Source organism: Silene latifolia, chromosome 7 (genome assembly GCF_048544455.1).
Source record: "Silene latifolia isolate original U9 population chromosome 7, ASM4854445v1, whole genome shotgun sequence".
Lineage (NCBI taxonomy): Eukaryota > Viridiplantae > Streptophyta > Magnoliopsida > Caryophyllales > Caryophyllaceae > Silene > Silene latifolia.
Window position 1 is genome coordinate 55,800,161 of NC_133532.1, and position 72,089 is coordinate 55,872,249.

Consider the following 72,089-nt stretch of genomic DNA (forward strand, 5'->3'; position numbering starts at 1 on the left):
TACCGTTCAATCAAGATAAGACAAACACATAATGTAACCGGTTGATCATCCTCCATCCCCGGTCTCCCGATCTCACACAGTAACCGACTACACACCGAAGTGTGTAGCCCTGCCAGATTACCCATCGCAACAGGTAATCCTCGCCGCCAGTGGTTGACCGCAGCCCATCCCCACCTAGTTCAGCTCTTCAACGAGCGACTAACAATCCCTGACCCTTAATGTGCACATCCCCTCCCATGACGGGTTCCACGGAGGGCGAACTAGGGTGTGAAGCCACTCCCGCAAGTGACTCCACCACAATCACACACACAGCATCACAGCTGTCACAACACCACAACCGTCACACACCACACCAACATCGTCACCACAACACCCAACCTCCGATGATCAGCAGATAACAACAATTATAAAACATATGCAATCTCAATCAATTAACAGTACTGAGTAGGAGAAACCCTACCTTTTCGCAATCCGCTATGCTGCAATCAATCATATAGTTGCACAACAATTACCACATCGTCACCTACAACAATTATAATCCACAATCAACACACATATGATGAACAAACTCTAAACCCCCAAATCACAAATTGGGGCAAAACCCTAAAAGACAACCTATTAGCAGATTACAACGAACTAGAGACTTACCCATTAAATTGAGACAAGAGACGGAAGTGTAGACTTGCGACCGATCAATTAGCCTTGAGAATGGTTAGGGTGATTAGAGAGAGAAGTGAGCGTCGTTTAGTTTTGGTAAAATGATTCAGAAACCGTAAAAGTATAATTTATAATAATCTCTAATCACCTTAACCAAATCGCGAAATTAAACACATGTCGGACCAGGGATACTCGGTCGAGTATAAAGTATACTCGTACGAGTACCTCTACTCGGCCGAGTATTACTCATACTCGGCCGAGTATTCCTGGGCAGAAGCCAAACAGAATACCCAACACACTTTACTCGAACCGAGTAGGCCATACTCGGTCGAGTACTAGCCTATAAAATCCATAGTATTACAGTTTTCCCCTCTTAAAAAGAACTTCGTCCCCGAAGTTTCAACCCAACCTATAACACATGGACACCTAACACTAACTCCACCAACCACGCTACTAGATAACAAATCCTCTCGATATAAACTTCATAATATTATCGAATAACCACAATATAATGTTGTCAACCCTGTCTCACTTCCATAACACTCACTAGCAACTCAATACCAATATAATCCACAAAATAAGATCAACCATCAAAACGGAATGTTACATTCTACCATCCTTAAAACGAACTTCGTCCTCGAAGTTTACTCACACACATAAACATCCTCACACAATCCGTTACTCTCACTCATAAATATCATACTACTACGAGCACTGCCATTACCTGTAATAAAATCGGCAATCACACAAATCCATCCTTATTCTGCACCAACACTCAAACTTCCAATTGCAACCTGTATGACCATCAAACTCTCTTGTCGCATCCTACTCCTCTTAAGATAAATGTTACTGATGGGGCATATTCTGCACCCGCTGACCAAGTCAACATATTGAGCAAGGTCAAAGATATCCACAAGCAAGTCAACGACTTAGACAAAAACCGACGCGACTGTCGGCTGTCTCTTGGGTCCCGACTGGGGCAACTAGCCAGCCGGGACACACATCCGCGAACTCTTATCCAAGACCCCTCGGCGGCGAGTCAACAGGGCCCGCCGGCCTGCCATGGGCCCCTCGGCTGAGGGTAGATCAGTCTTTCCACCTGCTAGCCACTTGGCCACATGGCCACTACGTGACAAAAGGTGAAAGTCTATAAATACTCCTCAACCCTCATTGAGGAAACGATCCACAATTTAACCTAAGAATCACTATTCATCTGGTAATATCTTCCTTATCTCTCTACAATATATACTTCGCCAAGTAACAACAACTTATCCCTTAAGTTTACTAACTTGAGCGTCGGAGTGAGTTCGCTCGGTCCAAAGCCGAGCCCTCAGTTTGTTCATTGTTTCAGGAGACCGAGAGGAGGATTCAATCAAAGACGTCATTCTACAAGCACGGGTGGTAACAAATAACTGCTCTGGAATTACACCCGGAACAGGTACATCCTCGTAACTCACTAATACTAGGTCCTTTGCTATACTTCCCATAATCCTCATTACTACTGCATGACAACCATTCCTATATCCAGGACTCTCTTTCTTTAACAGTTCTCGTGCCTCCAATTATTCTGCACTCCCGTAACATATATCATAAAATCCTCGGTATGACCACTACTCCATCTCTTCTACATTACCACAACACGACATACCTCTATATACATATACACTCATCTCCACAATCTTATCTCACAATCCTCAAGTGTTACACATACTTACATTAGCTTCTAAAGTTCATCTTCTTTATTACCACTACTCCCTTAACTTGACGCGATACTAAGTCCTAAAACTCCGTACTCCCTGTCCCAAGGAAAGGTGCTAAACCACTTGTAGTTTCAAGTTCAATACCACACATGTTCCACAATTTCTTTTCAGAACTATGTCCACCAATGCCTCATCTACCACAAGATCAAAAGCACTCCAACAACCTCTCACAACGGTGTCCCATTAACAGAATATTACTATGCCATGACATCAACAACACCATACCCAACTCTTTCTCATACCATACTCTATTTTCACTCCTAAGCTGACACTGGTAAGAAATATCAGGAAACAACACAACGGTCTATATGCCCCGACCGGCACTGACAAGAAATAACAGTAAACAAACAACGATCGATGACAACACGAAAATACCCGTATCACAACACGAATTAACGTGCCCAGTGCACAACACCACATCAATAGTCATTGCAACTCTTACAATCTCATAATACTGACTCAGCACAACTTCCTTAACCACAAGATCCTTAAAATCGCTTCTACCGGATCACGACGCAAAGACATTTAGACGGGATCACAAATACCAACCTTATGAATATTATCCATACCATGACTCTTGAGGCCGGTACCTCACACCATCACTTACAGATATCATACATACACATATAAGTATAACATATGACGCGGAACACACACATAACAACTCGTAACTATCACGCCACACCATTACTCGTGAGGCCAGGACCTCACACAAAGTTTTACACACCTCATGAACCCATAATCGAATCTAACTAGCCAATCCTGACCACGTAAGTTCCCACTTGACAATGAATACCTCTCATCCCGACTTAACTCAGGTGCCTTTCATCACATATCCTCTCATACACGCAATTATCACCCCTCCGGCAAATGTAGCCATAACATTATTGCTCAACTTCCAGCGAGCACCTCATATATCTACATCTTATACTCCCTCACAACCAAACATACTAATCACCTCCACAAGATCAACCTCATTAGGACAGCTAACATCATCCTCAACCACTAGTGACAATACTATGACGCCAACATCCTTCATGTGATTACTCTCTTACTATCACTTCTTAATATAACAATCCGTTTCCTCCTTTTGGTTATCATCCCAAATAACGAACATTCAATCCATCAACAAAATCTACCTCAACATTATTCCCAATTATATCCTTTATCATATCGTTACCTAACTCTCCACCAAAATCTCAGATCGTGCAAACACTCTACCAGCTTCTTATTCCCTTAATACCTCGAAACTCACGGCTAACATGTCATCCTGCTCTCCTATATAACTATTAACTCACACCCTCTAGTGAGGCTATCGGACATATCCATAATTTCCTACCTTCATGCTCCTTAACTCCGGTCAATGTTCTCTCAACTTACTTTCATCCCTCTTTTCCCTTTTACTCAATAACATCAATTAATAATTCATCTTCTTTCTCTTTCTACCTAACTCTTTAATAATCCGATTACCTTCTTGTTACTCCACAACCTAAATTCCAGTAATTCATATCGATATCTTCTCTTTATTTCTTATCACTTATCTCCTCCCATCATATTATTCACCCGCACTTGTTACCATCAAGTCTACACACTAACAGTTATTATTCAATAAGCCGTATCTCCTTGTCGTATCCCTAGGAAACCAAAAATTCATCTCATACCGTTAATTGCCCAAAGAATTACACACTAGACTCACCTCTTGATATTCCAAATTCCCAAATCAACCACTGTCTACTCATCGGGACATAACTTGACCTCACTATACACTATTCGTTTCCATCTCTCTATAGCGACCTTTTATCACTTATATCTTTAAGCAACTCAATCCAAACCGTCTCCCTCCATAAATCCTTACACATTCCAATATGCCACTATTCGTATCCCTCATCTCAATCTTTCATTCTCACGTTTCTTTACGCTTACATCACCCTTGCCCATATACACTTACTTTTATATTACTCAACCCACGACTATATCACTCATTATATCTCACAAAACATGCTCCTTGTCTCGATTAGCTCATCAATCTACTCTTTTCTCGTTCCACTATCCCTCACAACCACATATAACTCATGTCCTTTATATCCAACACCTATCCCTCATACACCGGCATCCTCCCTATCATAGCATTTGGTAACTTATGTATCAAGACCGTCACATATATAAAAGAATGTGTTAAGACTCAAAACATACGTGTGCACATACCCCACGACTCAAAACAAATGTAAGAACATAGCCACCGACTTAAAAATTAAGGTGAAAATATAGCCACCGACTCAAAATAACCGCCCACTGAGGTACTCGGTCGAGTACATAGCATACTAGGTCGAGTACAGGATACTCGGTCGAGTAACTATATTACTCGGCCGAGTTTTCGACTCCAGAAGCGAACGTAATTATCACAGAGGATTACTCGGTCGAGTATTGGGAATACTCGGCCGAGTAGCCCTTACTCGGTCGAGTATTACTTTACTCGGTCGAGTACCAACACGATTCTCAGCATCGTTCAGTTTTCGTAAAACAGTTATATCTCACTCGTTACTTGGTCGTTTTGGGCGTGTGACCTATCGTTAGAATCGTAAGAAGACAAGCTATCACCTCAACTTAGAATCACAGCCATATCATTTCTAGATCTCGACTTATGAAAGTTTTAAGACAACCCTTCCGTAATCGATCTTTGTACAAATCAAATTTTCTAAACCCAAACAATTTCAACATGCATAAGGCAACAACAACAACTCAATAATTCAAGAAAGCAGTACATAATTGAACTCTTATCATACTCACATGAAAATTAAACACATCATTCATATATATATAGACGCATGACCTTAATCACATGCTACTACCAACAACCAAACATTAACATCATCATAATCTTATACACATGTACCACTACCCTTTTGAAAGCCACATATTAAACAGGTAACATGCTCAACATATTTCATGCTCAAGATCTATCGTATACGAATTCGTAATTCACCTTTCATGTTTTATCATGTTCCAACACTTAACATGCCAACATATTCCATGCTCAAAGTTTAACATCAACAATCCTCAATACATCTTTCAACCACTATCACATTCCACTTCTTTCATCATTCCATCCAATCATGCACAAGATTCAAACTATAGGTATCAAACACACATGACTCAAACATACAACAGTTTCCCCCCATGTGACCGGCTTGAAATCGTAAGGGCCTTAGTGCAACTCCGGGACGTCTCCCAAGTCCTTGCGGTAGCTTCAAACAACTCTCCCCGGGTTCATTTTATTCAGACTCCCTAAGTTCATTGGGTTCATTAGTTTTAGGTGCCGGAATATTTGGCTCTGATACCACTTGTAACACCCCCTCATACCAAGGTACCTTACCAAAGAATACCCTAGCATGAAAGGCTGTTACCATCTCGGTTGCCCGAGGTAAGTATATATCAAAAGCACCAATCCAAAAACACATTTATTAAAGTATAAAGAGTTAGCGATTACATAAAACTCGGTCGACTCAAAAATAAAAGTATAAGGTCTCAATACAACTGAAATCAAAGACAGCTAAACTTGTAACAACGGAAGTTAGACTCAAGTGATGACTTCCCATGACTGTCCCATAGCTAAACATCTGCATTACCTGTCATAATCTGCTCACCATCCCCGAATGGATCACCGCAGGTTTTACAAAACAACAACACGGGGTCGATCTGCTTCAATCAAGATAAGACAAACACATAATGTAACCGACTGATCATCCTCCATCCCCGGTCTCCCGATCTCACACAGTAACCGACTACACACCGAAGTGTGTAGCCCTGCCAGATTACCCATCACAACAGGTAATCCTCGCCGCCAGTGGGTGACTGCAACTCGTCCCCACCTAGTTCAACTCTTCAACGAGCGACTAACAATCCCTGTCCCTTAATGTGCACATCCCCTCCCGTGACGGGTTCCACGGAGGGCGAACTAGGGTGTGAAGCCACTCCCGCAAGTGACTCCACCACAATCACACACACAGCATCACAACTGTCACAACACCACAACCGTCACACACCACACCAACATCGTCACCACAACACCCAACCTCCGATGATCAGCAGATAACAACAATTATAAAACATATGCAATCTCAATCAATTAACAGTACTGAGTAGGAGAAACCCTACCTTTACGCAATCCGCTATGCTGCAATCAATCATATAGTTGCACAACAATTACGACATCGTCACCTATAACAATTATAATCCACAATCAACACACATATGATGAACAAACCCTAAACCCCCAAATCACAAATTGGGGCAAAACCCTAAAAGACAACCTATTAGCAGATTACAACGAACTAGAGACTTACCCATTAAATTGAGACAAGAGACGGAAGTGTAGACTTGCGACCGATCAATTAGCCTTGAGAATGGTTAGGGTGATTAGAGAGAGAAGTGAGCGTCGTTTAGTTTTGGTAAAATGATTCAGAAACCGTAAAAGTATAATTTATAATAATCTCTAATCACCTTAACCAAATCGCGGAATTAAACTGTCGGGGATACTCGGTCGAGTATAAAGTATACTCGGCCGAGTACCCTCTACTCGATCGAGTATTACTCATACTCGTAGAGTATTCTGAGCGAAGCCAAACAGAATACCCAACACACTTTACTCGAACCGAGTAGGCCATACTCGGTCGAGTACTAGCCTATAAAATCCATAGTATTACAGTATTAATTTAGTTAATACTATTATATAGTTTTTTATATATCTTATTATTTTTTGAGATCTTAATAATTCAATTTTTAAATGTATTTAAAAGTCAAAGAAAAAACATTGTTTGTATTTTTTTATTGGAAAATAAATGTTAAAAGAAAAATTAATTATATAGATATTTTTATCTTTTGTGAGATAAAATATATTCTTTGAGCCTTTAGCATTGAACCACAAGATGTTTATTGTACATTTAGTGCAATAATATTTACTTCTCTACTATTCAACAATAATTGGGATAACAAAATCCGTCTTCTAAACCATTTATTTTATGTATGAGATAGCGGATGCCACCCTTTGCTACTAGGTGGGTCCGTCCCTGCCCATGGCTATGTAAAATCCATGCCTCAGTTTGAGGTATGGTATCAAATTGAAACAAAAATATGAAACAAACAAAAGTATAAATTTAACTCATTCTAAACTCATATCTTATACATAGAATGAGTGAACTAAACACCCTATTAGGGGATATTTTGCATTCTCGAATCAGGTTTTGGATTGCGGAGTCGGTTTTAAACCTGATAGCCGGTTTTAACCTTAATTAGTGTCATTTTAAACCTTTTGACTTGCAGAAAACATTTTAAATATTAGAACCGTCCCATAAAATGTCGATTCTAGAGTCAAATAGCCATGACTTACTAGAGAACAAATTTCATTTTGGTTCGACTTAAACTTCAGTAAAGCACCAGTAACCATATGAGTTGTCCGGGCAGAAGCTCGTCTTGATCATCGTCGTAACTGGAAGTATCAACTTCCACATCTCGGTAAATTCTTACCATTGATGTTATTTACAGCAAAATTGTGGTGTAGTTATCATTGAGCAATAATAAAATAATGATCAGCAAAAACTCAACTTTCAGGCGTTTCTATTGCAATTTAGCTCCTCAAATTCACCTATACCAACATACCTACACGAGTAGTTATGACCATCTTATTTCTCTGTGTTTACGACAATGTCGAATAATCAAAGGCCGCTACGTGTTTGATGAAATGCCTCATAGAATATCCCAGGCCTTAAGGACTTGTAGAGTCATTCATGGACGCAGTTTGAGATTGGGGTTCCCATTAGATGAGGAACTGGGTAATGCAGTTTTGGATTTGTATGCTAAGTGTGGATATTCTCGGTATAGCGTATTGGTTTTTCAGAGGTTGGAGAATAGGGATGTGCAAAGTTGGAATTCATTCATGTCAATGCATTTGAGAAGCGGAATGTTATATGAAGTTGGCAAGTTGTTTAGGTCGATGCAAATTTCGGGTATCATGCCTAATCCTTACAGTTATGCCATTGTGTTGGCTGCGTGTGCTAAATTGAAGCTGTATCAATTTGGGAAGCAAGTGCATTGTAATGTTATCAAAACGGGTTGTTTATTTCATTCTTTTTGTGAAGGTTCATTGACTGATATGTATGTTAAATGTGATAGTTTAATTGATGCAAAGCGGATGTTTGATCAATTGGAAAGCCCAAGTTTGGTTTCTTGGACTGTAATAATTGCAGCATATGTTCAGATTGGGTTACTTGATGAGGCATTTGAAGTATTTGAAAAAATGCGAAAATTTGGTTGTGTCCCTGATCAAGTAGCGTTCATGACTATGATTAGTGCATTCATGAATGATGGGAGGCTCAATGAAGCTAGGAATCTGTTTTCTCAGATGCCATGTCCAAATTCTCTGTCTTGGAATGTGATGATTTCTGGACACGCTAAGAAAGGCTATGAAGTAGAAGCTATTCAGTTATTTTTAAATATGAGAAAAGCAGGTGTACCATCTACTCGCTCCACATTAGGGAGTGTCATTAGTGCCATTGCTAGCCTGAAGGTTCTTGATGTTGGAATGTCGGTTCATGCGCAAGCAATCAAGCAAGGTCTAGATAGAAATGTTTATGTGGGGAGTTCTTTAATAAATATGTGTGCTAAATGCCAAAAACTAGACTCTGCAAGGCAGGTGTTTGACTCCATAGACGAGAGGAACATTGTTTTGTGGAATGCAATGCTTGGAGGATATGTGCAAAATGGCTTTGCAAGAGAGGTAGTCGAATTGTTCATCAAAATGAAGGATAATGGCTTCCATGCTGATGAATTCACATATACTAGCATTTTGAGTGCATGTGGTGGCTTGGAGAGGCAAGATTTAGGATCTCAATTGCATTGTGTGATAATAAAAACCAACTTTGAATCAAACTTATTTGTAGCCAATGCATTGGTTGATATGTATGCTAAGTCACGTAGTTTAGTTGAGGCAAGGAAGCTATTTGATCGCATAAACAATAGGGATAATGTTTCTTGGAATGCCATCATCGTTGGGTATGTACAGGGGGAAGACGAGAATGAGGCGTTTGGCTTGTTTCAGAGAATGATGTCTCATGGGACAATCACTGATGAAGTGTCTTTAGCAAGTATACTCAGTGCTTGTGCTAATTTAAAGGATCTTGACAAAGGAAGACAAATTCATTGTTTATCTGTAAAGCGTGGGTTATCGACAAGCCTTTATGTAGGAAGCTCTCTCATTGACATGTATGTCAAGTGCGGGCTTATTAAGGTTGCAAGCGAGATTTTCAATCGCATGTCTAAATTGAGTGTAATCTCCTTGAATGCCTTAATTTCTGGGATCGCTCAGGATAATTTGGAGGAAGCATTAAATTTATATAAGTTGTTAGTTAATAAAGGCTTAACCCCATCTGATATCACTTTTGCCAACCTTTTAGATGCATGTCGTGGGCCATTTGATTTAAGTCTTGGGAGACAGATCCACTGCCATGTAATGAAGCAAGGTATCCTTTATAATGATGGAATTTTGGGAGTTTCCCTGTTGTGTATGTATATGAATTTACTTAAGACAGAGGATGCAGGTAAACTTTTTTGGGAATACCCAAAGGAGAAGAGTGTAGTGCTATGGACATCTATGATTTCAGGCCTTAACCAAAATGGGTCCCACGAGGAGGCTTTAAAATTTTACCATGAAATGCGTCTCTCTGATGTCATGCCTGACCAAGCAACATTTGCTAGCATACTCAAAGCCTGCTCAGTTTCAACATCTCTGAGGGATGGTACCGGAATCCACTCGTTCGTCGTACTCACTGGCTACAATTCTGACATTTTGGTGAATTGTGCTCTTATTGACATGTATGCCAAATGTGGAGATGTGAAAAGTTCCATGCAGGTGTTTGCGGAACTTGAACATAGACATGATGTTATTGCCTGGAACTCAGTAATCGTGGGGTTAGCAAAAAATGGATATGTGGACGAGGTTCTAAAGTTATTTGATGAAATGTTACTGTCATCCATAAATCCTGATGATGTCACATTCCTTGGTATTCTTGGTGCTTGTAGTCACGGTGGCAAAATATCAGAAGGCCGCCATTTCTATAACATGATGGTCAAGGAGTTCAATATTTTGCCTCGAAATGATCACTGTGCCTGCTTGATTGACCTGTATGGCCGGTGGGGCTTACTCGAAGAAGCACAAGGGTTTATTGAAAATTTAGGGTTTGAACCTGACTCCAAGATTTGGGCCTCATTTCTTGGAGCCTGTAGGTTACATGGAGATGATGAAAGAGGGAGAATAGCAGCCGAAAGGCTAATAAAATTAGACCCTCATAATTCTTCAGCTTATGTTCTGCTTTCAAGTATACATGCATCTTCAGGAAATTGGGGTGAAGTCGGTGTTTTGAGGAAGCAAATGAGAGAAAAGGGCGTCCCAAAGTTTCCGGGATCTAGCTGGATTAGTAGGACAAAGGATAAATCTCATTACTTACAATAACTATCCCTCAGCTAGCTTAGTGGGTAAAGTCATGGTGGGATGATATTTCATCTCGTATTTTCCGGCTAATTTATTACTTAAGACCCTTATAAGTTGCAACTTTATTAATTATCATAGATACTAATTATTTCCCTCCTTTGTGGCCTTGTACTCAATTTCTGCAAGGAGGAGGTGATTTGGAGGACGAATTTCTACAGAAGGACCATATATTTACTTTTTTTCGCCCACAATAAGGTAAGTTTATTTGTATAATTGTGTTATACGGAGTAGTTGAAGTAGGGGTTTAATGTGTGTGAATTGCTTCATGTGTTTGTTGGTAAGCTTGAAACTTCATTGTTGCATGCATCTTGTGCCTAATTCGTTGGTACCTGATGCTTGATTGACAGTGGTGCTACTGATTTATGTGGCAATTTTTGTGGTTGACTTATACCGTGGGTGAGAGCAGTTTTTGTGCTGAACCATCATGGTGTCAGTACAGTTGTTGGGTTGTAAAACTATGGAATTGAGAGTTGTGGGTGGTGGCTGTGATGTTTGTACCGTCATGGTGTCAGTACAGTCTGTACGTATGTAAACATGATTCTGGTGCATGTATGATATTACCTTGTATCAATACGTGAAAGGCTGATATGACGGTGGGTATTTACAATTGGATTTTTTTTTGTTGTCAGATGGTTTATTAGCTATTTCGTATTTGCTTGGTGATTTATAATTGCCACCGTTGTATGCTCCTTGAATCATTTTAATTAAATTCTAGTTATGTTCCACACCCTTCACATAATTTATTTATTTATAAATTTAGAGGATTCAAAACTGTCTTTGGTGTGACTTTTTCGAGGATATGGTAATCTGATTAACAAGCAAAGAAAAATTAAACAAATGAAGAAAGAAATCACTGGTACCCCAAGAAGAAAAAAAATCTACACCCCTTACTAAAATGTGGGTAAGACAAGTTACTATTCATAATGAACAGTAATGAGAGAGTGTGTTTTGGACGTGCGCGAGTTCATACGCTGCGTTTTGTTCCCTTACATTTAGCACCTTCCCAATACGTGGCCTATTTAGTATCCTCTACCTCAGTTCTCCACTTTCCCTATTCTTATCTCTTTCATTCTTCAACCAAACACACCTACGCCTTCACCCTACAACACACATACACCCCCAAACATTTCCCCTTGGCACTCCAACAAACCCTATGTCGGATGACGGCGACAATTTCTACAATGTCATCTAAGTCAACGGATTCAATGGCGGAGGACAAGGTGGACAACGATGGTAAATTTGCATCCTTTGTTGAAAAAATAGGTTTCTTTTATTATTTTTTATTGTTGAAGAATTAGGAATTTTTTTTAATTTATGTTCACAAGGAACTCAATGGTGATTTGTAGCTCATTTCTAGATTTCCAGTCTTTAATTTCATTTAATTTCAATGTTTACTTTCTTTTTCTAGGGTTTTATTGTATTCCCCCTTTTGGATCTGAGTTTTTGGGCATTTTTATACAATCCTCATAGGTAGTCTGGGTATCATTTTTTCCTCGTTGGTGCTATAGGACCTACCCTATGGCAGAAATATATAATCTTTTTTCATTAATGTTTGTTAATTTTAATTGGTTCGCTGTTAAAATTGAGGGTTTAGGGTTTCATCTTCCGCCTTTCAGATCACCATTTTCTTCTTCCTTGTATTTGGTTTCCTCCTGACTTAAGGCGTAAACATGCATGATTGGGTTGTAAAATGTGGTGGCACCAAACACTTTAATCAAGTTTTTTTATTTTCATCACAAAATGAATATTTAAACCTACACCAATACACACACATCTCCCTGTATCCTACATTACTACTGCCTAGCAGCACAGCAACACCAAACACAGGAAAACATACAAACAATAGACAAAGTTGAAGGGAAGTTGGCAAAGTATACTACTAACCTTTTGATAATATAAATTATAATTTGTGAGGTAGAAATTGTTCAAATGTGTGTTCAGTTTATATTTTTAAAAAAAATTCTTGTAGAAAGACGCTGGCGAAGACATTCCGAGAAAGGATTATAAAAGGCTGGTAAGCCAGAACTGACCTTTGTTTACCTTTGTTGGGTTCATTCATAAAATAACTCCATCTCTCACACCTCTCCATATTTGCTTCGGCCTTAATTACCTTATGTTCTAAAATATTTTCGATTGATTTAGGTGATTTTTTGAGTTGATGGTTTGATTGTGGGTATGTATTATAGGTTACAATACTACAACCACACAAATTATACTGTATTGTAAGACGATCTCATTATATAAAAAGAACGCTCATTAAATGTTCTTTTTATAAAATAGACCGTCTCACAACGTGAAACCGTCTTATAACACTAATAGCAATACTAAGACTACCCAAATTTGTATAAAATAGACCGTCTCACAACGTGAAACCGTCTTATAACACTAATAGCAATACTAAGACTACCCAAATTTGTATGTTTCATCTCTGTAAGTTTATCACACATGTCTTTCTCTTTCCCTTGAACTATGTTCATGTTTAAATTTGTGTGTTTCGTTATTAGTGATCTGCAAAACCCTTCTAGGACCCTAAAAACTTTACCTTATGATAGCTTCAAGTTACGGAGTATTAGATATGTGCCTGAAATATTAGCAGGCATCTTCTTAGTTTTCATAGATTGTTGGATATCTATATGTTTTTGGTTGCATAGAGCAGCAGAAGTTCGAGAAATCTAAGTAATTAATACATTTTGAGTTGATATTCGAGAAATCTAAGTAATAAATACATTTTGAGTTGATATTGAAATGGAACAGGGTTATTTAATGAGTATATTGAAATGGAACAGGGTCATTACATTGTTATTTTTAACAAATATACACGAGAGAGGGAGTGTGAAAGAGGTCAGGGTGTTGATTTTTTTAACAAATATACATGAGAGAGTTATAAGGGCAGGGAGAGAGGTCATTACGCTGTTAGTTTTAACAAATGTACATGAGACCGGGGGAGAGTGAGTGAGGTAGTTTTAACAAGACCTCCAAAAAAGGTAATTCTGAAAAAAAGGTAATTCTGATGCGGCTCATTATTGTTTTAGTTCTAGGTTGATGCGGCTCATATTGCTACTAAACGATCTGGGGGTAATTCTGAATCACTGTTACTGTTTTTTGTTATGTTGTCTTAATTTATTTTTAATCATCTCGACGATTTAAGATACTCCCTTGGTTTCATAATATCATCTTCGCTTTTCGAGACATTGTTAATATGGACAAGTGCCAGTCTCCCATTTGATAATTTCTGATCATTTTATTCATCGACAACTTGCCAACTACGAAGTTCTTACGAGATGTTTGTGATATTTTAGACATGTGTCATCGTGTGAGAGCTTTGAGTCGTGGGATAGGAAGTGACATTCATTGCCGCATTTGGCCCAAACACCGAAAATGCACAGTGATAATCCAAAAGGCAACCAAAATGGCAGCTAATGACGATCCTGTGATATGAGAAAGCTTTAAGGTCAGTGATTTGGGTAGGATACTAATTACTATTGTCCAACTGTGTTATCAGAAGGAAGCTTTAAGGTCAGCAATTGATAAGTAATTGTGTTATCAGAGACTAACAATGGACAATATGGGTACGATCTTATGATATCAGAAAGCTAATAAGTGGCCGTTTGATTGGGGAAAGGGTAAGGGAAAGGAATTAGGAAAGAGAAATAAGGGGAAAGGAATCCAAAACTCTTTGTTTAAATAAAATTCTTGTTTGGTATTTTTAGGGAAGAGGAGGTGAGTGTAACCGTGTAGCTGTGTAAGTGTTGAATAGTTAGATTCTAGAAGAGTAATGGAGGTATTCGAATTGCGTTTAAACTTTAAAGCATAGAATAGTAGATATTGTCATTATCGTCTTTATGTGGAAGAGTGGAATTGAATTTCACTTGGTGAGGTTTTATTTTATCGTCAATGTAGTATATGACGAGTGACAACCTTACATGCAAGACCAACTTAAACCCTGGTGTATTCTTCATTTAATTAAAGAGTTAATAGAATGATTTCCGTGTATAAAACCAATCATTCAGGTTTTTAGGTTATCTTAAATGATTATTAATTTGGTTTATTGTACTATTTCTTGCCAAAAATTCTTAGGACGGGTAATCTTGGGGAATGGAAGAGATTTTGACTTTTTCTTGGTGATGATGATGCTCATAGTAGAACTTTATTAGCTAATCTTCAACACAGTGAAAATATTGTCATTTATGTCGTGTCATTATCGACTTTCAGAAATTATTATAAAGCTTTTCCTCATAATCGCTAATTGTGGCAGATAATTTGCTGGTCTTTATATGTGGAAAGTTGAGAGTTGATATATTGGTGTGTCGGAATATGGAACAAAATAACAGGTGATAATGTGAAAGCCAAAGTGTACGCAGTAAGAATGATAAAGAACATGTTAATGAAAAATACCTTTCAGTCAGTTAATTACATATTTTCAACGAGGGAAAGAGAAGCTAGGGCAATGGGTCACCTCTGTTTGAAATGGACCATTGTGGGTGGGGTCATTTGAGGGCAAGTTCTAAGACGGAAGTGAGTTCTGTTGCAGTTTGAGCCCTTTTGTGAGAAGTATTAAGCCTTATGTGTTCGAGAGAAAGGTGAGCATTGTTGCAATCACAGCCTTTTATGCATGTTCCCGACAAATATTTAATGCAGTAAAGTCATGACCGTGGCTTGCCTTTATCACTCATTACTATCTATTGGGTGAATTTTATTCTGTAGGTGGGTTAATCAAACTTATTTGTAAAGTCGAGAGAAAATTCACAGTATAGGATAGTTATAGACTGGATATGGGATTAAGGGTTGCCATATTCTTTTGCTTTGATGAATTCGCTAATTATGTGATGATGTACAGGATCTTTATTTTCATCAATCATCTCCAGGAGCTCCTGAGGCCAGAAATCGAATTATCAAGTGTGAATGCCAATGATTCGTCGAATTGTGAGTGTGAATGTTGATGATACTGCTTCTAAGAGAAATATGACATGTGCGAGTTAGATTCGAGATACCTTACTTTACCATCTCAAGAATTAGATTCTTGTTTTAATACATTTCTTTATGCCATAGCTCTCTTTTTCTTCTTAACTGTTGTTTCACATGTATCTTGTATAACCTTGTACTTCATTTTTCTTACCCTAGATCATTTTAGAAGCATGGCTTTGTTGTAAACTTGCAGTAGGTTTTCAATGTTTATGTGAGATTTCTTGGATGTTCAATTTAAGTACAGGAGATGGTATGCCTCTTTGGAACAAGAGAGTGAACTAGGTATATTGGAAGCCCTAAATACTAGGAAAGCCAACAACCTTAGTTTTAAAGTATGCCATGAATACAGAGGGGCTTAAATGGTCAAAGTGTAATTCAACTTAGAACCACTATCTATCAAAATAAGAGGGAAAAAAGTCGTGTGCCACAGCTTCGAATATAAATTTTGCAATAGAATTTTATAGCTTGGCTTTGCTTGTAGTCACCAACACGATCTTTTGTTTTAACTATTGTTGTGGCACCATTTGTTTCACATGACATTAAGGTATTAGAAGTCCTGCTGAAACCAAGAATTATACTCTGGTAACTTAAACAGAATTTCAAATAAATGAACTAACTTGGGGTCTTGTGTGCGAAGTACTCTTTACAACAACTAGGGAAAGACTCAAATGGTAAAATAGCGATTGATCTTGAATTATTTTAAAAAGATTCAATAAAAGATGGTAAATAATGATTCATCTTAGATTCAAAACATACAATAGATAGTTCTCTAGATTCTTATATTTACCATGGAGTAAAAATTGGGTTCCATAAATATAAATGTCGGGAGATACAAAATATGATGATTGTGGTTGAATTGAAGTGATGAGGTCACAAAAATGAGAAAAGTATGGTCAAACAAATTTGTATCTTCTTAAACGATTTTAGTTGACTTGTAGTACAATGTTACATGTATATTTGATGTAATTTGAGACTGTTTTTAGTGAACATATGTAGTGAGTGTCTAAGAGATTTAAAGCATATTTGGATAATTAGTTCTATTTTTGGTGAACGAATGTGGTGAGATACTATTTTTATAGAACAATGATTAAGTGAAACTCCGTAGTACCGGAAGGAATTGTGTAATGTGCTTGCACAACGAAAACCTTCTACGGAGCAATCATAATTATCAATATCGATGTAGGTCCTTAAAGTAGCGAAGATAATAACCAACTCGAACGGCACGCCACACAACAATACGACATGCATAAAACGATACTAATTTTAATAGGCGAGTCATGCTATCTTGGGGTACGGTGCGCGAAGCGCGCCGTACAACAACTAGTATACTTAAAAGGAAAAGAATAGAAAAACATGCTAATGTACTATTTATGTATGTATGTATGATACAAACGCGTAAATTACAATTCAGTTCATGCGCGTTCTGTTCTTTGCCTCCATAAAACCCCATTGCCTTCATCAGTTTCAGAGAACAGACTCATATATAGAGGGGAAAAAAGTATCCCTATTTTTTTCATTAATTATTTGGTTATGTATTTACATGTAGTTTAGTAAGTATACATTATTTTCATTAGCTACTACGTAATAGCATAATAGTTCCTAGAAGCTCCATTTTGTTTCTGGTGCCACGCTAATTGGAAGGCGTCTATTAGTTGTGAAAGAAATGGGAGAAATGAAGACTGTGTGCTATTTTTTGATGATAGTAATGATGCTAATTGGATGCAGTAAAGGGGAAGATCCATACAGATATTATACATGGCATGTTACTTTTGGTGATATCCATCCTCTCGGTGTTAAACAACAGGTTTGTTACTTTAACTCTGCTTTGTTATTGATATAGATGTTGTCACTAGTATTATACAATGACGAGCTACACCGTGTGTTCTTGATTGTTTCTCATCATACATTATTTATTTTATGTGTGATAGTTGATGTTTCACCCTTTTATCATTCAATTTTGAGATTCTCCGATGTACCTTTTCTAGTTCTTGCAAAGTACAAGTATTTCCTTGGATCTTATTTTCCATTAAAAATAGTTTTGATTGTTGGTATATAAGCATTTAGTTTTCATTTTTCTTTTGACTAGATAAGTATGTTCTTATATAGGACTCAATATTTATATAGACATGCGGGTTCACTTTTCGTTTAATTTTTATATCATGGTGGTATTACCATTTGCAGGGAATATTGATAAACGGACAATTTCCAGGACCTCCAATTGAGGCAGCAACGAATGATAATTTAATTATTCATGTTTCTAATGGATTGAATGAGCCATTCCTCATATCCTGGTACATAAATTCATCTATTCATTTCTTGGGATATTCTACATGGTACCTCTCAATTTTTTGACTTTCTACATGGTACCCTTACACTTTTTAGAACATACATGGTACCCCTAATTGTTTTCATTATGACTAAGTGTACCCCTAAACTTTATTTTCCGTCAATTAAACTCAGTTTTAGGCGTTAAGTGATTACTTGGACGCGTAACCAAACTTGTCATTTATCATCTCATGACATAAGGACTCTATTAGGCTCAATATCCATCTTTGGACGTAATAATTTGGCATGAGATCAATAAATTTTCCGTCAAAAATTTTTTAGCCCATATATATCAATAAATATTAGGATCGAGATGGATATTGAGCCAAATAGAGTCCATATGTCATGTGATAATAAATGACAAGCTTGGTTACGCGTCCAAGTCATCACTTAATGCCTAAAACTGAGTTTAATTGACGGAAAATAAAGTTTAGGGGTGTACTTAGTGATAATGACAACAATTAGGGGTACCATGTATGTTTTAAAAAGTGTAGGGTACCACGTAGAAAGTCGAAAAGTTAAGGGGTTTAAAGTTTGTATTTTCTCATTTGTTTAATTTTTTTTTTTTCTTACACCCTTTGTCTGAGTTATTTATATACCTTGGTTTAACATCATCTCACAAAAAAAAGTAAAGGTAAACAACTTACTAGAACGGATTGAGTATTTTTTTTACGTATCAAGCATGATAGGTTTTGTCCTAAAACTTTTTCATTATTCATATCTCATCAAACAATTATTATTTCCTTCAATTACCAAAAACCAAATAACTGAAATATTCTATAATTTCTATGTAGTATAAAGTTCATAGCCTCATATCTCATGAATTGATGATGTAAACTAGGAATTTTAGGTCTTTGTTTAGTGAAAACTTAAAAGTCTTTTGTAATTGAAAAAGTAGTAAACAAAAACATGGTAAATTAGAGAGTTTTAAAAATGCTTTTGAGAAGTCAAAAACTAATTATTCACCCCCAAAAGAAGAAGTAGATATTTACTACTTCTACTTCTACTTTTTACATAAAGAACCAAATAAGCAAACAAAAGTTGTATTAAAGTAGTTAGGCCAAACATATAAATTTTGTGAAAAACCACTTTTACAAAAGTATGGCCAAACAACTAAAATTTTTCCGAAAAGTAACTTTTGAATAAACTCCTTTTAAAAAGGAAAAGTCATTTTCCATAAGCAAGGCCAAACAACACCTTAATCTATTGGGCATATTTTTCTAAGTTAGCAGGAAAGCAATAGTTTCTCTACTTTTTCATATGAAGATTTTTGTTCTTCGAGGATGGTTTGCCTTTTAATTAATCACTAGTATGGGTGCCCGGCTTCGCCCGGGCTACCTCTACTTACCATTAATTTTTTTTTCATTAAATAAAATTACTTAAAGTTGCATAACCCATAAATTTATCATTAATATATTTTTCTATAATATATCCAAAAATTACGATGAAATAAATTTTGATACAAATTCACTACTCCTGTTACTAATATTTTATTCTTATTAATGAAATAATAGTAATAACATTTCACTACTTGCCCGTAATCATTGTTAATTTCACTACTCCCACCGTAATTATTGTTATTGTCACTACTGACGCATTAATATGATAATTTCACTACTCCCGTCGTAATTATTCTTGTTACTTTCACTATTGCCGTATTAATATTTTACTACTCCTGTTGTTATTTCTACCCCTTTCACTAATATCGCGCTGATAATATTGTTACTTTTACTATTCAAATGAGTGATTACTATCATATTACTGACGAAATTACTTTTACTACTTAGGCATGCAATTTTAAGAGGATTATATATTTATATTACATATATGCATTAAATCAAATCGAAAGAATTGTACAATATTATATATTATGGAATCTAATTTGAATTATTTATAACCTACTTATATTATATTTTTTTTATGTTAAATAATTAATACATCTAATAAACTATAAAATTTAATAAAATTGCATAAATTTTATATTTAATATATAATTTTATGATGATAATAATTAATACCATAAGTGTGCATATTTATACTAATTAATTATTTTATATTAAGAAAATTGACCATCTTCTAGTCTTCTATAAATATTTAGGAAAATTACCAAGCATCTTATTTCTTTTAGTCTCCTTGAAATTGACCATCTTAATTAATTATTTTATTTTAAGGAAATTTACCATACTAATTAATTATTTTATTTTAAGGAAATTGACCATATTTTAGTCTCTTACAAATGTTTAGGAAAATTACTAATCTTCTATATAATTTAATTTTAACCCAAATTATATAATATTTGCATTGAGATCCCTTAATCGGGTCCATCACACGGTGCTAGTGATTTAAAACTATATAGTATAATTAATTTTTATAACTTTCTTTAATTACATTAAAGTCCCTTGGTTTCTGGATTTAATATATAGTATTGATATGGAAGAGTGATTGAGCAAAGTTGTGAAACTTAAATCTTATATTTGTGCGCTAATAAATGCTTTTACAGTAGTATTTTTTTTCATGATGCTACTCGTTTACGTACTTAGAGAGAGATCATAGTATGAAGCGAGTATTTTGAAATATGATAGACATGTATTAAAAATAGATGGAGAATTTTGTAATAAACCGCCTGTTGAATGTCCTTTTCCGAATCATTTTGTCAAATTTAAATCCTCTTTTTACTTCCCCAAGTACAATTTCAATTCTCAAGTCTGTATATGATGAAGAGACTAGAGTATAGAGAAAGAAATGGAGATCTTAACCTGGCCTGTTCAATAGGCGAGTTTTTCATCCAAATCTTTCCCATGTTAGAAGGATTTTGATTAGGCTTTAAGGGAGGAAAATGAATCCCTCATTTTTCCATTCCCCCCAGTTGTCTCTAATAACTCCATTTGCTAACCAAACAAGAGATTGTGTATTTCTTGAGATTATTCTTTTATGTAGTTTATTGTTCTTCATATAGATATACAAGCATATGATTAGACATGGAAAATAATGAGTCGTCTTTGTTGGAGTGATGAGCAGGAATGGTGTACTACAGAGGAGAAATTCTTGGCAAGATGGTGTATATGGAACCAACTGTCCTATTCCACCAGGGCAAAACTTCACATATATTCTCCAAGTCAAAGATCAAATTGGTAGTTTCTTCTACTTCCCTTCTCTTGCATTTCACAAAGCGGCTGGTGGTTATGGCAGCATTAAAATCAATAGTCGACCATTAATACCGGTGCCATTCCCGCCCCCTGCCGGAGATTTCACCATTCTCGCTGGAGACTGGTTTAATAAAAACCACACTGTAAGTGTACACTGTAAGTGAAAAATACATGATTAATAATTTACCTTTGGTTTGTTACAATTGGGATAAACAGTGGAACTTATTTACACATAAGTCATAACCATAACAATGTTATCCTTGTACTGTAAACACGAAAAGTTGTTTCCAAATGACCTTTGAGAAAACTGTTTACTAATTATATTGACCGAATGATGCTCCATCGTACAAGAATATAAAAACGCCCATTAGTTCCAGTCGGTTTACTTTATTCAATTACATTGCGAAGCCAAAAATAGTCACTTAATTCGTTTAATTTGTTCGTTAACTGTAGGATTTAAAGGCAATACTGGACAGTGGAAGTAACTTACCTTTCCCTGATGGAGTTCTTATCAACGGTCACGGATCAAATGGATTCACATTTACAGTGGATCAAGGTATTGTTTTTTCTTGTTTTCCTTTTTCTTTGAGATAGGTAGATACTGGGAATCAGGCTGGATGCTAACTGTCCAAGCAAAGCCCAAGCCCACCTAGTTAGATTCACACTTACAGTTGTGTCAGAAGAGTATCAAATCAACACGTGACACACAACTAAAGTGAAGTCCGAATAACGAAGGAACTCTTATCAGTTTGGCTATTTGTTTGGAAGCAGGTAAAACTTACAGGTTCAGGATTTCCAACGTTGGAATAGCCATGTCGATTAACTTCAGGATACAAGGGCATGACTTGCTTTTGGTGGAGACAGAAGGAGTCCACACCCTGCAGAATACCTACACTTCCCTGGATATTCATTTGGGACAATCATACTCAGTTCTTGTTAAAGCTGATCAGGCCCCTAAGGATTACTTCATTGTCGTTTCGACCCGTTTCTTCTCTCAAGTACTTACTACTACCTCCATTCTTCACTATAGTAACTCGAATGTCGGTGTTTCTGGTGCTCCTCCTGCTGGACCCACAACTGAGATTGCATGGTCTGTCGAACAAGCAAGATCTATTAGGTAATTTGCCTTTACTTCCAATCTTTCTTTACATCACCGATAATATGCATCTAGGAGTCCTACTAATTAGCAAGGTAATTGACAATCTTACCCCTATGTTAAAGACTTACGTATATATGCCCTTTCTAAACATTCCATAATGAAAAGGGGGTGCTTCAAGATTTGCATCTACCAATTGATATTTTACTATAAAAAAAAATGAATGAAGGTAGTTTAACCAGTCATTTTGTTTCGTCTATTACGGAGTATATTGCAAAAAAAACATGAATAATATTAATAAGTCGCTTACTCCACTTTAAACCAGATCATAATTATTATTTTTCATAAACTGTTAACCCAATTTGAAACTAATTGTAGTTTCAATCTTACTTAGTTGATGAACATACTTATGACTGATTGCGTGCAATAAGATGGTCTCAATACTCTGAAATAAGAATTACGATTATCACTTCTTTAAAACTTAGAGATCGTGTTTGTGTATAATAACAGGCAGAACTTAACAGCCAGTGGACCAAGACCTAATCCTCAAGGTTCCTACCATTATGGGATGGTCAATATCACGCGAACCATAAGGCTGTCGAATTCAGCTCCATTGATAGGCGGTAAACAGAGGTATGCGGTAAATAGTGTGTCCTTCATCGAAGCAGATACACCGTTGAAACTTGCTGACCACTTCAACATACCCGGTGTTTTCACCCTCGGAAGCATCCCAGACAGTCCTACAGGAGCTCCTGCTTATATCCAGACTTCAGTCATGGCTGCAGATTTTCGTGCTTTCGTCGAGGTCATCTTTGAAAATCCTGAAGATTGGGAACAATCATGGCACACTGATGGTCACATTTTCTTTGTTGTCGGGTACGCTTGTCCATCTCAGTTTCATTCTTTAGAGCATTATGCTGTGGGACCTGGCATAGGTATTGATTTTTGCATTAATGTTAATTCTTATAGAATGAATGGAGGACAATGGTCTGCCGGTAGCAGATCGAGTTACAATCTTCGAGATGCAGTTTCAAGGTGCACTGTCCAGGTATTTCTCAAAGAGAAACAAAAACTTTCATGAGAGACAATTTTACAATAATTTATTAGTATTAGACCACATCATAATCAGAAGGACCACTTATAATGCCAAATCATTCTAGTGACATAATCATTAATTGAAAACCGTCCTACAAGTACAAGGACGGTTTTCAAATAACTGTAAACTTTAAGACTGAAAAATCCAAGCTTACCGGCATTATATGTATGATAACAGGTTTATCCAAAGTCATGGACAGCTGTATATATGCCGCTGGACAATGTGGGAATGTGGAACATAAGATCAGAGAACTGGGCACGCCAATACTTAGGACAGCAGTTCTATCTCCGCGTTTATTCTCCTGCTCATTCCGTGAGAGACGAGTATCCAATTCCAACGAACGCGCTTCGCTGTGGACGCGCTACAGGGCACTGACCAACTCTATAAATCAGCTGTACTGCCATACATTGTATAGCATTGTAACATCATACTTGCTGCAATTTGTATCCGAAGAAGTTTCACTTTAGAGTTTAGACACCATTTTATTTTCATTTGGCCTTGGCTGTTTTACTGGATTGACATTTTCAGTGGATTTGATTTAATGTGATTTTTTTTTTGTCATGCCATGCAACATTTTTTTTTTTTTTTTTTGGACAAGTAGCCCAGAGCTCCAAAGGCACAAGCTATCGACTAATAGATACTCCCTCCTATTCATTATAACTCTCCCCTTTCAAAAGGGCACACAAATTAAGGGAAGAGTTATTTTATTGTAAAGTATTGTGGTAGTGTAAGGTAATTGGAGAGAGAGAATGTATTATTGTGGGGTAAGTGATTAAAATAAGTACTTCCTCCATTCAACTCCACTTTACATGTTTGCTTTATCACGTTTGCCAATGCGACTTTTATGCGGTAAATATCTTTAGTTACGTATTTGCAAAAATTATAAAAGTTAGATATTTTTAATGTACTCTTAAAGACGAATCAAATAAGATCATACATGAATATATTTTAATTTATGTATCGAGAGAAAATTGAAGTTGAATGTCCGCTTGTGAATAGTGTGCAAAAGAGAAACATGCAAAGTGGAGTTGAATGGAGGGAGTACTAGGTTTGGTGCCCGGTTTAGCCCGGGCTACCTCTATTTATCGTTAAATTTTATTTCAATTAAATAAACTATATTGGAGTTGTCTAACTCACACGTTTACTATTAGTAATATACTCCCTCTGTTTTTTTTTAATTGTCATTCTCACACTCACTTCTCTCTTCAATATCTCTCAAAATATATGACTAAATATGTTGAAATGTATACTCACATTAAAGCTCTATTCGTAAGGAATTTTATGGTGTAATTTTTATAATTTTCCGACCAATATTTTTGTATAAATTGAATTCAAAGGCTCACCTCGTAAATTAAAAACGTCAATTATTTTAGAACGGAGGAAGTATTTTTCTATGTCATATCCTGTAATTATGATGAAATGTGAAATTTATTTTCAAATTATGAGACACGTTTATTACCCACTATTAATATTATTACTTTCACGACATTCTTTGTTAATATATCATTACGTTCACTGCTGTCGTGGTTACTATTATTTCTTTTACTAATTCCTCTATATTTTTTTCCGTTAAATCATTATTCCCGTTAATTTTATCCGGCCTATATTTAAATAAATAAAATATTTCCTTGAGTCGATTGGTTATTTAATGTTTATACTTTTTTCCCATTGTTACCACTATTACTTTCACTACCTTCTTTATTACATTCACTACTGCCACTGTCATTATTATAACCGTCACTACAACATTAATACTAATACCGTTAATTTTATTAATCTCGTTGCTGCTACTATTACTTTTACTACATTTAATTTAATTTACAATTCTATGATGATACTAATTAATTCCATAAGTGGGGCATGTTAATTTGAAAGAACATCAATATATTATTGTGTTTTCTAAATTTAGTTACTTTAATTTAATGTAGTTTCCATAAATATTCTTCATCAAGGCATCTTTATATTATACTTTTAACCAAAATTATATAATATTTACATTAAGGTCCCTTTATCGGGTTCATCACACGGTGCTATCGAATTAAAACTATATAATATATTTAATTTGTATAAATTTCTTTAATTACATTGAAGTCCATTGGTTTCTGAAATTAATATATAGTATTGATTGATTGATTGATTGATTGTTGTGGGGTAAGATGATTAAAATAAAATAAAGTATGAATATTGTGGGGTATTGTTGTGGGTTGAGGTGATTAAAATAAGTATAAAACTTTACTAAATAAGGAAAAGAGGAGAGTAATATGAATAGATGAAAAAGGAAAAGGGGGGAGAGTTATTATGAATAGGAGCGAGTACTAGTTACACCAATAGTGTTTTCTACTTGACAATGGCCTTTTAATTTAGAAAGTAAACCTTCCATGAAGATGATAATCTGACCCGATAGAATCCGAAAATGGGCTGGGCCGGGTTCCTCAAATCCGGCCGGGTTGGTTCACGTTTGGTTTCTCATTTATCATCATCACCCATTGAAACCCCAAATCCTATTTTTTTTTTATGAATAATGAAAAATAATAAAAAAAAATAAAAAAATTACTTTCAACGCTAGATCGAAAAATAATGAATTTCATTACTACCGCTGAATACAATAAAACTAAAAGAAATAAAGTTTAAAATATTCATTTATCTTGGTTAACAATTTTTTAAATGTTAATCATTATATAATGTTCTTAAAAATATAACCGTACAATTTTGCACGGGAAGATGCACCGGCTCTCCAACTAGGAGTTATATACTTATATATGTGATTAACTGGATCCAGATCCAGATCCGTTTTCAAAGTAGTGGATCCAAATCCGATCCAAATCCAACGGGTCTAAAATTTTAAGATCCATATCCGATCCATCAGGGTCGGGTCCTGCGAATCTGGATAGGGTCCAGGATGCATTGCCGTCCCTATATGTGAGAAGTGCAACCATCATTTATCATCATCATCACCATCACCATGACCAGTTGAAACCCCAAATCCAGCCCCAATTCCATGAATTCCCAGGAACTCCTAAATCTACCCTGACTCGCTCTCCCTCTTTTTTTTTTTTTTTTTTTTTTTTTACTTATATATGGGAATTGATCATACCTTAAATACATAATTTATCTAATTTAATTGTTATGAGTTGCAAGGCTCATTTATGATTTTGTTCAATTGAAATCCCAAAATTTCAGCCCCAATTCAATGAAAATTACCAGTGACCCCTAAATCTACATTAACCCTCTTTTTACTTATATATGCGAATTGAGTATACCTTAAATATAATTTATTATTATCCGGCGGTGCACGATGGGTGAAAAGGAAAGTTTGAATTTAAGGTAAGTGTTCCCAAATTCTAATGTTACTCGTATAATTAGAGTTTGTAATTGTAGCTGTAAATACGAGTTAGCAGCTAACTAAGTAACTATAAGGTAACAACTGCTTCTACGTTCTCTCCTTGATTGATAAGCTAGCAAACAATGGATAGATCAGGTGTTGCTAAAAGGAAGATATTTGGCAGTTGTAGTACAACTCCAAATACTCGTATTAAAACTAGTGTAAAGGAATTGTCTACTTGCTGCCTGCCATCGCCATCGCCATCGCCATCGTTGTCATCATCGAGCTCGAGCATTGATAATCTGAGTGATGAACTCTTGGTTGAAATACTGTTACGGTGTCCTGCCAAATTCCTTCATCGCTGCAAGTCCGTCTCCAAGCATTGGCTTTGTCTAATTTCTGATCCTTATTTCGCCCGCTCCTTTATTATTCGCCGTCAGGGTGAATACAACATTATGCTACTCTTCAAAATTCGGCATCCCCCACCTGATGTTGGACAACTCTACACCTTCCCATTACTCCAACATGCTCAGCCTTCCTCTTCACTACCCTTAACCTTTGATTTAGTTCCACCCCTCTGCCAAAATAATTACTCCTATGATCCCAATATTCGATGTTTTTGTATCTCCGATAAGGTGTTTGAGGGCGTGGACTTCAAGGCCACCTACGCCGGTTTAGTCTTAGTCCAGGGTGTTTTCCGTCAGCACGTTAATTCCACAACTTTCTTTCGTCTTCCCTCCTATTATCAGTATTATGTGTGTAGCCCTGTCACCAAGCAGTGGGTGGAACTACCTTCCATCTCAACACCCGGTTATATTGGCTTCGCTTGCTACTATTTCAAAGCTCCCCATTCTAGAATTTGGGCTGACCTTACTTGCTATGATAACATCGTTAGCCAAAACACTGACTATAATCCCAACATGATCGACTTCACTGTCATATCTGTCCGCACTCATCCGCATGCTGATTTCTTCATCATTCATGTCTTCTCTTCAGAAGACGATATACCTGATTGGTCCATTTTCCATGTTCCTCGTCCTCCTGATCCTGCCTGGATCTCGGACCCCGATACAGTTAAGGTTGTCTTCTGTTACGGAAAGTTTCACTGGGTAGGGAACGACTGTGTTATTGTTTATGACCCTTTCAACAACCCTCTTGAGTGTCATATCATTCCATTGCCACCTATCGATTCTCCCGTTCCTGGTGATTACTACACCATTTCATTGGGAGCTTACCAAGGCCACCTCAGATTGGTGATTTCGTTTTTGGCTCCAAGTTTTTTGGTTTTCGAGCTCGTGGATTATGATTATGCTAACAATAAGTCATCGTGGGTTATAAAATATGATTACAATGATATTGATGAGGACTACCTGCTAACTTATGGTGGTGCTGTTGGTGACGACAAGATTTACATTCTAGATGATGATTCTTTTGACATCCTGCTCTGTGATCTGAAAAATGCATCCCTACAACATGTTTATTCATGTCCCATCCCCATGCAGGGTAGCTCCTTTTTGTACTTCTTTGAACCATTCTTGTCAAGCCCATGGCCGACTCCTGTTCCAATGCGCCACCGGAAATAAATTGGGTCAACTCACTTTGCTCGCAAGTCGGCAACTTATCTATTTCACAAGGTTTGTGGAGGTCTAGACCCAAGCACCCTCAGCTTAATGCAGAATTGAACAAAAGTACTCCCTCATTATTTGTACCCTTTGGTTTTGACAGAGAGACCAAATAGAAGGAAGGAGACCATTTGTGGGTCTTGTTATTGAGTGACAAGTGGACAATAGGTCATGTGATGATCAAATTACTCTTTAAAAGTGTTGCCAATATAGAAAGGTAATCAAATGAATGAGAAGTCCATAAATGAAATAGAGAGGTAAAGAAATGACTCTCAAATCAGTTTTGGCATTCTAAAATATTTGAAAATGTGGTATGTTAAAAAGAGTTTGTAAAGACTAGTTCAAAAGATTTCCCTTTTCATGAAACAACTTTTTCTTAACTTTCCATGAACTTTGTTTGGCTCTTTCCTTGTTTATCAATGAATTGTCTTCTTGCTAATGGCATCTCCTCTTTGTTTCTGAAAAGCCACGGATATTTTGAGGCTAAATACAAACTCTCTTTTCTCTCTTTTGCTCCTTAGAAGTAAGCCCTTTTGGTGCTAGTTTGAGAAGTTCAACTTCTCTTGTCTCGTGACCAAAGAACTTGACCACAAACCCTAGCTTACATCCTCTCGTCCCTTCTCTATAAAAGGAGCACCACTCCTCACTTTGAAAGCAAGACTTTCCTGAGAATTTTCTTGAGTTTGCAAAATTGGTTTCAAGTTTAAAATCATTTTTAACATTTTGCAAAAGCTTTCAAAGTCTTCAAGTCACAACAATCACATTTTTAAGTATTGAACTCTTTCACTTATGAACCGTTTGATCTTGTAAGTTGTCCATATCAATTCTTGTTAAGAATCACCCAGTGAAAACTTGATCCTTGTAAAACGTTCTAAGTAAGAGTGTATAGTTCTAGGACGGAGTAGTCCTTGAACTTGTGTCGCAACCGGAGTAGGTTGTTGTTGTCGCAACCGGAGTAGGTTGTTGGTTTTTTATTGTACGGGTTTTTAGTAGTCGGAGTAGATCACTAAAATATTCAATAAAAAGTAGATTGGACGTAGGCTTTTGAGTATTAGCCGAACCAATTCAAAAATCTTGTGTTCTATCTTTGCTTACTTTTATTCCGCTGCATTTATTTTTATCAAGCTTCTTTGTTTGCTTTACTTTGAAGTAACGATTCTACATCTTGTCACATTCGTTACGTAGCTTGTACTTCATATGCTAAGAGACGAATAGCAATAGTCAGAACCATTGTTACCCTCACAGTTTAGAAAGTAGTTACTTTTCAATACTCGTTTAATTCGTCAATATTAATCGATGTATTCACAACTTCTCCACATTATCAAACAACTTACTTTAATCCAATAAAGTTTAAGTTGAAATTTTAAAATAGTACCTAATTCACCCCCCCTCTTAAGTACTTGAATTCATAAAGTCTTCAATTGGTATCAGAGCCTCGTGCTCTTGATCGAGGCTAATCGCCTTAGAGTTTGATTCGTGGGTAATGGATTCCGAGAAACACTCCAAGATCCCGGCCTTTACCGGTGCGAATTTTGGATGGTGGAAACTCAAAATGGAACATTACATCAAAAGTCTCGATTATCAATGTTGGAACATCATCCAAAATGGACCTCTCGTTATTGAGGAAACCGACATACTAAACGGTTTCACCAAAACCAAAGAGGAAAAAGATTACAATGAAAATGACTTCAAACTTGCCGAAAAGAACTCCAAAGCAATGTCGATTCTTCAACGTTGTGTTGGTGAGGGAGAAGTTAGTCTAATCTCTGGATGTCCTACGACAAAATCTATTTGGGATTCTCTCGTACTTGCTTATGAGGGGACCTCCAAGTTAGAAAACACCGTATCGACCTTCTCATGCAATAATATGAGATGTTTAGAATGTCAAAGGACGAGTCCATAAATAGCTTTTCTTCTCGCTTTTCTTGTATTATTAATGAGCTAAAGAGTCTAGGAAGGAATTTTGAGTCCGAGGACATCATTCGAAAAATCCTTCGTAGTTTTAACCTCTAAATGGCAACCCAAAGTGTAGGGAAATATCCGTATAAAACCCTTAAAATTAAGGACTATAACGCAATTTTAACATGTGAATATTGTCATAAACGAAAAATACAAGAGAAACGATAAAGGTATAAGAATCAACCTCGGGTCCTTTGTGAATACGGCCTAAGAACAGAAATCAATATAGATTTCCTCCTAATCGTCGCACCCAAGACCGTCTGAGACTATGCCCCTTGTGCTAGAAAGTACTCTCTAATTGCCTTGCAATATTGAGAGAGTTTTTGTGAGGTTTTCGATGTGAGATCTAGGTTTTCAGAGAAAATTGCTCCAAAAACCCTAATTTTCTATCAAATGAGATGATTAGGTCAAAAGGAGAGAAGCTCTCTCCTTTTGTTTGCTTCGTCCAAACCGTGAGCTCCAAGGGGGAAGTGGGCTTTCCACTTTCTCCTTATTTTAACTCGTGGTCCGACTCATTTTTGCTAAATGTATATGACGGGTTTTTAATTATAAATCGTCATCCGTTATCGGTTATTAAAATATCAACTAGTAACATGAATTAGTCGACATATTAATACTTGTCCGATATTGACAATATTGTATAATTAATTAATTCAATATACATTAATTAAATATAATCGTTTATATTCAATTTACGAATTAATCGCTTAATTCACTTTAGCCATTATTATTTAATCCGTATTAAATAATTATCTCAACATCGCGTTTGACTAATTATTAGTCAATAACTCCGACTAATCGCTTAGTCATATTAGGCATCAACATGATCAGTATTTTCATCTTGTCACATCTCTCAAACGTATCCTATAGGTGTGACTTTTAGGACCATTGATCACCGCCATCAATATGACAATAACGTCAAACTTATCTAGCAAGCCAACCGTTATTGATAAACGTGGACCAACCGATAATAATACAAAAGTATACCCTTTGATCCTTTTAGAGATTTATATGTCATTGCACTAACTGTAGAGGACACCAGCCCCAACAAGCTCCCACTTGTCCGTATAAGTGTACGTGCAATAACGTTATCCGCACTAACTGGAGGACACCGCTCCAACAAACTCCCACTTGTCCGTACAAGTGTATGTGCGATAACCGATTCTCATATCCATTTAAAATTTCTCCCACTCAATGTAAAACAATTTGCGGATCCGTATCCGCAAAGGTCGTATTTTACAATCGATCTGTATCAAGAGTGGTTTCCCGACTAGAGAGTAACTTAACTGATAAAACGAATCCGTATTCGAGCATGGCCATGCATTTCGATTACAACTCCTCGAGTGGCCCCGAGAAATATCGAGTACTGATAAAGGTGAATATTTCCTTCAACTCGACTCTTGATCTAAGCACAAAGATGAAATGACCCGAGAAACAATCTACTTGGTCCCCTATTACGGATGACCGTGAGAAAGAAACCAAAGTCACCCAAAATCGCTTTAGTCTCAAGAGACAGACGATAGTCAAAAGAATCGACTCTTAGGATCACCATGGAGGTCCTATCCACGACCTGGCACCGAATGTTATAAAACATTTAAGACTCCACGTCGTTGTCACAATTGTGTCCTACGAGATATCCGTATAACTCGCCTCTGTGATTGGTCACTCAACCGTTTGACTTATGGCTCGTTGAACCCACCATCAACCAACGTCACAAAATAATTGCCAGAGTTATCAGCTCACGTGGGCAATTAAGGACCAAAAATATAATGTTGTTCAGTTCACTTTGTGGTGTTCAAAATTGTCGTATAAATCCACATGAAAAACAAAATATATAAATATCAAAACGATGATGTCGTATAGAGTACAAAAGAGAATGAATCTAATCCATAAAAGAGTACTACAACTCAGGAACACGTTTAATTCCCATGGAATTAACATGCCCTTCATGCTTATCTTGTCGTAATGGTTTAGTGAGAGGATCTGCTATATTATCATCTGTAGCAATCTTTTCTATCACTACCTCCTTTTGCTCCACGTAATCTCGGATTAGATGAGCTTTCCGTTGTACATGTCTAGACTTGTTGCTAGACTTAGGCTCCTTAGCTTGGAAGATTGCACCTCTATTGTCGCAATAGATGGTGATCGGGTCATTCGAACTAGGCACTACGAGATAGTCCTTGTAAGAACCGACGCATCCATATCGCTTCCTTTGCAGCCTTCGTACGCGGCATAGTACTCGGACTCGGTCGTAGAATCTCTTTGTAACACTTTGTTTGGAACTCTTCCACCGATCGCAGCGCCATTAAGAGTAAAAACGAATCCGGATCGAGATTTCGAGTCATCTCAATCCGTTTGGAAGCTAGCATCTCACAGAACGGTTCTTGCATAGCTTTTGTTCGCCTCCATAAGTCAATGCCCAATCTTTAGTCCTCCGTAGGTACTTAAGAATGTTCTTGATAACCATCCAATGTGATTCACCTGGATGCTGTTGGAATCGACTTGTCATACTCAATGCATATGCCACGTACGGACGTGTGCATATCATGGCATACATGATTGATCCTATAGCCGAGGCATAAGGAATCCGTGTCATGCGCTCTTTCTCTTCCTGTCTCTCGGTGCACGAGACTTGCTCAAATGCACCCCCGGAGCCATAGGAAGAAACCCCTTTTTGGAGTTAGTCATGCCAATCTCTCTAGGATCTTGTCTATATAAGACTCTGATCGAGAGATAACATCCGACGTGATCTATCTCGATAGATACGGATGCCCAAAATTCTTTGTGCCTCACCCGGATCTTTCATCCGAAATGGTTCTTCAACCATACTTTCACCGAAGTTAAGAGAGGTATGTCATTCCCAATCAGGAGTATGTCATCGACATACAATATTAGGAAGACAATCTTGCTCCCACTCGACTTGATATATAGACATGGTTCCTCGACCGATCGAGTAAATCCATTTTCTTTTATCACTTGGTCGAAACGATGATTCCAACTCCGAGAAGCTTGCTTAAGTCCATAAATGGAACGCTTAAGCTTGCACACTTTCTTAAGATGTTCTGGATCGATGAAACCTTCGGGTTGTACCATGTACAACTCTTCCTCCAAATAACCGTTTAAGAAGGCGGTTTTCACATCCATCTGCCAAATTTCATAGTCATGAAAAGCGGCAATCGCTAAGATAATCCGAATGGAACGCAGCATGACTACGGGTGCAAATATTTCATCGTAGTGCAAACCTGGCACTTGGGTGAAACCTTTAGCAACTAGTCGTGCTTTATAGATATCTTGTTGACCTTCCACATAATGCTTTATCTTGTAAAGCCATTTGCATTGAAGGGGACGAACCTTAGCAGGTAAGTCAACAAGATCCCATACGTTGTTCTCATATATGAAGTCCATCTCGGATTGCATGGCCTCAAGCCATAGCTTTGAGTCGGAACTAGTCATGGCACCTTTATAGGTTGCGGGTTCACTACTCGTTAAGAGCAGAATGTCATCTATGTCATGTTCCTCGACCATACCAATGTATCCGTCCAGGAGGAATAAAGACTCTACCCGACCTCCTAGGTTCCTCGGAATATTAACATGAAATGGGATTGAAGAAACGGTTCCTCCAATGGTTGCTCGGTATTTGGTTCTGGAATCTCCGACAGCTCGAAGGTTCTATTACTCTTCGCATTCTCGAGAAATTCCTTCTCTAAGAATGTCGCACTAGCCGCAACAAATACACGTTGTTCGGTTGGCGAATAGAAGTAATGACCAAGTGTTCCTTTAGGATAACCTATAAAGTATGTCTTGACCGATCGCGGGCCGAGCTTATCCTCGTGTCTCCACTTGACATAAGCCTCGCAACCCCAAACCCGTATAAAGGACAAGTTAGGGACCGTTCCCTTCCATAGTTCATATGGAGTCTTGTCAACGACTTTAGACGGACTTGATTAAGTATTAGAGCAGCGGTGAAAGAAGAGCATAACCCCACAATGAGTCAGGCAACACGGTGTGACTCATCATGGATCGAACCATATCAAGTAGTGTTCGATTTCTCCGTTCGGACACACCATTCAACTGAGGTGTCCCAGGTGGAGTTAACTGTAAGGCAATCCCACAGTCCTTAAGGTGTTGATCAAACTCGTGAGAAAGATACTCGCCACCACGGTCTGATCGTAGTGTTTTAATCTTTCTACCCAGTTGGTTCTGTACCCGATTCTGGTATTCTTTGAATTTCTCAAAGGACTCACTTTTATGCTTCATTAAGTAGACATAGCCATATCTACTCAAATCATCCGTGAAAGTGATGAAATACCTATAGCCTTCTCGTGCGGTGATTGACATAAGTCCACACACATCCGTATGTATGAGTCCTAATAGGTCAGCAGCGCGCATTCCAACACCTTTGAAGGAAATTCGAGTCATCTTGCCAATGAGACATGATTCACACGTGCCAAATGATTGAAAATCAAAGGCCGAGATAGCTCCATTCTGTATGAGCTGTTTAACGCGTTTCTCATTAATGTGTCCCATTCGGCAGTGCCATAGATATGTTTGATCTTTGTCACCAACCTTTAACTTCTTATTCATTACGTGCAATATTTCGGTGGTCTGATCTAAAACATAAATTCCGTTCATGGAGACTGCCTTGCCATAAATCATATCGTGTAATGAGAAAATGCAACTATTATTCTCTATTACAAATGAAAAACCAAGTTTGTCAAGTGCATAAACTGAAATAATGTTTTTAGAAAGACTGGGTACATAATAGCAGTTATATAAAAATAACTCAAATCCGCTAGGAAGCTGGATCACATATGTTCCCCTCGAGACGGCAGCCACTCGTGCTCCATTCCCGACACGCAGGTCCACCTCACCCTTTACGAGGGGTTCGATGTTTCGAGGCCCCGCACATGATTACACAGATGAGAACCACAACCAGTATCTAGTACCCAAGTTCCGTAACTTGCGTGGTTAATCTCAATCATATGAATAAAAGAAGAAGAAGAAGAAGACATACCAACAGGATTAACGCGACCTGCTTTTATGTCCTCATGGTATACAGGACATGTACGCCTCCAATGCCCAGTCTTGTGGCAATGATGGCATTCCATGTTACCGGTCTTGCTCTTTGTCGCGCCCGATGAGGTGCTCGACTCACCAGGCCCACTCTTACCCGATCCCGACTTCTTAAACTTCGGTTTACCTCACGCTAGGTCCGCCCGAGCTTTGCCCTTACCCTTGCCCTTGTTTGACACAACGAGAACATCCCGTTTCGTGCTCCCACTAAACTTCATGTCCTTCTCGGCCTCGTACGAGAAGGGAGTGTAGTGCATGAGGACTTTTCTTCAAATCATTCATATAGTAATTGGCTCTAAAGAGCGCAAAACCATCGTGGAGTGAATGAAGCATGCGGTCAATCACAATGTTCTCGCTGATTTTACAATCAAGCACCTCCATTTCTCGACATTCTCAATCATGCCGAGAATGTGTGAGCTAACCGTTGGCCCTTCTCGAGTTTCGCCTCAAAGAAGCGACAGGTATGCTCATAGGTCACGATTCTCGGTGCTTTCGAGAATTCCTTAGTGAGCGTGGTGAAAATCTTGTTTGCACCTTGGGCTATGAAGCGTTTATGCAAATTGGATTCCATTGCAAAAATGAGTACGTTTTTAATCGCACCCGCTTCCATGACGAAATCGCTATACGTGGCGATCTCGTTAGCTCGGCCGTGGGGCCTGGTTTGGTGGGATGGGTTGATCGGATATCCGAGCTTCCCGTCGGCAATGGCGGATTCCGTAATGCCGCCTCCCGATCCGCGGAAGTTTGATCCATCATTCTTCATCGAGTAGTCCGATTCATCGATTCATGAAGATCCGGCCGGACTCACGGTCCAATGTGGCACTTGGCATTGGGTCGTCGGACGGCCACCATTATGTTATAAGCAGTTTAAATGATCGTGATCTACACTGAAAAAGAAAGGAAAAACAAAACGAAATAAGCAACTCATCGTGGTGATTTAAGTCTATTTAAAATTCATTTTTAATGTGTAGACTCATTGCACTTGTATAATCGATCTACCTCAAGAATTATACAAATGATCCCAAGACTCAATTTCCGTAAATTGATAAGCCAACTGTTTAGCTAGTTCTACCGTTAGAACTCTTGGTCGATAGATTTCCGTAAATCCTATCTATAGTCCACCATGATCACATGATCGTACGAGTGACCATAGTGTTGAGATAAAATAGGTCAATCAGTTCCAACTTACCCGACGTAGAAGGGGTCATATTATGCCTACCGACGAAGAAGGGATTCATTGGAGTTTGACCTATAAAGACTATTCTCAATTTTTGTTTATACGAGGAAGATCCCATCAACTTAGTTTTAATTCATTTTAAGTGAACGAAAAACTAGCATTGAGTGAATGAATTAATTTAGGTGATGGCTTATTTAAAACATGTGATATCTGTATATCAAGGAAAACTAACGCGTAACCTCTATATGAGTCAGTTTTCATGCAAATATTAGGTGGTTTGGTTTTAGGCGGAATATGATGCAAATTATCGTTACAATAAAAAATATAAAAGAATGCAAAACGTAAATAAAAGTCCTAGTGTGGCCTATCCTAGTAAAAAGAACATAATACAACTTTGGAATCCACCGTTGGACCCGAGAAGCTTGTCTTGATGTTCCATCTTTGTCCATGCAGCGGGTGTGAGCATCCGATCTCCATCTTTGGTCTTCTCAAAATTACAATTTAAAAATTTACAAAATATAAACCTATTTACATTCTAAATTAAAACTGTAATTCCAAGGAAAAATCAAAACGGAGATGCGAGATCTCAAAATACAACCAAGACCGTGTTCCATCATTACGGTAACACGTTCTACTAAGGCCACACTAAGTTACAACCGTTTGTAAAATTAAATACGTAATAAAAAAAAACATTCATGGCATTCAAAAGTAACGATAAATAAATAAAAATGCATCAACTAAAATAAAATTTATTCGTGACATAATTCCGTAATTATGTTAAATTTATCCAAACCACCTTTTAACGATTAAAATTATGTGACAAAACCGCTTCTATCAACTTAATTTTAATTCATGATAATCCGTTACTTTAAATTGCTTTAAAATAACTAAATGGTACGTGAGTGAACCGTTTCACTGTCAAGCGAGTGTACAACATCCGTATAATGTACATTTTATGGCCAAAAGAGAAAAATTTCCAGCAAAAAATTTCAGCCGTGGCCAAAAGGAGGAAAAACACGAAATTTTTTTTTTTATTTTTTTTTTATTTTCCAGCGGTTTGCCGAGAGCAAAGAGAGTAAAAATTTTTTTTCAGCGGCTCAATTTTCAGCGCGGCATCCAAGAACAACAATTGAACAAAAAACACCAATTGCAATTTGAACATAATCCGTATTAAAACAAAACTACAATTGACAAATCTTTAACATATTGCTATGATTATCGTTTAAAATAACAATATGCAAAGAACAAATCGAAAAACAAAATCAGACGATTGAGACTGATCTGCCGTGAGCTAGCATGTCACGGTTTTCAAAAAAAAAAAAACAGAAAACAGCCGAAAAAAAATAAATCGGCCGCACGGTTTTTTATGCAAAAAAAATTTATCGATTCAATTCGTTTAATGAAAATCACAATAAAAAATTTACGTGGCCTCGCTCTGATACCACTTGTAGGGAAATATCCGTATAAAACCCTTAAAATTAAGGACTATAACGCAATTTTAACATGTGAATATTGTCATAAACGAAAAATACAAGAGAAACGATAAAGGTATAAGAATCAACCTCGGGTCCTTTGTGAATACGGCCTAAGAACAGAAATCAATATAGATTTCCTCCTAATCGTTGCACCCAAGACCGTCTGAGACTATGCCCCTTGTGCTAGAAAGTACTCTCTAATTGCCTTGCAATATTGAGAGAGTTTTTGTGAGGTTTTCGATGTGAGATCTAGGTTTTCAGAGAAAATTGCTCCAAAAACCCTAATTTTCTATCAAATGAGATGATTAGGTCAAAAGGAGAGAAGCTCTCTCCTTTTGTTTGCTTCGTCCAAACCGTGAGCTCCAAGGGGGAAGTGGGCTTTCCACGTTCTCCTTATTTTAACTCGTGGTCCGACTCATTTTTGCTAAATGTATATGACGGGTTTTTAATTATAAATCGTCATCCGTTATCGGTTATTAAAATATCGACTAGTAACATGAATTAGTCGACATATTAATACTTGTCCGATATTGACAATATTGTATAATTAATTAATTCAATATACATTAATTAAATATAATCGTTTATATTCAATTTACGAATTAACTGCTTAATTCACTTTAGCCATTATTATTTAATCCGTATTAAATAATTATCTCAACATCGCGTTTGACTAATTATTAGTCAATAACTCCGACTAACTGCTTAGTCATATTAGGCATCAACATGATCGTATTTTCATCTTGTCACATCTCTCAAACGTATCCTATAGGTGTGACTTTTAGGGACCTGTTGATCACCGCCATCAGTATGACAATAACGTCAAACTTATCTAGCAAGCCAACCGTTATTGATAAACGTGGACCAACTGATAATAATACAAAAGTATACCCTTTGATCCTTTTAGAGATTTATATGTCATTGCACTAACTGTAGAGGACACCAGCCCCAACACAAAGTTACCGCCATAGAGGAAGCCAAAGATTTGTCAACCCTATCTCTTTATGAACTAATGGGATCACTAATAGCTCACGAGTTCAATCTCGACAAGCATTCTAGTGAGTCTTCAAAGGGAAAGAGTCTCGCCCTCACGTCCTCTCCAAGTGATGGAGAAGACGAGGAGGAAGATGAGTTTGCTATGTTCTCAAGGAATTTAGTCAAGGTTAGTCAATGGTCTAGGTAGTAAAAGGTTCAATAATAATCAATCGAAAAAACGCTTTCCTAAGAAATGACCTAGTTCCACCGTGGGATGCTTTTAAGTGTGGTGATAAAACTCACCAAATTAAATAATGTCCCAAGTGGGATGAAATCAAATCTAAGGAAAAACGAGACAAAGTTAAAAAGGACTACAAACATAGAGTCATGAGTGCTATTTGGGGAATGTCCGACTCCGAGGAAGATGAGGAACTCATCGAGGAGGAACTAGAGGCTAAAATGTGTCTTACAAGTCATCTTAAGGACAAAGACTCAAAAACTTCAAAAATCGAACACCTTAGATGCCTCATGGCTAATTCCGATGAATCCGAATCCGATTTCGACAATGAGGTAAATCATCTAAAGGCCAAGGCTAGAACTTACTCCAAAGAGAAAGTATGTAAGCTTCTTGACCAACTTTTTGATAAGTGTCGGTTTCCAAATGATAAACTTGATGACATGCAAAGTGAGATTGAGGAAATTGCTCAAGAGAACTTTAACCTTAAGAACAAACTAAAAGCAACAGACAACGTCACTGTCACCTCAGAGGCTTACGAGGAAGTAAAAAAAGTCAACAAACTAAACAAACAATTGACTAAGGAGCTAGAGCGTCTTAAGATGACCCCCACGGACGTCTCTGACCTTGAAAACGTTAACACCACCTTGGTGATGCAACTCTCCTCGCTAACCAAGGAGCGTGATGATCTTTTAAAGGACAAAGATGCTCTCGAAAATGAAGTATATGACCTTATGGTTGAAATAGTAGACTTGAGAAAAACAGTGTCTGAAACTGTTGCTTCCAACAAAGACCTAGACAAGTCAAATGAAAACGTCAAATGTTCGGTCAGTGAAAACGAGCGTCTAAAGGGTGAAGGAGCTAATCTCAAGAAAGAAAAGGAGTCCTTAACGAAAGGCTTACCTTCCTTCAAAAGGGTATGCCCGAATGTAGTACTTCTAGATCCATACATCACCAAAGATCCGAAGAATTCGTTGATCTAAACAAACGTCTTGATGAAATGACATCTAAGTATGAGGAGTCTAAGGAAAGAATTGGATATCTTGTGTCTAAACTCAATGCTCACACTCATGACTTCATAGTTGAAAAAAGGCTGTCAATAGAAGTTGAGAAGAATGATGAACTTAAAAGAGAAAAGGAAAAGAACATGCATCTTCTCACCAAAGTCAATGAATTGACTAAAGAACTTGTGAATGCCAAAAATGTCACTGAAAAATGGGAAGGAAGTCAAACCGTGTTAAACTTCCTCACTAGTCAATCCAAGAGATGTGACAAGGTTGCCGGTTTGGGCTTTACATGGAACAGTCAGACAGACTGTCACATCCAGAAGCCTAAGACCGACTTTAGGAGAAGAAAATACGTTGGTCTTCCCGAATATATTATTTGCAACTATTGTGGTAAGAATGGTCATGTCCTTAATGCTTGCAAGAAAAGATTCAATGACATTAACAAGAACATTAAAGTTATAAAACAAATGTGGATTAGGAAGGACACCGTAAGATATGTTGATCACAAAAGGGGACCCAAGTTTGTTTGGGTTCCTAAACTCAAAGTCTAATCTTGTGTAGGGCATGGTGAGAGGCGGCCGCAATTGATACTTGGATAGTGGATGCTCTCGTCACATGACGGGTGATAGAAGCCAATTCCTCTCACTAAAGGCGTATAATGGTGGCACGGTAAGGTTTGGTGACAACAAAAAGGGTGAAGTAATTGGCATTGGAAAGGTCGGTAAGTCACCATCTCTTTGTATCGACAACGTGCGGCTTGTAAAAGGTTTGGAGCATAATCTCCTTAGCATTTCTCAACTATGTGATAAGGGTAATATTGTCGAATTTAGTGCTAATTTGTGTCGAATATTTGATGTCACTACTCATGAATTAATTCTCGAAGGTAGACGTGTCAAAGATGTGTACTTAACCAACTTGAACACTTTATCCGGTCATACCATGTCTTGCATGAGTGTAATGAATAGTGATCCTTGGTTGTGGCATAAAAGGTTTGGACATGTTAGTGCTAAAACTCTTAACACCCTTAGAAAACTTGACTTGGTTGAAAGTTTTCCTAACATAAAATTTGACTTTGACAAAGTATGTGATGAATGTGCTAGAGGTAAACATGTTAGAAGTTCCTTTAAACCTAAAAGAATTGTGAGCACACTTCGACCATTGCAACTTTTACATATCGACTTATGTGGACCAATGAGGACTAGGAGTAGATGTGGTAGTCGTTATGTGTGTGTCATTGTTGATGATTATTCTAGGTTCGTTTGGGCACTCTTCTTAGGCTCTAAGAATGAGGCATTTGATGAATTTCTAATTTGGTTAAGAAAGATTCAAAACAAACTCAATTTAAAACTTGTTTCCATAAGAACCGATCATGGAACCGAATTTGAAAACTCATCATTTGGTGCTTATTGTGATGACAATGGTGTAGACCATAATTTCTCGGCTCCTAGAACCCCACAACAAAATGGAGTGGTTGAAAGGATGAATAGGACCCTTGAAAGTATGGCTAGAACCATGTTATTGTGTAGTAAGTTGCCTAAGAACTTTTGGGCGAGCGGTAAACACCGCTTGCTATATTCATAATCGTGTCATGATAAGGAGTATAATCAATAAAACTCCCTATGAATTACTACGTGGAAGAAAGCCCAACATTTCATATTTTAGATGCTTTGGGAGCAAATGCTTTGTTCACAACAATGGTAAAAACAACTTGGGTAAGTTTGATCCACGTAGTGATGAAGGGGTGTTTATTGGTTACTCCGACCATAGCAAGGCTTATAAAGTCTACAATAAACGAACCATGTTAATTGAAGAAAGTGTCCATGTCATTTTTGATGAATCTAGTATGCTTGGACATGTACAAAATGTGGAAGAAGACGATGACGATGATGAGTTCGAAATAGGTCTTGTTCGAAAGGACTTTGTGTTTGAGGAGGATGAAGCAATGAACAATGACGCTGATCAACAACAGTCTCAGGCACTGTCACCTCCAAAGGAAAGCAACATTTCAGGGGGAACACGTGGTATCTCTGCCACTGCTTCCTCTCAGAACGCATGCAATAGACCCAACGACTGTTGCCTCCACTTCCAGAAATGAAACAACTCATGGTAGTGTTGATGATGACCATTCCACATAGAAGGAATCAGTCACTGAGAGTGACACTGCTGAGGGGGAACAAGAAACCATCATTCCAAAGAAGTGGAAATATCAAAGCTTTCATCCTCTCTCAAACCTCACAAGTGATATTAACTCTGGAATTCGAACAAGATCATCTCTCAACAATCTTGCTCATCTTGATGAGTATTGTGCCCACAATGCCTTTCTTTCTCAAATTGAACCTGCCAATGTGACAGTCGCTCTGACTGATGCAGACTGGTTAATTGCCATGCAAGAAGAACTCAATCAATTCAAAAGGAACAAGGTATGGCACTTAGTCCCTAGACCGCCTAACCGTACCATTATTGGTACTAGGTGGGTCTTTTGCAATAAGCTTGATGATTCTGGAGAAATCGTGAGGAACAAGGCTAGACTAGTGGTGCAAGGTTATAACCAACAAAAGGGTATTGATTATGACGAAACCTATGCACCGGTAGCTAGACTTGAGGCCATACGATTACTTATTGCTTTTGCGGCTCACAAGGGCATCAAGCTCTTCCAAATGGATGTCAAAACCGCTTTTCTAAATGGATATTTGGAAGAAGATGTCTTTGTAGAGCAACCTCCGGGCTTCCTAAACAATGATTTTCCAAAACATGTTTTCAAATTAGATAAAGCTCTTTATGGTTTAAAACAAGCACCTAGGTGTTGGTATGATAGATTGTCTAAATTTCTAATTGAAAATGGTTTTAGAAGAGGTTCAATTGATGAGAACATTGTTTTTGAAGCAACGATCGATGAACTGTTGGTTGTCCAAGTTTATGTGGACGATATTATTTTTGGTGCAACAAATGATGTACTCTATGCTTATTTTTCTAACTAATGAAATCAGAATTTGAAATGAGCATGATGGGTGAGCTAGGATTTTTCCTTGGACTCCAAATTAAACAATCCAAAGAAGGAACTATGATCCATCAACAAAAGTATATTAAGGAAATGCTTAAGAAATTTGGGATGATTAATGGAAGCTCACTTCCTACACCTATGATATCTAAGTCCAAATTGGACAAAGATGAGAATGGTAAGAGTATTAGTGATAAGGTGTATAGAGGTATGATTGGATCACTTCTCTATTTGACCGCAAGTCGTCCCGACATTCTTTTTAGTGTTTGTTTATGTGCTAGATTCCAATCAAATCCAAAAGAATCCCATTTCAAAGCGGTTAAACGTATCCTTCGATATTTGATTGGAACACAAGAACTTTATTTATGGTACCCCTTACATTGTCCTTTCGATCTTATAGGTTATTCAGATGTGGACTATGCCGGGTGTAGCGTTGACCGATAGAGCACTTCCGGAATTGCCACGTTCTTGAGGCCTTGCTTGATTTTGTGGGGCTTAAGAAAACAAAACACGGTTGCTCTTTCAACGGACGAGAGTGAGTACGTTAGCGCCGCTCATTGTTGCTCTCAACTTCTTTGGGTAAAACAACAACTTCTTGAATTTGGAATTATTTATGACTCCGTTCCCATAATGTGTGATAATACGAGTGCAATAAATATTTCTAAAAATCCTATTCAACATTCTAAGACTAAGCATATTGAGATTCGTCATCATTTCATTCGAGACCATGTAAAAAAGGGAAACGTTAAACTTATCTTTTGCAAAACTGAAGACCAAATAGCCGATATATTTACCAAGCCACTTGAACGGAAACAATTTGAGAAACTTAGACTTGACATAGGCTTAATTAATTGTTACTAAATTCATGACTATGACTATATTTTTTCTCCTAAATGATTGACTAATTAGGGACATGTTAGTATGTTATTGTTCTTTCTCGTGTTTTGCATATTGTTCGTTAATCATAAATTGATATCGTCTTTGTGAATTGGTAATCACTCAACCTCATATCAAGGTCCATGTTTACATATACACCACTTTGAAATCTTAATATGAATTGTTTACATTTCGTTAAATTGGCCCAACCTACCCTCACCATCCAACATTTATTGGGCCATTTCACCTCGTCATTTTCGTCCACCTTCAATGACTCAAACCCATATCAAAACATCCGTCCATCTCCTTCTAACTTCCCAAAATCCACCCAATCTCACCTACCAACTATCCATATCCCTACTTACCCTTACCATTTAAAAACTAAAGCTTACTCATATGTCAAATCAAACATCCAACCCTACCAACGACCCTTCACTCTCTCAATCCGACGGCTAAACGAAAGGGATCACATGCATTCCCAATCACTCATGATCCCACTAACACCACTAAACCCAAAACTCCCCTTGAACCACCACCTATTGCCACCCTCCCTCCTGACCAGCCTTTACCACCTGAACCGCCGATCTCCTCTATGATTGGCATAAGAACCTGAGGCTCACAACGCAAAAACTCTACCTCGGGGGATCGTCATCTCTCATCACTATTTTGGATGAGGAAAATGATGAACAATCCGAGGAGGAAGTGGATCAAAGGGAAAAAGAAGATGTTCCGGCTAAGTCTCAACGAGGGGGTAAAAGAAAGAGACAACTTGATCTCCCCGACATTAATGAAGAAGCCTAGGGTGATGATATGAATGTTGAAAAGGAGGATACTGTTTTGGATAAAGAAAATCCGGATAAAACCGGGTCACCAACAAAATCTGATAAGGGGAAAGGTAAGGAGTCGGGTCTTGATGATGGAGACAAGGGTGTGGAGCCTAAAAAAAAAGGAGAGGAAGACTTAAAAAAGGTGTTCCAAAGAAACGAGGGAAACCCATGACAGTGGAAGAACCGAGGAAACGTTTCTTCATTGATCCAAATGATTCCGTCCCCTTGACTTCAAAATGGGACGAGGACACTTTATAGGCTCAAATCGAAGCTTTGGATCTTCCTCCCTCAATCTATCGTCATTCCAAGCGATTAATTTCTAAGGATGTTATCCACTCAACCCGTGTCTATGAGAAAACTTGGCTTGACCGACCCGCTTTCACCAAGGTCCGAGAAATGATAGCTGCTCAACAGTGGGAAAGCTTAATCGAGCTTAGGGAACTAGTGTATGCTTGTGAGGTTGTTCAATTCTATGCTTCCTTACGAGTTGTTGAAACCGAAAAAACCCTCACTGCCAAAGTTAATGGTAAGCCCATAGAACTTTCTCAATCTGATTTTTCTGAAATCCTTAACATACCCAACAAAGGCTATGGCAACCTACCCTCTGAAACCTGGCCTGCTCTTGATTATGCCTCACCCATGACCATTGCCAAAACTAGTTTTCCTAAGGCCATTACTTGTGGTGGCGTCGGGAACACTCAAATCCCTCCCCCTCTCCACTTAATTTTCAATATGCTTTGCCGTACCCTTTACCCTTCAGGAGACCGCACCAAACTTTCAATTGCCCAACAATACATCACTTACCACATTGCCACTCACCACAAAATAAACATCCCTAGTCTGATGTTTCGTCGTTTCTCGGCCATGACCACAAAACTTTACGACCCCAAAGATTCTAGTGTTATCCGTCTACCTTATTGTATGTGGGTTTCCAAAGTTTTGAAAGCTAAGGGTGTGCTACTCTCGACAAGTGTGGGTTGTGTAAACTGTTATGATGTGATGAGTGATGGGCAGTTTGGCAAGATGTTGATTCGAATTGGTGATGATGGGTTGCACCCAATTAAGTCTCGGGGCAAGGGTCTTGAATCTGCTTCATCTAGCAGAGGTTCGGGTCCATCTTTGGGAACGGTTCTCAAAGCAGTCCAAGAACTTGGTGCATGGGTTAAGGCGGATTCAGAAAAGAAGGATGTTATTATGGCTCGTGTGGAGGATGCCTTGGCTGGGATTGGTCGTCATGAGAAGATTGTAGATGGGTTGAAAGGTGAAGTTGATATTATATCTACTCTCCTCCAAGCAAAGGAAGATGGTCCCTCCGAGGGAAATTTAGATGATGAGTCCTCATCCTAGACCTAACCCTTATCCTCTGAACCTATTTTGCCTCTTTTGTTACAACCCTTCCCTTCTTCATATTATTTGTTTTGGTGGTGTACCCTTTAAACTTGATCTTGCCATGGTGAACAACGTTTGAACTATGTTTAAACTTTGCTTTGTGTTGACTTTGTTATCCTTTCACGATTGCGTTTATCTTTATGTGTTTTCTAACATGTGTTTTCCCATGATTGAACGGTAGCATCATTTCCCTTTTGATGATGTCAAGAGGGGGAAAAGGTAAAACTCATGCCATGTCTTTTACAACTAATTGATTAACCCGTGCCTTGCTCTAAATTTCTCGATTAATCCTTGATATAGGGCTTGTGTTCTTATATCTAGTCTATCTTGCTTTAGGTGTTTGCTTTTATATGGTTAACTCTCTCTAATATACATGCTCTTGGTGATACTTGACTATACATGAAAGGGGGAAATTTTAAACTTTTGATTTGCATTCGTTTTGTTTGGGCTTGTCATCATCAAAGGGGGAATTTGTTGGGTTCTCTTAATTGATGATGACATACCCATTTTAACTTGTGTTTTCTTAGTTTATTATTTTAGGCTTAATCGATCAATTTGCTTATTCTAATCATTCAAGGATCGTCAAGTAATTGCTACCCAAGACATAGAGTCATTTGGTTTTGTACCGGTCATATTATGTACAAGTTGGAAGAGTAGAATACTTATAACAGTGACAATCTGACATACCGTTACCTGTAATGAGTAATGGTGTTCTTGACTATCTAGTTTGACCCGTCACACTTGAAGCAAACTTTTTATTTCAAATATTTTACGAATAGGCTCACTCAAATAAGTTTTGGCATTCTAAAATATTTGAAAAGGTGGTATGTTAAAAAGAGTTGGTAAAGACTAGTTCAAAAGATTTCCCTTTTCATGAAATAACTTTTTCTTAACTTTCCATGAACCTTGTTTTGCTCTTTCCTTGTTTATCAATGAATTGTCTTCTTGCTAATGGCATCTCCTCTTTGTTTCTGAAAAGCCACGGATATTTTGAGGCTAAATACAAATTCTCTTTTCTCTCTTTTGCTCCTTAGAAGTAAGCCCTTTTGGTGCTAGTTTGAGAAGGTCAACTTCTCTTGTCTCGTGACCAAAGAACTTGACCACAAACCCTAGCTTACATCCTCTCGTCCCTTCTCTATAAAAGGAGCACCACTCCTCACTTTGAATGAAAGCAAGACTTTCCTGAGAATTTTCTTGAGTTTGCAAAATTGGTTTCAAGTTTAAAATCATTTTAACATTTTGCAGAAGCTTTCAAAGTCTTCAAGTGTTACAGTCACAACAACTGTTACTTTAAGTATTAAACTCTTTCACTTATGAACCGTTTGATCTTGTAAGTTGTCCATATCAATTCTTGTTAAGAATCAGTTCGTGGAAACTTTATCCTTGTAAAACATTCTAAGTAAGAGTGTATAGTTCTAGGACGGGGTAGTCCTTGAACTTGTGTCGCAACAGGAGTAGGTTGTTGGTGTCGCAACCGGAGTAGGTTGTTGGTCTTTTTATTGTATGGGTTTTTAGTAGTCGGAGTAGATCACTAAAATATTCAATAAAAAGTAGATTGGACGTAGGATTTTGAGTATTAGCCGAACCAATTCAAAAATCTTGTGTTCTATCTTTGCTTACTTTTATTCCGCTGCATTTATTTTTATCAAGCTTCTTTGTTTGCTTTACTTTGAAGTAACAGTTCTACATACTATCACATTCGTTCTGTAGCTTGTACTTCATATGCTAAGAGACGAATAGCAACAGTCAGAACCATTGTAACCCTCACAGTTCAGCAAGTAGTTACTTTTCAATACTCGTTTAATTCGTCAATATTAATCGATGTATTCACAACTTCTCCACATTATCAAACAACTTACTTTAATCCAATAAAGTTTAAGTTGAAATTTTAAAATAATACCTAATTCACACCCTCCCCCTCTTAGGTATTTGAATCCATAAACTCTTTAATTGGTATCAGAGCCTCGTGCTCTTGATCGAGGCTAATCGCCTTAGAGTTTGATTCGTGGTTAATGGATTCCGAGAAACACTCCAAGATCCCGGTCTTTACCGGTGCGAATTTTGGATGGTGGAAACTCAAAATGGAACACTACATCAAAAGTATCGATTATCAATGTTGAAACATCATCCAAAATGGACCTCTCGTTATTGAGGAAACCGACATACTAAACGGTTTCACCAAAACCAAAGAGGAAAAAGATTACAATGAAAATGACTTCAAACTTGCCGAAAAGAACTCCAAAGCAATGTCGATTCTTCAACGTTGTGTTGGTGAGGGGGAAGTTAGTCGAATCTCTGGATGTCCTACGGCAAAATCTATTTGGGATTCTCTCGTACTTGCTTATGAAGAGACCTCCCAAGTTAGAAAACACCGTATTGACCTTCTCATGCAACAATATAAGATGTTTAGAATGTCAAAGGACGAGTCCATAAATAGCTTTTCTTCTCGCTTTTCTTGTATTATTAATGAGCTAAAGAGTCCAGGAAGCAATTTCGAGTCTGAGGACATCTTTCGAAAAATCCTTCGTAGTCTAACCTCTAAATGGCTACCCAAAGTTACCGCCATAGAGGAAGCCAAAGATTTGTCAACCCTATATCTATCTTTTTTGCCAGATTTTAACTTTTCCAATATTTCTCCCACCTTTGTCCTTCAACTCTACCAAAACTAACCCCGCTTTAGTCCATCCACTAGCGTCATTGCTCAGCACTGGAGTATCCACCGTAATTGGATATTGGTGTAATCGTCGTATTGGAAAGTACAAGATTTTAAGGAAAATTAAAATTTTAAAATTTGTCGATATGTATGGTGGAGAACATTTTTGGGTCCCTCAATACTCTTGATTATCAGACGACTAGTTAGATTGTATAAAGTGGTTAAGCTAATTGAGAAAGATTATCTATTAATCATGCCAAGACTTATGCCAATTTCAAAGAATTTAGTATAAGAATTGTTCTTGTGGGGAATATTTTGAGTGATTTGAAACAAATTGAGGACTAGAAGAGAAAAAACTGGTATTAATGCTCTTAAAATTAAAAAGAGAAGAATGATGGTTTCGGGAATTAATAAACAAGATGAGGATAAATGTTGAAGGGTAAAAGCAGAGAAGAGAGAGTTTAAGAATGGACAATGGTAGGCAACCGAATAGCATCGGGGAATCATTCGAGTTGAGCCAAACAATTCACAATCAGTTGTCAAAGTTGAAGGATTTTAATGTCAGCGTCAATAAAGGATGGGCATGGTGTAATGGTAATGGAAGTGTGTGGAAGGTGATTAAGTTGCAATAGAGGATGATACATGAATATGGTACCAAAAGCAGAAATTGACCTGATATAGCAAGTAATATTTTCACAAGGATTGTTTTAAGAAGACATGGTACAAAGGTGAGATTATTTTGATATTAACAATAGGTAGGATTATTCTTAGAAGAAAGGTTAAAGGTGGGATTATTGTTGTCAATTTTTCCTTTTTTATAAGGTAATTATGTGTTAAGTTATTCTCTAATACTCCCTTCTTACTCCTATTTCATACGACGTTCCCCTTTTAATAAAATACTCCTCACATATATTAGAGAAAAGAGAACATCATATGAAATAGTAGGGAGTATATAATAATAACACTAATAAAAGATTTAGGAATTTATAATTTTTAGATTTATATTAGTTTTGTTTTATTTTAATTAAATAACTAGTTTTGTGACCCATGCAATGCACGAGTTTTATCAAGATGCTTCCTTAAAACTTTGTTCTGATATGAAAATTTAATGAAGGGGAAGGAAAATGGAGACCAAATTTTTTTCAACTATAATTAAAAGATTTTAAGATAAAATGTAAAATGGTTGACACGTGTTGTGAAATATTCCATGTTGTGATAAGATTTAAAATAGGGAAGAATTTCGTTTGTGTAACACCCCCTTCTTACCTGGTCAAGGTAATTGGGAGATGTTACCTTCTCGGTTTCCCGAGGTAGTGAAATCAGAGTCGCAATTGAGAAACAATTAAAATAAATAAGTATTTAGTGGATTACATATGCATAACTGAAGTAATTTAAATGAATAATACAACTCATGACTACTAAACTAATCTAATCAACTATGCTTGACTCAAATGTCATCAGGACTCGTCCCGTCTCCCGCAAGCTACCAAAGCTAACTTGTAAACAACTACTCCTCATATGATCGGAAATATCATATGGATCGACACAGGCCACCCCAGAAATATGTGACATTTACAGGACACAACATACGTCAGTTTCAATACACAAAATATAAAACGACTCGATAAGTGTAGACACGACATAATCATATGAATGAGACTCGACTATGCAATGACCATATCGGATGACCGGTACCGGGACACACCCAGACGTACCCACAACCACTGGTGCCAGGGACACGCCCACGACACTAAATCTCACACAAAGGTACCGGGACACGCCCAGACGTACCGGGTCCGGAAGCTAACCGGATCCCCTGCTAGACGTCGTGCCTCGACCACACGAGTCCCTCCGTGACTCAAGCCATTAATGTGCACACCCCCCTTGGAGTGGGAAGCTCCAAGAGGTGACCCGAGTGCAAGACGATTTCCCAACCATCTTACGTCTCCTCAATAATCAAGTACCACCACCGAAGACCTCCAACACAAGAAAAACAAAAACATACATGACAAATGGAAGAACAACACTTAACATATGACCAAATTCATGAATTCAATCCCACATTCATACTAACCGACTCATAAATGCATTAGTGAGGAAAGACACCTAAATATGCATACACAATATTGAAACCAAGTAGGATAAGCTACCTTTTAGCATAATCCTCAAGCTAATCGAAATCACCAAGTATACATCTCATAAAACCGTCTCATCCTACATAAATCATGCAATAACTATCACAAACCACTCTATACTATAATACCACATAAAACCCCTTATTATTAGTCACTAATTACTCACTTTACATAACTAACTACTAATTAATCTCTCTTAATGAACCCTAATCCGAGATTAACATAAAACAAAGAGGAAAAGGGTAGGATGTCGACTTACAAAGGTAGATCGGGGATTAGGAGGGGGAGGGAGGGGAGGGGGGGAGGGGGGGTGTGTTCCACCATTAATCCAAGATTGAATGTCAAAGGGAAGGTTTAGGGAGCATTTAGAGAGAGGGGAGAATATTTTAGAGCGAGAAAGAAGGAGAAGAAGAATGAAGGGGTTGGTGTTGGGATAAGATGAAATCCCGAAATATCATTTCTGGGTACAACTCAAAGACCACTCGACCGAGTGACCGGTTCACTCGACCGAGTGGCACTCACTTGGTCGAGTGTACCCTTACTTGACTGACTGCCGACTCACTTGGTCCACTTGGGGTTCTACTCGGTCCACTGTAAGTCTACTAGGTCTATCTTAGGTCTTACTTGGTCTCATAGGAGGATTATCCTTTACTTCCGAGTACATGTGGGTTCCCTCACGCGTCCCTAGATCTAATTACGGGTCTCACAAATGCCGGGTACTACAATATTCCCCCCTTAAAAATGAACTTCGTCCCCGAAGTTCGCCACTCACTCTCTTTCCCAATTATTCCTCGGTCTACTCTCGAGCCTCTTTCTCGGTTCTTGTGTGTTCTCTTGCCATCATCACTCTTATTGTTACACAATTATATCCTATCTATCCTAGGTCTTCTTCTTTCTCACTACTTTGCTACGTATCGTGCTCTTTCTTTTCTAAATTTTACGAGTTCTTACATTCACTCCCCCTAAAAGGGAACTTCGTCCCGAAGTTCGCTATAAGTCTCACATGACACTCTCCCGGTAACCTACCATTATTACCACATGTTGTGTTCTCAAAAGGGTCACGGCTTGTTTCACTATATCTATATGTTATGCGTGGCCAAGGTCGGTATCTATTGATGGGGTTTTTATGTGTATGATTACGTACTATATATGTATATATACATGTACATGAGTACTCTTTATGACTAGGCTCAACCACTCTTAATATTCAACATATCATTCACATATCATATTGAACCGCCACAACACGTATTAGTGTTACAAACTCGTCACGTGGTGTGTACTTACTACTATTATTTACTTTTCCACTACTATTACGAAATGCATACACATTTTCATGTACTTTATGCCATCACATAAACATTTGTAGGTTGACTATGTTTGTATACCACCCAAGCAAGTGACAAGATGAAGAGTAAACAATTTATAAAGGTCTATCGTGTGGGTTTTCTATGGTCAATCGACTATTAGTAGGTCGGCATAGTCCAAAATCAAGGTCAAATGCGTCGTACGTGGTCTAAAATTCCTACAAAGGGTCAAATTCCACTGTACTCGGTCGAATTCAGCAGTTACTCAGCCGAGTCAAAGTCACTCGGTCGAGTGGTCACGCCACTCAGTGGGGGGGTATTTACATGAGGTTTTTAGGTCTGTCTTTCGGCCTACTCGATCGAGTGGAGCTGTCACTCGGTCGGGTAAGAAGGGTACTCGGCTGAGTGTTACTGGGTAATCCAAATTTTCGGCCACAAATGGCCTCCAAGTTCCCCTATGGTTGAGAATACATGCAATGGAGTCCAAACAATGTTTACCACACCATTTAATCACACAAGGTCTACTAGTATCAGCCTTATGGCCAGCTTACAACACGAGAATTAAAGTGTTCAAAGTTCTAAATGATACGTGCCTAATGTATAGCCTCTTTAGCCTATTTCAGCACGTATTTGCATGCATTTTTATACTGTTTATATAGTATTTTGCCCCGAATTGGCTACTTTGGTTCGTTTTGTCCGTTTTGTAGAAATGAACGCGAAAGTAGTGGAATCGTACCTTTTTCTGTCCTTTTTGCATGCATTTAGAGGAGACGGGATTTTCCAGAGTGAGATACTGCATTGGAGTGCGTCAAGGCACGGATTACGAGGCAGTCAGTGACGAGTCTAAGCTGAATTGAAGACAGAAGACTCGATCGAGTGGTTTTGTTTACTCGATCGAGTGGTTTCTACATCCCCAGTTGGCGATCGAGTAGTTTTCTACTCGATCCAGAAGTGCTGAGAAAGAGAGTTACTCGATCGAGTAACTATTCCAAATTTTGGCGCCGTTGTCGGGGAGGAAATTGCCCTATCTGTCTTTGTTTCATTTATTTTATCCGTCTCAGGGAATTTTTATTCCTTGAGGCAGTTCTTACTTATTTTCTTTCAGTGTTGTTTATGCCCAGGTCAGACAGGTTTGAGTTAGTTTCTGCTGATTCAGAGCCAGAGAGACTATTCAGGCATAGACTCCGTCTGTAGAGAAAATCACGAAAGGAAGACTTGAGTACTTTCGAGCAAGAGCTACATAATTCTCTCTTCGCAGAAGACATTCCTATTTTTGTCGATCAACCAGTAAAGATGCCAAAACTTTCTAGTCATTCGGTGCATAAAGCAACCTCGATTCCAAAGGGTTTCAATCTCCAGACTGAGGATGGGAATACATTCGACATCCGTCCTTCCTATATCAATCCGGTGGAAAGAAATCTATATAGAGGTGTGGCAGGTGAAGACTTAAGGAAGCATATGGAGGTCTTTACAGACTACTGTTCTACTATCCCCGCCACAAAGGGGGTAACTCAAGACAAGATTAAGGAGGTCTTATTTCCTTTTTATTTGACCGACTCAGCCAGGGAGTGGCTGACTGACTTGGACCGCACAGCTGCAGGGGTTACAGATTGGGAGTCTCTTGCTCTTGCCTTTTACAAGAGATATTTCTCTCCACAGCGCACCAATCTGCTGAGGGCTAAGATTACCAGTTTCAGGCAGGCTTCCGATGAGACTTTATATGAGGCGTGATCCCGATTCAAGAAATTGGTGAGGTCTATTCCTCACCATGGTTTTGACCCATGGTTTATAGCTAACCAGTTCTACAATGGGCTGTATGATGACCACAGAGCCATACTTGATGTGTCGTCTAGTGAGAGATTCCAGGAAAATACCGATGATGATAAGGGATGGGCCCTTATTGAAGAGATGGCGAATGACAGTGCTGAGTATGGAAACCCGAGGGATAGTATAAGAACAGTTCATGCAGTCGATAAACGGGTTGTGGCTCACCGGAAGCCATGAATGCTAGATTTGACAAGTTGGAGTTACATGCTTGTTGGGAGCCTCGGACGGTCCATGTTCTTACTAGAGGGGAGACCGTCACATGTGAGAAGTGTGGGAGCAATGATGGTCACACTTTCCCTTGTTGGCTCTTACGGAGAAGGAACAAGTCCTTGCCTTTCAACAATACAGGCAAGGAGGGGGTTCCTATTACAACAACCAAGGGGCAGTCCATCCCAATTTGAGATGGACTAGTCAAAATGTGCTAAATCCTACCCCTCCTCCGCACCAACAGCAGTCGTATGTTCCTCCACATAAGAATCAACAAGGCTTTCAGAAGCCTCCTTCCTTCCCTCCCCCCAATCACGGAGCATCATCTTCTGGAGGGGTGAGTGAAATAGGTGAGCTTAAGTCTATGTTGCAGTCCTTTACAAAGCAGTGGCAGCTGAGTGATCAACAGAAAGATGCATCCATTAAGGCACTTGAAACTCAAGTTGCCCAGTTAGCCACGAATCAATCCACAAGAAAGCAGGGTCAATTACCATCTCAAACTGAGAAAAATCCACATGAGACGGTACATTTAATCAATTTGAGAAGCGGTCGTTCATATGAGGGACCGGAAATGCTGAAATCAGACCCGAGGAAGGATATAACTGCTGATGAACAGTATTCTGTCGAAGAAAATGAGCTGACGGCTAAGAAAGTGCTCGATCGACTAGTTTCTGGAGGTCGATCGAGTAGATTTGATGAAGAAAGTGCTTGATCGAGTAGAAATTCCACTCGATCGAGTGAACAAGGAAAGACGACTGCTCGATCGAGTGAATTTTCCACTCGATCGAGTGATTCTATTGAAGAAACTACTCGATCGAATGGGAATTTTGTTCGATCGAGTAGTTTGGACGACGGGCAGCTTGATCGAGAGCCTGCTAGTGCTCGATTAAGCGATAAATCACCTGAAAGACCTCGTTCAAGAGGAAAGAAGCATCCAAAGGATACAGAACTTGCTCCGGCTGACACATTGGAAGAGAGAAACAAGAGACTCGAGATACCCATCACGGTTCCCTTCCCGAGGCGTCTACAGAATACTAAGGCTAACCAACAATTTGGCAAATTTGCTGAAATTTTGAGAAGCTTGCAGGTCACTGTACCGTTCGCCGAATTGCTGACACAGGTACCCTCTTACCTTAAATTTATGAAAGAAATTTTGACGCGTAAGAGGCATATTAGTGATAATGAGACGGTAGCCTTGACTGAGGTGGGGACGACCCTAGTTAGAATAAGTTACCTCCGAAACAGTCAGATCCGGGTAGTTTCTCAATTCCGTGTCATATCGGTACCCATTTGATTGATAACGCGTTATGCGATCTAGGCGCTAGCGTGAGTGTCTTACCGTTGTCTCTAGCTAAGAGACTTGGTTTGACAAAGTTTAATTACACCAACATGACTGTCCAGATGGCCGACCGTAGTATATCACGACCACTAGGTGTAATAGAAGACGTACCTGTTAATATCGGGAGGTTCTTTATTCCCGTTGACTTCGTCGTCTTAGACATCCCCGAAGATGCACATACCCCTATTATTTTAGGGAGACCATTTTTGTCTCTGCCCCGTGCGATTTATAGACGTCGGGGAAGACTTTGACCTTTCAGGTAGAGGACGAGGAGCTGATATTCTATCATTCTATGTTCCGGAGGGCTCCCATGCAAGCTCAGCCTTGCAATGCCCTCTCTTCTATTGACCCTATTATTGACACTCCAAATGAAAATTTGGAGTATTGTGCTGCTATTGTTACCCCTCCGCCTCAGATTGAGAGCAAAAAGGAGGAAAGTTCGTTTGTTTTCCTTGCTTTGCAGTATGCGATGAAAGCAATGAAGGAGTCATCAAAGGGCAATGTGCAATTAAAGTTAGTCAAGCTGGGAGTGATAGTGCTACAGTCGATGAGAATGGAGCAAGGGTGAGAAAATTTCGAGCATATGTGGATGTGAACTATTCTCCTCCAAATGACTCAAGTATAAGCTCATGGAAGCTGAAGAGGACGATCAATGTTGCTGAGGTGACGTCCTCTAGTCAGGAGCCCTCCAAGGGGCTACTGAATTGCATTGGGAAGTGAGCGGGGAAATGCCCCGTGTAACACCTTGTAAAAACAATGTTTGAATTTTCCGTTGAATTTCTTTTATTGCTTTTAATTAGGACAATTAGATTTTTAGACAGTTTTTTAGCGTAGATTTAAGACTATAGACTGTTACTTAGCGTATTTGGTATTTTGGGATATTGTTGTACGTGTTTCTATGCAGGTTTGGGGAATTTTTACGCAAGTTCAAAGGAAGAAAGACGAATTAAAGAGCTTACACAAGAAATGTGGTCGATCGAGTGCTTCTTTTTCAGTCGATCGAGTAAAGCATATATGGGGACTTCTCGATCGAGTAGACTTCTACTCGATCGAGTAGATGGAGCATCAAAGTGCTCGATCGAGCGGTTCTAAACCACTCGATGGAGTAGATTGGGAAAAGACGCAGGGAGTTTTTTCTTTAACTTCCTTCTTTTTGATCTTTGTTTCATTTTCACCCCAATTTTCGACCCTTCCTCTTATATTGCGATTAAAAATCCCCAAATCCCCATTTTAATTGCTCTAATACCAAATCCGTCACCTACATTTTCTTGCTTTCTAATTAATATTTCAAAGCCCTTTATTTCCCCCTTGATTTGTGCTCGTTTACACGGTCTATTAGCGGGTTTAGGGTTCGCGGTTTTTGATCAAAAAAATCGCCACTTTGCTTGTTATTTGAGGATTAATTGCACTTTGTAGGTCTTTTCTCATCAAGTAAGTAATTACTCCATCCTCATTGCATTTTAATTTCGTTTATTTCGAATTTTTATGAGGTAATCTGAAATTAGGGTTCGAATTTCACTGTTTAGTCGAATTTTTCGACTTTAACTGTCATTTTTGCCCTTGTCTTGCTTGATGATCAATACCCATTCCTCATTGCTTTACCATGTTTAAATTCGAATTTTGCGCGAGATTTGCATTAAGGGGTGATTTTCAATCGGAATTTCCGACTGTCATCTGGGTTTTCAAACGAATTTCGTCTGTCATATGCTTTATTCCTTTCATTTTTGCTTAGTTGTTGCTGTTGATGCCTGCTACCCCACCCCTATCGCTGTTTACATACTGCCATTCGAAATTTTGAGGAAATGTTGGGAATTTTGTGCTGTAAGTCGACTTTTTCGACTGGTAGGGGAACTGTAATGCTGTTACCATGCTGATTGTCATACTGTTTTCATGCTTTTTCTTATAAAATCCCCTACCCTTGGTATACAGGATGGAGACTAGCTCACTTCCCTCTACTAGCCAGACTTCTAGTCCGTCCCTGAGTGAGACGGTGGTCCCTGCTGTTACCACCGCCTCCACTACTGTTAGTACCGTTTTTACCCCAGCTAGCTCTGTTTCGGCTGCCACCTCTGTTACGGCCACCACCACTGCTAGCTTTTCTTCGTCAGTGCTGGCCACAGCAGCCACTACTTCTACTCCAGCCGCCGTTTTCACACCTGTGGCAGACTCGCCGGCTGTTGCAGCTGGCTTTAGAGCAGCCCTAGTCCCTCGCACCGTCACTGAGCGGGCTTCTACTTTGGGTTCTAGAGGTCAGGGGAGGTCGTGGACGTTTTCGTTCTACACCAGCTCCCGTTACTTCTACTTCTGCCGCTGCCTCCACTTCAGCTGCTTCTCCTTCTGGCACGGTTACTGTTCGAGGGGACGCCTCCCTCGACTCTCACCCAGACTACCCACAGGTAATTTTTGTTAACGCATTACATCAAAATAGGTTTTATCACCTCCTAGGCTGTGAGTTTGTTTCTTCCCAGTTTTTAGATAAACTGGCACTTGAGAGACTCGGCTTCTACGAGTCAATTTGTGAGTTACTACGGGGCACGGGGATGGCCGGACTCATCACTATGAGCGGTGTACCTTTTCGGAGCCGAGCCTCGAGTTCTTCAGCTCCTTCACCTTCTCCTCCGGGGCACACGATGCTGGCCCCGCTAGTTCTTCAGTGTCTTTCCGGTTGTTCAACCGGACCTTTCCGATGACTTTGGAGGAGTTTGGTCGCAGACTTGGCCTTTCCTCTACGGGCGACATTACCGCCCCCGAGGGTCATCCGTCGACTTTGGAGGACCTTGGCCCAACCACCTTTTCGAGCAAAAGCTCGCCTGTCCACCTCCCCCGGCCCGTTACTTTCTTAGGATGATGGGGAGCACCATCTTCGGCCGAAAAGAGCCGAACAACATCAAAAACACCGAGCTCTCCATCCTGGGGTTACCTGAACGTTGACCGTGAGGGTCCTTTTACCCTCAACATTGCCTACCTGACCGCCCAAGACTTTCGGGCCCGGGGTCAAGGAGACGGGATCTATTGCCTGCGGTGGCATAGCCACCATTCTTGCCCGTTCCCTCTTCCCCATCTGGCCTCGTGACTTGCAGTACCTCGAGGGAGAGAGGCTACTGAGTCTGGATGCCATGCTTTCTCAGCATTGGCTGACCCCAGACTACCGGACATGGAAGATAGACGGTTCCTTGTCTGTGGACTTACCTTGTGACACTCTCCCCCGTCTAGTCCCTTTGCCTACCGTCGTTAGGGGCGGCCCACTGCCACCTCCACCGGACTACCACCTTACACTCCGACCACCTCCCACTTTACCCGCCGCCAAGAAGCGGCGTAGACATGAGACCGGAGAGGGGTCTACACTGCCGGAGTGCCCGGCCTTACACGACTACTCCCATCCCGACCCCTACTCCCACTCCTACTCCTACTCCCACTCCCACCGACCGAGACACGTGCTCGGCCGGTTTTTCCTGAAGCTACTTTCGTACCACCTCCACCCTTTGTGGCGTCCGCGGTCATGGACCAAGGGCGCCGTGACGGTTTGTTGCTTGAGATTGCAGAGCGACAGGCTCGTATGGAGAAGGACTTGGCTCTTACCTTGCACCCTCTGTATGAGTACCACTTGAGGCGACACCGTCCAATCCCAGAGGGTTGTCCACACCCTTCCTTCTACCGGTACCCAGGTGAGGAGTACCGGAGTCTCGCGAGGAGGAGGAGGAGGACGAGGATCCCGAGGTGGCGGTGGAGAGAGCTCGCGGCGAGGAGCGAAGGAGGAGAGCGGAGGAGGCGATCCGAGTTCGAGTGGAGGACGTCCGTGACGAGGACGATGATGAGTAGCTACTGGTCTACTCACTTCCCGATTTTAATTTGGTTTGGGGAAGTTCGTATTTTGTATGTATTTCTTACTCTTTTATTTTGTCTCCTCTTTATTTTATTGTTTTTATTCTTTATTGGTTGTATATTCCCGTTCCCCTGTATATATCTGCTGGTGTATGCTGGAGGACAACGAGGGCGTTGTCCGTTTTGGTTTGGGGAGGGTATTGCATCCTTTGAGTCTGCATCTGCATTTGTTTTGCATTCACGTTTATTTATTTAAGCTTGCATTGTTTATTTATTTCATTAAAATTCAAAAATTCCAAAAAAAATAAATAAGAAAATTAGAAAATTTCAAAAAATCCAAAAAAAATTCACGTTTATTTTTGCATATAGGTTGAGTCGGAACGGTAGATTTCCGTGATGATAATGCACTATAACTTGTCATTTTACTTGAGCCTTGCACTTCTTTTGATAGTTATTAGCTCTGTCATACGCATAATCTACGAGTTTACATTCACATATAGTAGATCAATTTAGACTTGACACGATAAATTGGCAACCTACTTGATAAATTCTGAGTTTTAGAGCCCATAACTGGTGACATTCATGACCGATTAATTAGGAATTGAGAGTAGTACTCCTTGCACAAAGATGTTCATCATTTTTGCACTTTTATGACATTCGATTTCTTGTCAAATGCATACATTCGGGTTTGTGGTCGGTCTCACATGCAAGGAGGTGCTTGCAAATTTTCCCTTTTCTTACATTTTTCATCTATTTAGCTCCAGTTAAGTTAAATTTAGCCTTTTTGACCCATTAGCTACATCCCAAATTAAGCCTACCTAGTCAAGCTAGTTTATTATGTCTTTTGTGGTATGATTTTCCGTCTGCAGTTTGGCCCGTATTTCTTTGTATGGAGTTGGTGTAAGTAGAGGAAGGAGGAAAAAAAAAAGAATTGAAAAAAAGGGAAAACGTGAAAGAAAAGAAAGAAAAAAAAATGATGAAAAATGAAAGAAGCTCTGAAAACGTGAAACAGAAAAAAAAAGAAGTTTGAAAAAAAAGTTGATTTGTTTGTTGTGATTCATTTAGACGGTGTTTAAAAAAAAAAGGAAGTTTGTGACCGTCTGACTCCTCCATTCTTATTCTATATTTTTGAGGAGATTGTGTTTGAGTTTAGTGAGCAGTGTGCCAAATGAAGGGCACTTGTACTTAGTTTTTCAGTCAGTTGAGATTCGGATGGTCTTATATGGTCATGTTTAGGAACTAGCTTGACGCTTTTACCTCCACATTACCATAACTTGTTTTGCCTTTTCTCACCTGAACCTCACTATTCCCATATTATTTGTAAGCCCTCGGCTGTGACAGACATTATTGGTTGGAGTGTGTGCATTAGTACTTGAATTGTCTTTCATTTTTGTTGCATGCATGCTATGTAGGTCGCAGTTAGGTGAGTGACTGTCTTTTCTTCTCTCTTTTACATATAGCATTCACCCTTTGCTTCATGAGAGAAGAGTGACCACGAGAGAGTCCGAATTTGTTGGTCTTACAAGGTCGATAGGTTGGCTATATTTCTGAACAGCTTATAACTCGTTTGCGTATTGACTTCTTAGCTTTAACTGTTAGCTTTTGTTGCATTAAACTGGTTCAAGTAGACAAGTTAAGCTAGCTCTGATTTTTCATTTCCGTTCTATTTGTTGCATTTTAGTTTACTCGAGGACGAGTAAAGGTTCGGTTTGGAGAGATTTGATACGTGCCTAATGTATAGTCTTTTTTGCCTATTTCAGCACGTATTTCCATGCATTTTTATACTGTTTATATAGTATTTTGCCCCGAATAGACTACTTTGGTTCGTTTTGTCCGTTTTGTAGAAATGAACGCGAAAGTAGTGGAATCGTACCCTTTTCTGTCCTTTTTGCATGCATTTAGAGGAGACGGGATTTTCCAGAGTGAGATACTGCATTGGAGTGCGTCAAGGCACGGATTACGAGGCAGTCGGTGATGAGTCTAAGCTGAATTGAAGACAGAAGATTCGATCGAGTGGTTTTTTTACTCGATCGAGTGGTTTCTGCATCCCAGTTGGTCGATCGAGTAGTTTTCTACTCGATCCAGAAGTGCTGAGAAAGAGAGTTACTCGATCGAGTAACTATTCTACTCGATCGAGTAGATTGTCCCGAGTTTTGCTCGATCGAGTGGTTTTATTCCACTCGATCGAGTGGTTTCTGCTGTCATGGGCTTTAATTAGCCCGTGAGTTGTTTTATTTCGTTAAACTTAGTTATTTTCTTATTTAAGCATTACGTTACTAGGTTATTAGGCATCTAATTTCTATCTAATTTTCCACTATCAAACTTTACTGCGTTACTTATTCTCCTTCACTGTAATTTTACTTTGGGATTTATTTTGCTCGGATTTGATTGTTCTTTACGCCGGATTCGCACGATTGTAATCCCTTTCTCTTTCCTTTATAATAATCTCTCTTTTGTTTGCTTTAATTCTTCGTTTAGTCATACTTAGTTTCTGCCCTAATTTACTTTTATGCATTTTATTTGTTATTTCATCATGTTTAATGTTAATTCGTCATTTGTTATTAGTTTTGATATTAATAGCGATATGAGTAGCTAAATTTAATGCATGTTGGGATTAGGGGATCTGCGGTAGGAATGTGATGATGTAGTAAATGAAATAGATGAATTAATTGTGAGATTCTGTCACCATAGCAATTTAATTGTATTTATCGACTTAGTTGAGTGCACGCTTCTGAGTCACCTCTTTAATATGGCTAAAACTAATCCTAGATCAAAAGATTGGACTAAATAGGCCTGCTATTAACAGTAGACTACCCTGACGAGAATGAAAGTTAAGTTAGTGGTATTTTAGGATAGAAAGTGGACCGAAAGGACCTTTCCACATCCGTCTTGCATTAATTCGTCTGAGTTGTTTACAGCTGAGTCACTGGACTACCGTAGTGAACCGAATTCCCGACATGTCCCTTCTCTATCTGATAGTTTAATCCTATTTTCTTGCCTGGCTGCTCTTGTCTCTACTTCTCTTCCTTTAAACTTTGTAGTTTAGAAAACAATTCAAACAACCCCCCCCATTTGTGACCAAGTAGACGGACTTCTACAGATATCTTGCCTCCCTGAGGAGATCGACATGACTTCCCTAGCTATATAGTTAGTTTAGTTAGTTTATTTTTTATAGGTACACGACAGACGTATCAAATTTTGGCGCCGTTGCCGGGGAGGCAATTGCCCTATCTGTCTTTGTTTCGTTTATTTTATCCATCTCAGGGAATTTTTATTCCTTAAGGCAGTTCTTACTTATTTTCTTTCAGCGTTGTTTATGCCCAGGTCAGACAGGTTTGAGTTAGTTTCAGCTGATTCAGAGCCAGAGAGACTATTCAGGCATAGACTCCGTCTGCAGATAAAATCACGAAAGGAAGACTTGAGTACTTTCGAGCCAGAGCTACATCATTCTCTCTTCGCAGAAGACATTCCTATTTTTGCCGATCAACCAGTAAAGATGCCAAAACTTTCTAGTCATTCGGTGCCTAAAGCAACCTCGATTCCAAAGGGTTTCAATCTCCAGGCTGAGGATGGGAATACATTCGACATCCGTCCTTCCAATATAAATCTGGTGGAAAGAAATCTATATGGAGGTGTGGTAGGTGAAGACCCGAGGAAGCACATGGAGGTCTTTACTGGACTCTTTGTTCTACTATCCCCGCCAAAAAAAGGTAACTCAAGACAAGATTAAGGAGGTTTTTTTCTTTCTCTTTGACCACTCGGCCGGGGAGTGGTGATCGATTTGGAACGCACAGCTGCAGGGGTTACAGATTAAGAGTCTCTTACTCTTGCCTTTTACAAGAGATATTTCCCTCCACAGCGCACCAATATGCTGAGGACCAAGATTACCAGTTTCAGGCAGGCTCCCGATGAGACTCTATATGAGGCGTGGTCCCGATTCAAGATATTGGTGAGGTCTATTCCTCACCATTGTTTTGGCCCATGGTTTCTGACTAACCAACTAGCCTCTACAATGGGCTGTATGATTACCACAGAGCCATACTTGATGCGTCATCTAGTGAGAGATTCCAGGAAAATAACGATGATGATAAGGGATGGGCCCTTCTTGAAGAGATGGCGAATCACAGTGCTGAGTATGGAAACCCGAGGGATAGTATAAGAATAGTTCATGCAGTCGATAAGCAGGTTGTGGCTCAGCTGGAAGCCATGAATGCTAGATTTGACAAGTTGGAGTTATATGCTGCTGGGGAGCCTCAGACGGTCCATGTTCTTACTAGAGGGGACCCCGTCACATGTGAGAGGTGTGGGAGCAATGATGGTCACACTGCTATTGGCTGTCTTACAGAGAAGGAACAAGTCCTTGCCTTTCAACAATACGAGGCAAGGAGGGGTTCCTATTACAACAACCAAGGAGCGATCCATCCCAATTTGAGGTGGATGGTCAAAATGTGCTCAACCCTACCCCTCCTCCCCACCGGAAGCAGCCGTATGTTCCTCCACATAAGAATCAACAAGACTTTCAGAAGCCTCCTTCCTTCCCTCCTCCCAATCACGGTGCATCTTCTTCCGGTGGCGTGAGTGAAATAGGTGAGCTTAAGTCTATGTTGCAGTCCTTTACAAAGCAGTGGCAGCTGAGTGATCAACAGAAAGATGCATCCATTAAGGCACTTGAAACTCAAGTTGCCTAGTTAGCTACGAATCAATCCACAAGAAAGGAGGGTCAATTACCGTCTCAAACTGAGAAAAATCCACATGAGACGGTAAATTTAATCAATTTGAGAAGCGGTCGTTCATATGAGGGATCGGAAGTGTTAAAATCAGACTCGAGGAAGGCTATAACTGATGATGAACGGTGTTGTTCGTGAAGGAAATGAGTGACGGCTAAGAAAGTACTCGATCGACTGGTTTCTGGAGGTCGATCGAGTAGAATTGATGAAGAAAGTGCTCGATCGAGTAGAAATTCCACTCGATCGAGTGAACAGGGAAAGGCGATTGCTCGATCGAGTGAATTTTCCACTCGATCGAGTGATTCTATTGAAGAAACTACTCGATCGAATGGGAATTTTGTTCGATCGAGTAATTTGGACGATGGGCAGCTTGATCGAGAGCCTGCTAGTGCTTGATTAAGCGATAAATCACCTGAAAGACCTCGTTCAAGAGGAAAGAAGCGTCCAAAGGATACAGAGCTTGCTCCGGCTGACACATTGGAAGAGAGAAACAAGGGACTCGAGATACCCATCACGGTTCCCTTCCTGAGGCATCTACAGAATACTAAAGCTAACTAACAGTTTGGCAAATTTGCTGAAATTTTGAGAAGCTTACAGGTCACTGTACCGTTCGCCGAATTGCTGACACAGGTACCCTCTTACCTTAAGTTTATGAAAGAAATTTTAACACGTAAGAGGCATATTAGTGATAATGAGACGGTAGCGCCCCTAGTTCAGAATAAGTTACCTCCCAAACAGTCAGATCCGGGTAGTTTCTCAATTCCGTGTCATATCGGTACTCATTTGATTGATAACGCGTTATGCGATCTTGGCGCTAGCGTGAGTGTCTTACCATTGTCTCTGGCTAAGAGACTTGGTTTGGCAAAGTTTAATTGCACCAACATGACTGTCCAGATGGCCGACCGTAGTATATCACGGCTATTAGGTGTAATAGAAGACGTACCTGTGAAGATCGGGAGGTTCTTTATTCCCGTTGACTTCGTTGTTTTAGACATCCCCGAAGATGCACACACCCCTATTATTTTAGGGAGACCATTTTTATCTACTGCCCGTGCAGTAATAGACGTCGGGGGTAAGACGTTGACTTTTCAGGTTGGGGACAAGGAGCTGATATTCCATCAGTCTAAGTTCCGGAGGGCCCCCATGCAAGCTCAGCCTTGCAATGCTCTCTCTTCTATCGACCCTATTATTGACATTCTAAATGAAAATTTGGAGTATTGTTCTGCTATTGTTACCCCTCCGCCTCAGATTGAGAGCAAAAAGGTTGAAACTTCGTCTGTTTTCCTTGCTGCAGGTACAGATGAAAGCAATGAAGGAGCTGTCAAAGGGCATTGTACAATTAATGTCAATCAAATTGGAAGTGAGGATGCTAAAGACGGTGGTAAAGGAGCAAGGACGAGGAAAGTTCGTGCATATGTGGGTGTGAACTATTCCCCTCCTAAAGAATTAAACGATTCAAATTCTAGCTCATGGAAGCTGAAGTGGACAACCAATGTTGCTGAGATGACGTCCTCTGTAGATACCCGTATCTGCTTGGAGACTCAACAAACACCCGATGATTATCGGACTACAACATGTTTTGGGATCGCAGCGTTTGACCGACAGTTTGTGTACAACTTTACGTCGGAAAACTTAAAACGATTTCGAAAACAAAACATTTCAAAACATTTCAAAAATACCTGGAGTGTTTAATGCACGACGACGGGGTCGCGATGACACTAACTAGTGTCAAAACCGACACCGGACCAAAAACCGACTCGAAAATTCAAATCCCGACTCCAACAACGAGTCAAACCGAGTCAACCACAAAAACAAAATATCTTCAAGCCTTCTATACTAAGTTTTCCCGGATTCATGTTGGTCAAGTACCAAACATGTGACTACAAAACCTAGGATAAAACAAATCATGATTGCGTTTGTTGTGATAGTGACAACACAACTCGAAGTGCCGCGACGTGGCTCGCGCCTCTTTGAGCAGCCCAGGTGGCCACGTCGCTCAAAACTCACACAACCACTCATTCTCCTATAAATACCCCTCAAATTCCACCCATTTGAGATTTACGCGAGTGTCCGCCCCTCTTTTCTCCCTTAAAATTCTCGACTCGACTTCTAAAGTCACAATCCGACGCGTGTTTACGACCTACCGATCGTAAACAGGAGCCTTACACATTGTTTGGTACCGTCATCGTGCATTAAAACACTTTACCTACCACTTCGACCACCACACCATCACTAAACTTTTAAAACACTCTTTTTACTTACCAAAACGGTTTTAAACCGAGTTTTTTCCGATCAAACAAGTTGTTACACTTACGTCGGTCACTCGCCATAACCAAGCATGTAAGTATGAGGGTGTAAAAATCCTCTTTTATTATGTTTTCATTTGTTTCATGACTCTAACATGATAAAACATGCATAACATGAACCAAAACATGGAATAAACGAGCCAAAACTGATTTTTGATCCGAGGCGAGAAGCCCCTTAGGTCGCCAACTGGCTCGCGCCTAAATGGGGTGCTCGGACCAGAGATCAACCGTGTTTGTTCTCGTCATTTCCCTCAATCCATTTTTCATATTTGTAATCGGTTTTTACCATTTCAAGTATCTTCGAAACCTTTTGTTTCATTTCACATGTTTTAACCATAAAACATTTTTCACCCTTGGTTCTTCATACCATGACGGTTAAATCCGTGTTTCGGTGATAATATTTGGTTAATGACATTTAAGAGGTATTTTAAATCCTTTTATTTCATTTTCTTTACATTTTTCAAACAAGCATATTAGTCACCAACACAAAGTCATCCTTGGTTATACATACCATGCCGGATTTTAACCCAGATGCGATGATGAGTATCGACTAATTACATTGAAAATGGACTTAAAACAATTAGTCCATAATCATTTTCAAAACTATTCATGTCAAGCTTGTCAAACTGAACCCGACACCGAATATTATCAAACAATGATGACTATTCGAGTCTAGTTCTTCAAATCGACAAATGCGGTCTAAACGACCCTTTCAAATCAAACCGGGTTCAAATACCCATTTTCAACACGTTTCATAACGTTTTCTAAACAGTCAGAACACGACATACAACCGTTGGCTAACCCGCGCCTCAAGCAGGCCTTTTCTTTCTCATTTTCAAAACCAGAGGGAGGCCCCTTACACCGTCGGCTGGCTCGTGCCTCTTATAGCCGTCAGTACAGGACTGTTCCCTTCCAAAGATTAGTCTAGGATTATCCCGACTCGGTTAACCGGATATAGGACGGATCAGATGACCATTCAAACCATATTTGCAAAATGCCTTAGTAAGACAAATGGATCATGTTATGCACCCTAAACCTAATACGGTAAATGGATGTTTAATTTCCGTCTTGTATGTAAATCAATCATTAATCCAACTCGACATCTTATACTTGATACTTGGATTAAATCAACCGACTTAAAAGCTCTCACATGTTAGGTTTAAATCATTGGATGCGCATTCATGCATTTAAACCGTTTTATCAATTTTTGCATTCAACCAACCAAGATCGATCAGAGAGGCCGCTAAATGCGGGGCGGGATTGAGTGTTCGATTAAAGGGCTTCCCAATACGTACCTTCACCTCTTACTCCGAAACTTTGGATAGTGGACGACCTTATCCAGGGCATACGAGAGTCATTCTAGAGATTGGATGCTAAAGAGGGACGATTTCCTTATCTTTAGTACCTATGTCAAACACTGCTTTTTGCTTCGATTTGACCGAGGTATAAAGTGGAATTCGAACGGGTTCCAGGCATCCCACAAATGCTTGGTGGCGACTCCGAACATCTCTAATCGTTTGAGACCCTTACGAGACGAAACCGACCGATCTAAAACGATCCGGTCGAAGGCATTTTTACGCCGCCGAGCGTGGCTTTCAAAAAGACCGCTGTATGTCCGCAGATCGAACCTGACCTGCAGATGGGCCATGTCCACAGATTGGCGACTCCGTTGGGGATAACTAGGACGCTTACATCTTTGTGATCCCTAGATGGTGAGACTCGAACGTGGTCTTGGTTGGAATGCATTAATTGATATTACGGTCACGGTCGGGTTCTGTGTCCGGACCCACAACCTAACCCTTTTCGACCAATCGGCTCGTCTCGTCGGCGTGAGTTTTCTCATCCCCGCGTTTCGAATCCCGATTGAGTCAAGCATACCATTGACGTTACACATTTCTGTTTCGTCAAAGAGCTTTCATCACTTTCGAGCACGAGGCTAGGGCACCCTCCTTACACATTTTGTTTGGATTGGTATCCTTCTCGCAAATCGGGGTTTGATTGCTTGGTGTGTAACCCACCCTTTTAAGCCAAAACCCGTGTCAGCATGATGCATAATATAATGAAACTGTGAGTGCTTATGTGCTACTTTATCATAAGTCCTTCCGTGTCATTTGCAAACTTTCAAAATCACCTTTTTGCGCCGTTATAATGGCCATTTCAAACCTCGGTCTTTCGCCGACCGATACACGCCTTTCTAGGCCGTCGTAATGATGATTTTCAAACTCGGTTTTGTATAACCATTTCAACACGCCTTTCTAGGCCGTCGTAATGACGATTTTCAAACTCGGTTTTGTATAACCATTTCAACACGCCTTTCTAGGCCATCGTAATGTCGATTTTCAAACTCGGTTTTGTATAACCATTTCAACACGCCTTTCTAGGCCGTCGTAATGACGATTTTCAACCTCGATCTTGTATAACCGTTTCAAATCGCCATTCTAGGCCGTCATAATGATGATTTTTCAAATCCGATTTTGTATAACCGTTTCAAATCACCTTTTTACGCCGTTATAATCGCCGCGTCTAGACACGGATTTTAATCCGTTTCGCGCCGACAATGGCTTTTTCAAAACCCGAGAAAAGCACACACCCTTTTCTCGAGACACTTTCGAGATCCCGAGGACCATGCACCGTCCCCGAGACCTTTTCAAGCATTTCAAACTCAATTTTCAAAACATACAATTTTGAATTTCAAAACCGTCTTGGGAAACAATACACTGTTTTCCGAGCCGACTCAAACTTAAACCGTCTTTTGCAAATAAACTTAAGACAAACCCTTTTCAACTGATCGACTTGCAGAGATTTCTATCTTCGGAAGCCACTCATTAAAGCGACAAATGAATCTTTTTGAAAATTCCTATTTTCGAAAACTTCAGTCCACCATTCCAATTCCGCCTCGTGTCTATCGAGTCAAAGCAAACGTACTTATGGGTCTTTACTTATGAGTCGTCTCACCACGAGACCCATCCAATGGCGTCACGCCGTCATGTTGGACTCGTGTCAAAGGTTCGGTCAAACACCGTCACGTCATAAATCGAGTCGGCACCGAGGTACCATACACGGTCACCCCTTCTTGTTGAGTCGATCTTGGTCTCGTCCTCTGTGTTGTCTGCGTTTAGTCTTGGAACCGTGTCGGATGGAGTTGTAATATGAGCCGTTTTTCTGCCTCAGAGCCATGGCCCCGTCTTCGACTTCGTCTGTCAACCACAACAACAATGATAACGACAGAGATGTCACAACTGATCAGCTAACCAGCCTGCTTACCGCTCTTAAGGTCACTCTGGATCGCGTCGAGACCCGTATCGACGCCCTCGAGAACAAGGAAATTGGGTTACACAATACCCCACCTCTGACTGAAACTGAGAAGAGGCTGAAACTCTTGGAAGAACAACTCCTAGCCCGGGGTAACAACATCCACCTTGAAAATAACCGAAGGTTCGAACTTTAAGGGACCGATTACACGACAATTTCACCCCGACTGATGTGCCTAAGTTCAAGGGAGTGGAGGACCCACTCAACCACATCCATGCTTTCAAAGACTACATGGCCATTAAGGGGGTCAAACAAGAACTTTTTACCGTGGATCTTCCCATCCTCTTTGGAGCCGATTCCTCGCCAATGGTACTACTCCTTGGACCAAAAACCTTACCACCTGGATGAGATCGCAGTTGAGTTTGCCAAACAGTATGCGGACAATGTCGAGATCCAGGCCAACACCCGCACTCTCGAGGTGTTGACCCAAAACGACAAGGAAGGATTCACTGAGTTCCTAACCCGTTGGAGGAGGGTGAGTACTCAGTTGGTCAGTAAGCCGAGTGAGTCAACTCTGGTGGAAAAATTTGTCGACAACCTCCGCCCGGTTTATGCCAACCTGCTGAGGTATCAAAATATCAAAACTTTTCAAGATCTGCAGATTCTGAGGACACGTATTGAGGACGACCTCCGAAAGGGTGTCTTAGCAAAGACCACCGGCAGGGGTTATCAAGGATCCACCTCAACCGGATCTCGCCCTTACGGTCAAGCAAACAAGATTGATGAGTTCAACCTCGTCGAACCATCTGCCAAGAAAATTGAACGCCCCCAGAGAGTATTCACCAACATAGGGTCAACTTATGCAAGTGCCCTAAAAAGGCTCATGGACCAAGGGAAGCTACAACCGATCGAGCCCACCTCGGACCCGGCCGACGCCAAGAAATCCCGATTTTGGAACCCCAATGCCTACTACCAGTATCATCGAGGGAAAGGGCATGATACCGAAAATTGCTTCAAACTCAAGCACCTCATTCAAGACATGATTGAGAAGGGAGATTTGCCTATACCCCCACCAACTAAGCCAAACAACAAGACGAATCCTCTGGGAATTCACGCCATCTCGGCGATGAGCGACCCTAGACTGCTCTCATCTCATCTTGCCAATTGACGACGAGGTGAATGCTCTGGAAAAGGACCCTTCAGACGGAGTGTTCGTGTTCAGTGCTGCCACTATGCTCACTATGTTTCAGCAAGTTGAGGAGGCCATTGCCAGCCTCTCTGAGAGAATCACCCGACTCGATGACGCCTATCGTCGACTCATCTTCAATCCCCCAACACCGCGTCCGAGGGAGAATTCCCTAAGCATTCAAAACTACCCACCCCCGGATGGATTGCTCCACGACCATTACGGCATAGACCCTACGAAAATCACCTTCAAAATAATCACCTTCACGAGAATTACCCTCAAAATAACTACCCTCACAAAAATCGCCGTCACAAAAATATTCCCATAAGAATTACCCACCGCAGAATACCCCTTCAAGGTATCCTCGAGACCCTGAAATTAACGGCATATGGCGGGATGATGTTGAGGATGTCTATGTCATCCCTGGGAAGGAAAAGCGGACGAAGGAAATCGGACATCTCACCCGGTCCGGACGTCCCTATCAAAATCCGAGCAACCCAACGGTCGTTCCAACAACGAATGACCAAATCGTCCCGGGTGGACACTCAACCAAAGGCTCAGGAACTCAATCCTGAAACAGACTCCAGAAAGCAAAAGCCGAGATCTCTATCGCAATTAATCGCAACGTCTTTTGAGCACCAACGAGCCTTGCTGCGGGCCTTGGGAAATTAACCGTGCCCTCCACCTCTTCTCGGAAGAAATAGTGGCACACATGACGAGAGACGCCCACGACCAGTAATCCGGTCGTCTTCTCCGACGAGGATATCCCCTGTTCGGAGCCAATCATAACCTTATTGTACATCACC

General features: G+C 39.4%; 2 protein-coding genes across 4 annotated transcripts; both read left to right on the forward strand.

Annotated features, from left to right (window-relative positions):
* The first annotated feature begins 7,727 nt into the window (after window positions 1-7,727).
* On the forward strand, window positions 7,728-11,137 carry LOC141592179 (pentatricopeptide repeat-containing protein At3g09040, mitochondrial). 2 transcript variants are annotated; one of them, XM_074412768.1, is made up of 2 exons: window positions 7,728-7,928; window positions 8,025-11,137. In XM_074412768.1, exon 2 carries the CDS (start codon window positions 8,155-8,157, stop codon window positions 10,918-10,920), a length of 2,766 nt encoding a protein of 921 aa, XP_074268869.1. In that variant the 5' UTR covers window positions 7,728-7,928; window positions 8,025-8,154; the 3' UTR covers window positions 10,921-11,137. The 2 variants fall into 2 exon arrangements, with proteins under 2 accessions (XP_074268869.1, XP_074268868.1); XM_074412767.1 differs by having other exon boundaries at window positions 7,728-11,137.
* Window positions 11,065-24,142, forward strand: LOC141592181 (L-ascorbate oxidase homolog). Of its 2 annotated transcripts, XM_074412770.1 has the most exons (9): window positions 11,065-11,154; window positions 17,628-17,728; window positions 18,106-18,215; window positions 21,268-21,538; window positions 21,849-21,951; window positions 22,167-22,512; window positions 23,002-23,367; window positions 23,461-23,539; window positions 23,765-24,142. In XM_074412770.1, the coding sequence occupies exons 2-9, from the start codon at window positions 17,630-17,632 to the stop codon at window positions 23,960-23,962; spliced, it is 1,572 nt and encodes a 523-aa protein (XP_074268871.1). In that variant the 5' UTR covers window positions 11,065-11,154; window positions 17,628-17,629; the 3' UTR covers window positions 23,963-24,142. The 2 variants fall into 2 exon arrangements, with proteins under 2 accessions (XP_074268871.1, XP_074268870.1); XM_074412769.1 differs by lacking the exon at window positions 11,065-11,154 and having other exon boundaries at window positions 17,255-17,728.
* The last annotated feature ends 47,947 nt before the right edge of the window (window positions 24,143-72,089 follow it).

Bases quoted from the DNA above. Each gene is read 5' to 3' on its own strand.
- LOC141592179 (XM_074412767.1), top strand. From the start codon at position 7,999: ATGATCAGCAAAAACTCAACTTTCAGGCGTTTCTATTGCAATTTAGCT.
- LOC141592181 (XM_074412769.1), top strand. From the start codon at position 17,588: ATGGGAGAAATGAAGACTGTGTGCTATTTTTTGATGATAGTAATGATG. The intron at 17,729-18,105 runs GTTTGTTACTTT...TACCATTTGCAG, and splicing joins CTCTCGGTGTTAAACAACAG to GGAATATTGATAAACGGACA. The intron at 22,513-23,001 runs GTAATTTGCCTT...GTATAATAACAG, and splicing joins GAACAAGCAAGATCTATTAG to GCAGAACTTAACAGCCAGTG.